This window comes from Colossoma macropomum, unplaced genomic scaffold (genome assembly GCF_904425465.1).
Source record: "Colossoma macropomum unplaced genomic scaffold, Colossoma_macropomum, whole genome shotgun sequence".
NCBI lineage: Eukaryota > Metazoa > Chordata > Actinopteri > Characiformes > Serrasalmidae > Colossoma > Colossoma macropomum.
Genome location: NW_023494807.1, coordinates 29,607,122 through 29,679,210, shown reverse-complemented (window position 1 = coordinate 29,679,210; position 72,089 = coordinate 29,607,122). Strand labels below are relative to the sequence as shown.

The following is a 72,089-nucleotide window of genomic DNA, read 5'->3' as shown; positions in this document are numbered from 1 at the left end:
TTGCATTAATGTGTATTTCTTTAACACAGTATTTTTGTTTTAATAGTAAAGAAATGCAAAGGAATAAGTATGTATCTACCATAAATCGTATTAATTTATATACAGTTCTTTAATAAAACACAGATAAAATTTATTTCATGGTATACCTTTACTATTAAAACTTGTACTTAAAGTCCCTGTCAGCATGGTTTTATTTAAATTTTTGTTTTAATAGTAAAGAAGTAAGCATGTATCTACCATTAAATGGTATCAATTTTCAAAGATTTCTTGAATGTAACACTGGTAAATGCTAATTTTGTTAGCATTAGAACAAAATTTCAACATTTGAAACCACGTTAACAGGGACTTTAAATACAAGTTTCTAACATAAAACACAAAAAAGTAGTTCCAGCAGCTCAGAGTAAAGCAGCCCCTGTTGTTCCTTAGCAACTGCAGCCAACACAGTTAGTAACCGTTGTAAATGTTATCTAAAATTATGACGTATGACGACCACAATAGTGGTGGTTGTTACTGCTGAACGATGCAGGTGTGGTGAAGATGACGTGTTGTTATCAGATACAGTAACGCAGGTACAGCACTTTTCAGCTGCAGCATAAATCACAGTTTATCTCGTCTCTGCAGCAGATTATACATCGGAAAACCACGCGTCCGGTCTCTGATCTGTCCTGCGGTACCTGAGGGATGTTGCGTAGCGCCCAGGCCAGCCGCAGCGAGACGTGCTGAGGGGTGAACACGACCAGGCTGGCGGCCAAAAAGCGCTTCTGACGGGTCAGGAAGTGCAGCATCTTCATCACTCCATGAACAGCCTGTCACACACAAACACAGCTCGTTTTTATCACTTATCAGCACCCGGGGTCACTCATACATCAAACCTACTCTCTCTATTTTTATCATTTTTCAACATATTGTGTCAACAACAGGCGAGCTTTACACTGTGTGAAAGTGTGATGATGAAGTGACCAACAGAACTGCTCCAAATTCGTTTGGATAAAATCTTATTAAACAAACTTCAGATTTTTTATCCTTCACAAGGTTTTTGTCCTACAGCAACGAAACACAAGCATCTATATGTAATGATAATAATGTCTGATACTTATTATATGAAGTCATATGCAAAAGTTTGGGCACCCCTGGTCAAATTACATTTTTGTTTATTTTGAATTTTTTTTTTTTTTTTAAAGTTAATACATCGTCCACAGAGAACACACTTCTGCATATGTTTAAGTACTGTTTATACGCTGAGTTTAACACAAAAAATCAACTTTTTCTGTGCAAAGGTCACGGCACATTTTCTATTATATACTTTATGTTTTAGTTTTTTCCTCTTGTTTAATGCCATATTTAAGTGTGCTCTCTGTAGATGATGTGATAACTTGTTTTCACAAGAAAATCAAGATAACATGCAATTGGATAATATACATATTTTTTTCAAATTTACTATATCATGTATGTTAAATAAATATGCAATAATAATAATAATAATAACACTAATAATATTCCACATATTCCATATGTGTCTGTCCGTCTGCCTGTCTGTCTGCCCTGCGATGGACTGGCAACCTGTATATGTATGTGTATCCTGCCCTCTGCCCAAATGACAGCTGGGATAGGCTTCAGCACCCCACCGCGACCCAGAAGGATAAGCGGTTCAGATGATGCGTGTGTGTGTGATATTCGATATGTATTACATATATGTATGTACTTGTATGTAGGAACCAAAAATTAATGGTTTTGGTCTTTCAGCTTTTAGAAAAAAATTAAGCATGAAACATGGATGTTTTATAAAAAGCACTTGGCGAAATCAGGAGTGTTTTGTTGCTCCTGTAGTTTAGCCCTGTTTTCCTCAGTCAGTAGAACTTCGGCTCTAATATATTAAAAACAACACACCCCTATCACTGCTACTATATGATAGACAGACCAGTTTCACAATGAAAGGTCTATTACTGGGTGATTTCTTGTCTTATGTAATTGTTTTTTTGCTTAGCAGAGTTCTGTAATAATCCAGACTGAGCTCTGCGACCCGCCAGATTACAGAACAAACTGAAGGCAGTGTTGCCAACAGAGTCAGTGCTGTTCACCTTCTGAGAGGAATTTCACCCTAAAACACTCCACCACCAGCCGCAGGCCTGAATTCCAGTCAGTTCAGATCAGTACTGGTCTTTATATTTAGAGGAAGTGGCTGTTGCAACAAAACTGTTATTTCCTTCAAGCAACTGCCAAGCAGTGAAAGCGGACAGACCGGTGTGATGAAGTGCTGTCAAATGAAACTGTGATAAAATGTTTTCATTGATTCCACCTATGAATTACTCAGAACCCATTCTGAATTATTCAGTATCTACTATGAATTATTCAGTATCTACTATGAATTATTCAGTATGAATTATTGAGTATCTACTATGAATTATGGAGTATCTACTAATTATTCAGTATGAATTATTGAGTATCTACTATGAATTATTGAGTATCTACTATGAATTATTCAGTATTTACTATGTATTCAGTATCTACTATGAATTATTCAGTATCTGCTATGAATTATTCAGTACCTACTATGAATTATTCAGTATGAATTATTGAGTATCTACTATGAATTATGGAGTATCTACTAATTATTCAGTATGAATTATTGAGTATCTACTATGAATTATTCAGTATCTACTATGAATTATTCAGTATTTACTATGTATTCAGTATCTACTATGAATTATTCAGTATCTGCTATGAATTATTTAGTATTTACTATTTATTCAGTATGAATTATTCAGCATCTACTATGAATTATTGAGTATCTACTATGAATTATTCAGTATGAATTATTGAGTATCTACTATGAATTATGGAGTATCCACTATGAATTATGGCGTATCTACTATGAATTATTCAGTATCTACTATGAATTATTCAGTATTTACTATGTATTCAGTATCTACTATGAATTATTTATCACAATATCACAATATGCTTTTCGGAACATATGGTGGATATCATCAGTACTTAAAAACACTTTAACTGCATGTTTGATAATAAAAGCATAATTAGTCCTGTTTAATTAGAATCAGTGCAGCTCAGTGTGTGAAATGATGCATAGTTTAAATAGTGTTTTTACATGTGCCATGTGATATCATGTATTATTACATACGTGATATGATGTGTTATATATATATTACTACGTGATATCACCTGCTATGTTATAATATGTGTTATTACATAATAAACATAATATGTGATATTATATAATAAACAGTCCTGCTTGAGTGAGTTTTCTGTTCTTTTTTCAAATTTGGGGATAACTGTGCACTACAGATGCAGCGGTGTTCCTTTTATTGTCATTAGAATGACTTTCTGGTACTAAAAGAAAAGTGTGCTCACCTTCATGGTGCAGGAACTGTTCCAGGATCTGACCATCTCAGCCGCCCTCAGGTCCTGCCAGCTGATGAAGTTATGAAACGTCTTTCCCGTGTGCCTGCAGACCACAACACAGACTCTCAGACCCAAAACTCACCCCCGCATTACAAACTCTGGGCCTAATCTAGATTTCTCAATGGCAAAAATGAATGGGATTTTTAAGAATGGCTGCTATTGCACCCGTTCTTCCTCTGAATGTCGCTGCATCCTCTGATTTACGAGCGAGTTACTGATATGAATATTGCTAAATGTGAGCCAACACTGCTACGCACTAAACTGACATCATAAGTACACAAAAATACCCAAAACAAAACCGCAAGTTTTGTCCAGTTTGGCAGTTTTTGCTTTACATTAAATGATGTATACAGTAATAATCAGTGTGAAGGAGCGTTAGCTTGCTATTAACACGGATGTAATTCACAGTCTGAGTTGTAAACAGAGTCACTGAGTGTGGTTTGGTGTGAAATGGTTGATTGTAGAGACTCAGATTTCTTTAGAAGAGCTATTCCTGTTAGTCCTTGTGGGAGTAAAAGGAACAGCTCTTACTGGTTTAGATCTTACCTCACTGACCGCTGTCAGTTTGTGATTGTAAATGGTGAATCATCTGTTCTTACAAAAGTACAGTATGGTGTTCCACAAGGCTCTGTTTTAGGACCTCTATTATTCACATTATATATGCTCTGCTAAAGCCTGAGTAGACTGATAAATCAATGTGATCAGTTATTAATCTCAGTGTAACTGATCTCTCCTAAGCCTGAGTAGACTGATAAATCAACGTGATCCTCTGATTTACGAGTGGGTTATTGATATGAATATTGCTAAATGTGAGCACTAAACTGACATCATAAGTCACGTAAGCAGACAAAAATACCCTAAACAAAACAGCAAGCTTTGTTCAGTGTGGCACTTTTGGCTTTAAATTAAATGATGTATACAGTAATAATCAGTGTGAAGGAGCGTTAGCTTGCTATTAACACGGATGTTCATATTTGGCGTCTTAAAAACATTCACATGTCTGTATTTAAAGAGGAGTTCCAAGGATTTTTCTGAGCTTGGGCATAATTCAGGGTCTGAGATGTAAACATTCAGTGTCATTCAGTGGATTTTGGTGTGAAATGGTTGATTGTAGAGACTCAGATTTCTTTACACTGAAATCTCTATTATCAGATTTCACTGACAAGAAGAGCTATTCCTGTTAGTCCTTGTGGGAGTAAAAGGAACAGCTCTTTACTGGTTTAGATCTTACCTCACTCATCTGTTCTTACAAAAGTAAAGTATGGTGTTCCACAAGGCTCTGTTTTAGGGCCTCTATTATTAACATTCTATATGCCACCACTGGGTATCATTATTGGTAAACATGGGATCAATTTCCACTGCTACGCCAATGACACACAGTTATATACAACAGCTAAACCAGATGATAAACTTCAACTTAACAAGATTGAGGACTGTATAAAAGACATAAAAGACTGAATGTCAAGTAACTTCCTCCTGCTTAACTCAGACAAAACAGGTTCTTCTTCTTGGCCCAATTGCTGCTAGAAACAAGCTTAGCTCCTAGAAAGAAGTTTCTCAGCTGCATCAGGTACATTTGTAAAAAAAAAAAAAAACCTTGGTGTCACGATTGATCCCGATCTGTCCTTCGATGCACATATAACCAATATTACTAGAATAGCTTTCCTGCATCTCCGGATGCAGAAAAGCTTGTTCATGCATTTATTACCTCAAGGCTGGACTACTGTAGTGCACTGCTGTCTGGATGTTCCAGCAAAAGTCTTAACGAGCTGCAGTTAGTCCAGCTAATTGTAATATTTTACACTAATGTTAAAACTACTCTCTGTTCATAATGCTCTATTGTTATTGTTTGCTATCTGGTGTTGACCAGAGAAGGATGGGTTCCCCTTTTGAGTCTTGGTTCCTCTCAAGGTTTCTTCCTCTTGCTCTTAGGGAGCTTTATTGCCACTGTCGCCACTGGCTTGGGCTTGGATTCTTCTGTAAAGCTGCTTTGCAACAATGTCCGTTGTAATAAACCTTGACTTCACTACAGAGGTGGTGATAGGAACCAGGGGTCGCCATGACTACAACACAAATATAGACATTTTATTTATTATCCAAAACCACCAGTGAACCGACATTCTTTATGAGCTTTATATGTAGTGTTATGATGGCAAAATAGTCCTAAATCTGAACAAAAATAACTTTTTTTTTTGGGACTATTTTGCCTTACAATGCCCCGCATGTACACTTCCACCATGAGGTATTTAAAATAAATGTATTTAAATATATTTTAAGCTGAAACTTACACAAATCTATTGTAAAACAGAGTCTCAGACATCAGGCAGTGAATTCATAACCATTTCACGTAATAAATTTCTGTGAGGGAGCTTTTAGAGGTGGACGTCTGGTTCCTATCACCACCACTGTGAACAGTTCTGATTCAGTAAGTTTCTCTAGAACGGAGCGTTTCACACCAAACCGCTCTGAACGACTCTGTTTGCATCTTAACCACTTAATTAAGCAGAAACTTTGAAAAATTAGTGGAATTCCCCTTTATATTCTGCAGCTATTACATTGCTCTGGCTGAGAGTTTCTGCTGTTTGATTTTAAAAAGTGTGAGGATTGAAGACTGACAGTTATATTAGTCAATATGAAAAATTATATATCTAATATAATATATAATATAATAAATAAGGATGGGCGTTATGGAAATAATGGTATATCACGATACTTAAAGGAACATGATACGCATCAGGACATCATGTAGCTAGTCATGTCACATTTGAAACTGGCATTAAAAACTATGAACTAGGAATAATTATATTTGCTTTTTAATGTAACATAATGTAATGTAGTTGGTCAGTGTTCTTTAAGCACTGACTGTACACAAGATATATTCAGAAACGCATACTGTGAATCACAATAACACAATTTGTGACAATAACGATAATGATATTGCTCATCTCTAATTATAAACATAAAAATTACATCATTAATGTTATATGACATTATTGACTATCGTTATTATTATTATAGTCATTTTTTTAACCCCTTGAAATCACTAAATTTCCATATCAGTCAGGCCCCATAGGCAAGGTATACAAAAACCGGTGGACTCCCCCTTCAATCTAGAATGGCTGAAAAATGTCAATGTGAGTCACAGCTAGTTTGGCCCTAACATACTAATAGAATCCCATAGAGGCGCTAGCAGAAATAAACATTATTGTAGAGGTGATTATGACCGCGTTTTGACATTTATGGTCCAAATTGAAGGCCTAGCTCTAATAGTCAGAGTTCACAACTGCAATTACATTTTGTGATAAAAAAATTGTTTATGTTGTGAATATTATTTGTAATTAATTGATTATTGAAAAGTGGTGTATTATCATTTATTTTGTGGCTGTTTTGTAACAGCAGCAATTCACATGAGTAACTTTACGCTGTGCTACAGTGATTTTACTCACATAGTAACAGTGGGAAAATCTCTGTAACTCACAGCCCCACAGTGCGCTACTACTTTAATTCACCTCATATGTGCTCTTACCTGTCCCAGGTGGTGAAAGTGGCTCTCTGAGTGGAGATCCCGAGAGCTTCCATCTGGCACATCTGTAAGCCTGAATCTAAAGGAACGAGAGAAAAAGACTTTCAGAGCACAAACAGAAAAAACACACAGTACTCAGAAAATCATCTGTGAAGCTGTTCATCTGGACTGTAAGAGTGCATTCTTTCAGAAAAAAAACATCAATATTAGAATAAACACAGTCTTGTGCAAAAGTTTGTGCACCCCAGGTCAAATTCGGTGTTGTTGTTAATTTTCTAAATAAATTCACACATCCTCTACAGAGAACACACTTCATGTTTTAATGCACAATTCATGTTTCTCTGCTGAATTTAACATTTTAGGAGAAAGAAATAAAAGATAAAAGGTGACGTGCAAAAGTTTTTTTTTTTTAATTTCTCCCCCCCAATAAGTTCAACTCAGCAAATAAATAGAAACTACGCACTCAAGCTAGTATCTGACCAGAGGTGCTCAAACTGTATACTGTACTTGTGTACAACTGGACAAAATATATTTATACAGTAAGGCTATGTTCACATTACAAGCCTCACTGCTTAAATATGATTTTCTCAGATCTCTTTCTCTGACACGATGGTTCACACTCGTTTAGGTAAGTGACTCAAATCTGTCATTAATGAGATGAACCGGCATCCTGAAATGACCCTCATGAGCTCATCCTACTCAGTAACATTCTGTGAATGAATCACGTGCATCGTCAGCACAAACTAACGAGCAGAACGAGCTTCGCTGAGAAGATAATTAACTCTGATCAGCTCTCAGCTTCATTATTAGAGCGAGACGAAGGAGAAAAAGGTGAGATGAGCTGCTTTTCCACCGTTTACAGGCTTTAACTTCTGTTCGGCGCTGCTGCCATGGTAACGCTGAATGATGGCGCACGAACAGTGGGAAAAAAGCACATGAATTCTGATCTGAGCATCACATTAAGGTTGCATGGCCACGAATAGGATACGTATCCGATCTAAGACCACATATGAAAGTGGGTCAGGTCAGATTTGAAAAGATCAGATTTGTGTCCACACAGCCCTGAAAACATCAGATCTGAGTCACATTAGGGCAAAAAAGCAGATTAGTGCCACTTCAGCCTGGTAGTAGCCTTTGTAGTGATTTTATATAGGTAAATGTGTTTGTTTAACCATTGCAAATCTCTGCTCTAGGAAGTCCAGCATTTACAGTTACCTTCCAATACCTGCTTTATCTAATCAATCCCTCATTAAATTATATTAGCTGACGGAATTGAACAAGTCCTTGCAACAGCCAGAGAGCAGCGGGAAGTCAGGAACCAAATCTGAGTTCTTGAAGCTGTATTATTGGTGTTTATGTTTACTTTTTTATTTATTCAGAGTTTAAAACTAGTTGATTTTCTTGCATAGCATGGAAGTTTTAGCACTTTGACACGACAGTGACGGTGACAGTTCCCTCTTGTGGGAAGAAACTTAAACATGGCATTTACCTGCAAATTTTAGTGCTCAATCACTGCTTATTACTGAGAAAAAAAACACAACTTCAACTGCGCCATAACTTTTGAACAGACCACATTTTATGTTTTATTTTTCTAATTCTACGTTAAATTCAGCAAACAAACAGTAACTGTGCACTAAAATGTGCAGAAGTGTGTCTCTGCAGAGGATATGCTAACATATTTACACTAAGAAAATCAATAAATGCATGGAATTTGGGCGCTCATACGTCTACATCCATTCACTTCCTGGCATACCAGTGTTGTATAAGTATACAAGTCTAATGTGAAGCTGCTGTGCCAGTAATGCAGGATGAACGTATACAGTATTCTAACCTTGTACAGCTCCTTTCACCACCGTAACAAATCCCTGCCACAGCTCCTCAGGATCCATCTCCACCCGGCCCGGCTCGGGGTACAGCAGGGACAGCTGGAACAGCGCACAAGTCACTCAAACAGCAATGAAAACATGTGTAAGATCAATAAAATAAAAACAAAAGTGTATACCTTCCCCATTAGGGCCTGACTGATCTGAAAATTCACTATAATAATAATGATAATCGATAATATCATATAATAATAATCATGGAATATTATATTCATAATTAGATAAGGGCAATATGGTTATATTTTAGCGTTATTGTGGCAAATTGTGTTATTGTGATACACAATATGCATTTCTGAATATACCTTGTATACAGTCAGTGCTTAAAGAACACTACAATTCAATTATTCCTAGCTCATAGTTTTTAATGCCAGTTTTAAATGTACATGACTAGCTACAAAATGTTCTGATACGTATCGCGTATCATGTTCCCTTAAGTATCGTGATATACTATTTTTCCCCATATCGCCCATCCTTATGTATTACTTACATATTTTTCATATTGACTGATATAACTGTCAGTCTTCAATCCTCACACTACTAAAACAGGAGAAACTCTCAGCCACAACAATGCAACAGCTGCAGAATTTGAAGGAGAATTCCACCCATTTTTTTAAATTTTCTGCATAATTAAGTGGTTAAAATGTAAACAGAGTCATGCAGAGTGGTTTGGTGTGAAACGCTCCGTTCTAGAGAAACTTACAGAGTCAGAACCGTTCACAGTGGTGGTGATAGGAACCAGACGTCCACCTCTAAAAGCCCCCTCACAGAAAGTTACTACATGAAATGGTTATGAATTCACTGCCTGATGTCTGAGACACTGTTTTATGATAGTTTTGAGAATATTTTGGTCCTAAAACATATATTTTTAAATCAATTCATGATGGAGGGGTACATGCAGTGCACTGTAGAGAGAACTAGTCTCCAGAAAAAAAAACTATTTTTACAGACTTGTCACTATTTTACCCTCTTTAACAACTCAGAAGACACGTGTAGGTTCACTGGTGGTTTCGGGTAGTACATGAAATGGCTGTGTTGTGCTGTAGACATAGTGACCCCTGGTTCCTATCACCACCACTGTAAAGAAATCTGAGTCTCTACAATCAACCGTTTCACACCAGACCACTCTGAATCACTCTGCTCACACCTCAGCCACTAAATTAGGCATAGTGAATCATTTCCTTTTGAAAAATGTTGAAAAGTTAGTGGAGTTCCCCTTTAGGTTCATTTTCTATTACTAAGGTCTGGTGAGAGTTTTAGGGGGGAAATTTGAGAGCTGTCACATGAAGCGTTTCCCCCAGGGTGATCAATGACGGATATTAATCTCACTCTCTATGCTCTGTGTTGTCAGTAATGGTGTAAGGTTACCTTTTTGGTGCAGGATCCTCTGATATTGGCTTTCTTATCATACACATGACACCTGATGGACGTTGTGCCCACATCCACTGAGAGCACGCAGCTCTCCCTCTTAGTGAAGCCGTTCCTCTGCGTCCCCATAGCGGCGAAAGGCGCTCTTTCTCAACACAAACTCCTCCAATCTGCAGTCATGACCGCTGGATAGCTGGCCAGGAAGCTAATCCGACTAAACAAGCCAGGTCTGATAAGCTCTGTGTGCCTATTTCGTATAAAACAAACAAAAAGGAAAGCAAGTCTGTCAGACCTCCGAGTCTCACTCGGCCTGTTTCTTTAAGGGCTTCGGCACGCGGGAGGCAGTGGCGAAGCCTGATTGGCTCTGGGCGGCGCGGATGAGTCCACTTCTTTCGAAAGCGGGGAACGTCGCGCCCACCTCGTCCACACTCCCTGAACAGAAACCGGAACCTTTCGGCTAAATTACCAGACATAAACAGTCACTGTCCGGCTTGTCGGCTATTAAAACACGGGCTCAGCACTGCGTATGTCACTTTTAACTTCATTCCGTCACTCACGCAAAAGTTAACGCCAGTCCTAACCGCGCCGGGTTTGACTTTTTCCTCAGTGAGATCAACAGTATTGATCCTCCCGTCGGCGACTCGCTATCGATCACTTTTCATAACTCATAACTACGAGAACTGTTATCTGACCTAACCTCACACACCCCTACGAAACGCAGAAGTTCGAAGTCCCACCCAGGGATGTGAATTGTACTCACGGCGACGTCAGACATCAGTCGATTAGTGGGCGTGGCCGCGCCTTAAAGCTACAGTGCACCGCTAAACCAGCATCCAAAACACAACATATGCTGGTATTTGCTGGTTACCAGCTATACTGGTTCTAGCAGGCCAGACAAAGCGATTGTTCTCAAAGTTGATATTTAATATTTGAAAGTTGCATTTTAAATTTGCCAGCTTATATTACAGTTACCATCTTAGCTAACTAATTAGCTCACTGAAGCTGGCCTGGCTGAATGCAGATGCATTCCTACTTAAAAGTCTGCTCCATCTTGTACTCAGCTTGACCTTTAGTGACCCCAGGACTCTAACCAGAGACTGGGCTGCAAATCACCAGTGGTGGACGAAGTACACAAACCATGTACTTGAGTTAAAGTAGAGATACCCAAGGTAAAATATTACTGCAGTAAAAGTAGAAGTTCCTCCCTTTAGACCTCCACTTGAGTAAAAGTACAAAAGTATCTGCCTTAAAATGGAATCGAAAGTGAAAGTACTAAAAGATTAATAATGACTCTAATGTCCTGTTATCATTTTTGTAACAAGACTCTGCTTCATTAACTCATTAACACTTAACTCCAGTGTCTCTCTTGGTAAACCAGCCTTTTAATAGAATGTCATTAATTAGTAACGCTGATGGTTATTAAAATTATCATAAGCAAACAGTTGAACACTGAAGGCAAACAGTTTCCATCAGGAAGAACTGAGTGGCTCTGAAATCACTTTTTACAAACAAGCAAAGTTTCAGTTTAAGATTTATTTGAACTTAGTTACAAGTTTAAGTTGAATAAAAACTTTAAACTCAGATTCACAAATGAGCTTCCTTTACTAAACTGCATCTGTAGGTCTCTGTTCATAAACATAAACTAGCCAAAACTAATTTACTATAAAATGAAAAGTGTTTGTATGAATTCAGAATAAAGACACGTCAGTCACAACTGCATATGTGTACATATTTCTATACTGTGGTCTATTTACACAAAGTTAGGTTAGTTCATCACTTATGTTGAATAGACTCTCCCAAAATTTTACGCTGCTGCACTGACGTTGAACTGTCTGCTTGCACTGGGTCGGTATGTCCAACAGGTCAAAACAAGATCAAAACAAAGTGTGTGGTGAGCCCTGACTGGTGTGCTGCTTCACTCTTCTTTAGTTTTTAAATGTTACATTTTTATACACACATAAGACAAAAGGAACGATGGATTTCACAAAATGTAGTGGAGTAAAAAGTGAGATATTTGACCTTGAAATGTAGTGAAGTGAAAGTAAAAAGTCGCCCAAAATGGAAAAACTTCAGTAAAGTACAGATACATGAAAAAAAACTACTTAAGTACAGCAACAAATTACATTTACTTAGTTACTGTCCACCACTGCAAATTACCCATAGTTTGAGTGCTTACATGCATTACATCTGTTGCATTTTATACAACAATATTTATCTGAATTGTCCCAGTCAAATAAATAATAAAAATCATCATCATTCTTGCCATCATCTAAGAATACTTATCATTTTTAAACCATTTTTAAAAGTGTCACTGGTGCATTTTATCTGCTCCAACTTCAACCCTAAATATAATGAAAATTTCTCCAAGTATCGTGATGCTCTCTTGGTTCCGTATCGCTCAGCCTTCACCCACAGTGAAAAGTTTCAGCTTCAGTTTGGAGGAACACAGGCTGAAAACCTTCAGATAAAGAATGATGAGCGAAGAGTGAAGACCACTGCTGGACGTTCTGTACTTGACAGTGTACATACCTTGAAACCTGCAGCCATCAGCTAAAGCCTGATAAGAAACGGCCACGTCATCTCTATTGGACATAATCTGCAGAGTTCAGCTCTAACGCCTGTTCAGCAGATCGGAGCAGTGAAGGTAGAGTTAAAACTGGGCTTTATTACAGGACAGATGTCCATAGCAGTGCACAGTTCAATCCAGTTAACCACATTAATGTACATCCGAAATTTTAAATCTATCAAAATATCACTTGGTTACATAGAACTGTGTAAAGACTTTTCAAAAAGGTTCTACACAGAACATATACAACACATTCCCCATAAATCTGAAGAACCATTTCACCATGCAAAGCATGCAAATCGTTCCTTCAGTGTCTTTATTAAAGAACCCTTGAAGAACCATCTTTGTAGAGTGTAGATGCTGGAACATTGCTGTGAGGATTTGATGGAGCATTAGTGAGGTCCGGTACTGGTGTTGGATGGTCAGTTCTGGATCACTCCAACTCATCCCAAAGGTATTGGATGGAGCTCCATCACTCCAGAGAACATGTTGTGAGCCAAACAGGAAATAATTAACAACAGTGGAAACGCATTCTATGGAGTAACAAATCAAACTACTCCATCTGTCAGTCTGATGGACGAGTCTGGGTTTGGCGGATGCCAGGAGAACGTTACCTGCCTGACTGCACTGTGCCAGCTGTAAAGTTTGGTGGAGGAGGGATGATGATATGGGGCTGTTTTTCAGGGGTTGGTCTAGAACCCTTAGTTCCAGTGAAGGGGAACCTTAATGCTTCAGCAGACCAAGACATTTTGGACAATTACATGCTTCCAACTTTGTGGAACAGTTTGGGGAAGAACCTTTTCTGTTCCAGCATGACTGAGTCCCAGTGCACAAAGCAGCTCCATAAAGGCCTGACTGGGTGAGTTTGGTGTGGAAGAGCTTGACTGGCCCTCACAGAGCCCTGACCTCAACCACGTCAGACACCTTTGGGATAACCTAGAACAGAGATTGTGAGCCAGGCCCTCTCGTCCAACATCAGTGTCTGACCTCACAAATGCTCTTCTGGATGAATGGGCAAAAATTCCCACAGACACTCTCCAACATCTTTTAGAAAGCTTCCCAGAAGAGTGGAAGCTGTTAGAGCTGCAAAGGGGGACCAACTCCATATTAATGCTTATGGATTTAGAAAGGGAGTCATAAAAGGTCCTGTAGGTGTCCCAATATGTTTGTCCATACAGTGTATATAGAATGAACATTGGGCCTCATTCACCACCCGCATATGTAGTTTTGACGAAGACTCTGACTCACCGATGTTCTCTTATGTGGGATTTGTTCTTAGGTAAGAACAGAGTCTACACACACTCAAGAGCACAAAGGTGAGAACAGTTCTGCGCTTTAAGAACACGTCATGAATCTGATGTAGACTTTTTCTTAGGCCCTTTCTCAAAAACACATTTAAGAACAAACTTAGGGAGATATTGGAGAATGAGGCACATTGTTATGCATGGAATGAACATATATGCCATATATGGAGTAAACTTTGAGATTATATATATATATATATATATATATATATATATATATATATATATATATATATATATATATATCAAAGTTTACTCCATATATGGCATATATGTTCATTCCATATATATGGAATTAATATATAAAATGAGAAGTGCCTTTTCTAAAACACACTCTGATATGAGGCTTTCACACGTCACGGTCACTGCTAGGCTGAGAGGGGCACCACCCAATTATATTCAGCCAAGAGCAGCTCTGTGGTCACAAAGTGTTGGGGTTGTTAACAGAAACTGAGCATCAACAAACACCAGGCGGAACTTAAACGGAGGGGTTTCTGATAAAGTGGCCAGTATGTACACACAGTAATCCCTTGCACAGAAGGACCTGAAGGTGGCTGATTAATGAGGTGTAGCCACAGATGAGTGAATCTTCATAACATTGAATGAATCACTTTCAATCCAGTTCACAGTTCAGTCCATATATATCAATCTTCATTCAGTCCTCCTCCTTCTTTCTAAACTCACTGTCCATTTTATCAGCTCCACTGACCATATAGTTTCACTCTGTAGTTCTGCAATTACAGACTGTAGTCCATCTGTTTCTCTGCATACTTTATCCTGTTCTTCAGTGGTCAGGACCCCCACAGAGCAGGTACTATTTGGGTGGTGGATCATTCTCAGCACTGCAGTAACACTGACGTGGTGGTGGCGTGTTAGTGTGTGTTGTGCTGGTCTGAGTGGATCAGACACAGCAGTGCTGCTGGAGTTTTTAAACACTGTGTCCACTCACTGTCCACTCTATTAGACACTCCTACCTTGTTGGTCCACCCTGTAGATGTAAAGTCAGAGACTGTAGCTCATCTGCTGCTGCACAGTTTGTGTTGGTCATCCTCTAGTCCCTCATCAGTGGTCACAGGACGCTGTTGGCTGGATATTTTTGGTTGGAGGACGATTCTCAGTCCAGCAGTGACTATCATTATCTAGAATATCATTATTATGACTTACATTTAAACAGGCTGTTTTTGTTCCTGTGCCTTTAGCACTGACATATGTAAATGAGCTTTGTTCTGACTGGTTGCCCTGCATTGTGCCTGATTCAAAAAGCAGTCTGGGCTGAAACACTCCTTATAACTTCACTGTGAATGCTGTAGGCTGAATAGGTGGATCTATGGAAGGAGTGAAGGGTATATTAGGAAACTTTAACAATGTTTACACCAATCTGTTTTATTGAAAAGTTCATTAAAAGTAAAAATAATGCCTTTCATATAAGAAATGTGTATCGTGATGTAATTTATCATGATAAGGATAACACTGCCATATCGTCCACCTCCTCTAAATAGCAGAAATCACAGTAATGCTGATAGGAAACAGGAGTTTGTAGCTGCGTTCCAAAGCCCAGGCTGCATTTCTCAGCTGCTATGTCATAGAAGCCTGTTCCAAAGTGGAGGACCCTTCGTATACAGCCTAGAAATGCAGCCTACGTTCAGAGTGTTTTTGAGGACGCATCAGGGGTATCCTTCCCAGCGTTCGGTTACCCACAGTTCTCTGCGCAAGAACGATGCAAAGGAAAAAAAACAGCACCAAGAAAATGTTGTTATATTATGTAAATATATCGTATTTAAGAATTACCACTCTTTATTGTCTTCCGAATTTCTCAAACGCTAGAGGGCGCTCCTGAGCCAGTCTAAAATGAATGGCAAAATCATAGTTTATAAATGATTCAACATTTTTAATATAAAATAGTATATTAATTTCCTGAACTCAGACCAGCATAAAACATTTTAACACCACTGTTATATTTTTAAGAGCTTTTAAACTCGAGCTATAGGAGTTTGAAACGGCATTCATGACGTCAGTGAGCGCAAACAGCCAATGAGCTGCTCCACTCGCCAACCAATCAGCACTCAGTAGCAGTAATGTTAGCGTCCTGCTGCCCTAAACCCTGTCGAAAAAAAGGAAACATACAGGTGAGTTTTCTTTGCTTTTTTTTTAGTGAAATCCATCCTTCTACTTTTAAAATTAAAGGAAAGTTCTGGGCGAGTGATTAGAAACTATTCTAACTTTTCGTTTTTAGCTGTTTAGCTCCAGGGCGCCCTCTGCTGTTTAGAGGTCATCGTTTTTGATATAACAGGGGAAACAGGAAGTGGCCAGGCTTCTCATAAACCGGCTCTGATGTCACCACGCAGCCTCGACAGGGCTGCTCTATTTGTGTGGCCAATAGGCTACTAAGGAGGAGTCTTTATAGGACAGTCCTACCACGGACCCGCACTACCTCGGCTTTGGAACGCAGTTTGTGTGTTTGCAGCAAAAAATAGAGGGAAAAAAAAAAATCCTTATCCAAAAAAACAAAAAAAACAAAATCTTTCTCTAGACTGTAAAAAAAACACAAGAGAGGCATAAGACATGATAACAAAAGTTTTATTAAATGTCTATTTACAGCACGTCCCGAACCGGGAGGCGCAGTTTTCATTTGTGAATTTTTTTGGTACTTTAAACGTCTTTAAATTAGCTACCGAGTTCATTTCAAAATAACACTGCACACAACTTTACTTCCAACATTAAAACGGACACTGGAGGACGCGTGGTGACAATTTAGCACAAAACAGAAGGGGACAGAAGCTTTACAGCAGAAAAGGGGCTGAAATTGTGAATCAGAATTTGAAAATCAATCCATTTTTAAAATGGCAGTACATAAAATCCATGGATTTAAATATGCAAAGTTCATTTTAAAAACTGAACTTAAGCTCTTCCACTGAAAGAATAAGTGAAAGGAGTTAAAGAAAAACTGCCTGACTGTGACTTTGACCCATGGACAAGATCCAAATGTCCTGTAGACGAACGCAGGCAGCGAATCAGCAACAGAAATGGAGCCTAAAAGCAGAACAGTGTTAAAACGAACTTAAACGTGAGCCCATTCAGACTCTCACAACTACGCTGTGCTACAGTGCCTTTGGGAAACTGAACTCAGACTGAGGAAACCTGTTAGACCAGTCTGTCTCGGGGTTTATCTAGGTTAAAGGACCACTTCAGTATTTTTCAACATTATCTCTATTTGCTGTGTCTTTAGCGCACTGTTGATCACCATGGAGAATATTTTTGATCTGTTGTTCTGAACTTAGAATAGAGCAGAAAACTTTTCGACTCAAACGGCGCTTACAATAGAAGTCCATGGGCAGACGCTGAAGCAGGTGCTGAAAACTGATACTTTAACTGCCCTGTGGCTTCTATTATAAGCAAGTCTTGAAATTAATATATGGTAATGTAACCATACACTAAAGATGCATCCTGATAGACATCAGGTGGAAAAATACTGGAATATTCCTTTAATCCCAGGCTATAGTTTCAGTACAAAAACAGAAGTCACCAGTCAATATGTGGGAAATGGGGCTTTTGTACATGTTTACTAACATAATAAACTAATTTCTTGAATCAGGTGTGAGTACCGTGCCGGAACGTAACACTACTCTATGCGCAATAATAATAATTATAATTCAAAATAAACTGGAGTATCAAATATCTGTGTGTCAAATTATGTAGATACATGTTTTTCACTGTTTAGTTACAAAAAATTAGTATTAACGATGAAATGTTTAAAAAGCCAGCACTGTAAAATAAGCGGTGATTTGAATAAAAGTGCTTTTTGGTACTGGACGAAACTAAACGCTCCCGAAGCGAATGTAAAATCATCCGACGTGATCATTTTCTGTGCCGAAAATAAAGAAATTAAGCTTAAAAGACTTGAATTGCTTCACCACTGGACTCCAGCCAACCAAAAAGCTAAACAGCCTTTATACAATCTGTCTTACAACCATGATGGAAACACAGAATTCTGTGTTTCTCTTTCTCTATCTTTTTTTGTGTTTTAAAGAGTTTAAGTTTGTTTTTTCACCCAAATTTGAATTACGATCATATCTAAAAAAGGAAAATATCAATAATAAAACATCAGATAGACGTATAAAGAGACAGACGGCGCTGTAAAGGGTCTCAGTCCGTCACTTTGGCCGCCTCGAAGTTGACGGCAAGTTTTCTCTGTTTGCGCTTGGAGGCGGAGCCCGGCGTGTGGGGGGCGGGGTTTTGTCGGGGCGTTTTCGGGGTGGTGGGTGTGGGCTTATCTGCAGAATCCTGGGTGCTGGTGGGCGGGGGGCTTTTGGGGGCGGTCTGGGGGACTGCTGAGGCTGAATAGGATGTTTCGTTGCCTTGGGAACGGGTGGCGTTCGCGCACTCCTGCTTTACTTCCTGGTTCTTTCGGACCGAAATTCGCTTCTTAGTCACCTGGAGGAAGGAAAGCAGGAACGTAAACAAAACTGTAATGAATTATACAGTAAACTGAGATTACAATACCAAGCATACAGTGCTGAAAAAAACTGCTAAAAACTGTTCGTCTGGACTTGACTGTGATTTTGCCAGTGAAACCGTAAATAACATTAGAACAAATAAAGACAACTGGAAAAGGCAACACTTTGTTTTTAGTAAAGTTATGAACATTAGATGGAAGCAAACATTCTCCAATTGTTCAATTCAATCACCTGATTTAATTTAATGAAGGATTGATTGCTGGATGTTGATTGTAAACACCCACATTCCTTGATAAAAGGGCAGGAAATGAATAAAGTAACTCACACACACAACAATCACAATTCCAATGTTTTTTTTTAACAAATAAATGCTCAGTTTAGAAGAGTTAATGTTTTATAAGAGTTTATATTTTTGTTTATATTCTTTGGTATTTGATTGTTAATTCTCTTCTTGTTACTCTTTTCTTGAGTGCCTTGCTCTCCCTTTGCTGTTGTAACACTGAATTTCCCTGTTGTGGGACTAATAAAGGATTATTTATCTTTCACTGTCTCTCTCACTGTCTCTGTCTCTATCTCTCTCTCTCTGTGTCTCTCTCCCTCACTGTCTCTCTCTCACTGTCTCTGTCTCTCTCTCTCACTGTCTCTTTCTCTGTCTCTCTCACTGTCTGTCTATCTCTATCTCTCTCTCTCTCTCACTGTCTCTGTCTCTATCTCTCTCTCTCACTGTCTCTCTCTCTCTATCTCTGTCTCTCTCTCTCTCATTCTCTCTGTCTCTATCTCTCTCTCTCTCTCTCTCTCTATCTCTCTCTCTCTCTCTGTCTCTATCTCTCTCACAGTCTCTGTCTCTATCTCTCTCACAGTCTCTATCTCTATCTCTCACTGTCTCTCTCTCTATCTCTCTCTCACTGTCTGTCTCTCTCTCTCTCTCTCACTGTCTCTCTCTCTCTCTCTCTCTCACTGTCTCTCTCTCTCTCTCTCTCTCTCTCTCACTGCCCAGATAAACAACTTTACACACTATTTTCTGCATGCAGTATACAGTGTACAGTACCCAGTACTGGATGCATTGAGAGAGCAACGTTTAAAGCGATAGTCTGGTTAAAAAAACTAATTTAAACTACCCCCCCAACTTTACAGTACTAGAGTATAAGTGGTTTCTGATACTGTATGATTCACGGTTATCTATGGACTGAAGTAAGCTAGCATAGCTAAAGGTGAGCTCCAAATGTAGCCATTCGCACATCCAGGTTGCCTCTGATTAATGTTTATAACTTGCGCTTTATTCAAACTGCACTTTACCTTTAATAAGCTCATTTTAATAACACTTCAGCCCTTTGTCTTTAATTTCTTGATATTTTGTACTTTGTACTTTATCTTAACTTCTATCTTGTGTGTTTTATTTATTTAAGCTATTTTTAGCACTATTTTTATTGTTTGTCTTATTTTAAGCACTTTTTTCTTTATTTTTGCTTTTATTTTGCCGTGCAACCTCACCCTCACGACCTGACCCCACTGATGCTGCTGCTGCATAAACTAATCAAATTAATCATTTGCTCCACCTGTTTTTGTACTATAATACTTTATACTAACAATGTTTTACTATCCGGTGTCGACCAGAGAAGGATGGGTTCCTCTGAAGGTTTGTTCCTGTTTCTCTTACGGAATTTTTCCTTGCCACTGTCGCCACTGGCGACGCTCATGGGGGCTTGGACCCGGATTTCTTTCTGTAATGCTGATTGCTTTGTAAAGCTGCTTTGTGACAACACCTGTTGTAAAAAGCACTACATAAATAAACTTTGCTTGCTTGCTTGCTTATTTATTTGAAGTACACTGAACTGCCTTTATGTATGAAACGCACTACATAAATAAACCTGCCTTTCCTCATTTGTCCTTTACTCGTAGCTCCAATGCTAAGGAGGCAAATTTCACCAAACATGTCTTAGCTGATCGAGTGAAGACTGGATACAGTTTACCAAACTATCGCTTTAGTACAGCAGGATAATAAATAAAACAATTACTCTCGCACTAGAACCCGAGTTAGAGACGTCATTAGCTTGTTTTAGGTGACATAAAACCTTAAAAACACAAACTGATTATGTAATATAATGTAATCTAATGTAATGCAGATATCTGGCTTTGATCTGTCGGTGTAATTAAAGCTCTTGCCTGTAGGGGGATGAACTGGTTGTGCGAGCCGATGGGGGCGGTGGGCGGGGGGGCTCGTGCTCCAGGGAACGTTCCTCCATAGAAAGGCTGCGCCGCCTGCGGGGCGAGCTGCATACCCCAGGGCAGAGGACCATAGCCTTGAGGGGGCATCAAAAGACCACCTGGAGAAAATACGTACCAATGTGAGAAACAGGAGGTCATCGAGACAAAACACCACACGATACGGCCTCCAAATACTGGGGAAAATATGCTTCTGAAAAGTTCAAAGCAGCTAAGCAGATCTTCACAAGCGTGTAGACGTGCTGGCGCAGGTGTTCATAGAAATTAGGAAACTGTCATGTGAGTTAAGTTCTTGTCAGTACATACAGAGTCAGAACTTCACTGTGTTTTGGAATATGATTCTGTAGTTTTCACAGAACTGTTTATCCTAAAAACAAAAATAAAATAAAAACTCCCCTCACCGCTTGCATCATAGAGCTAAAAACTAAAAGTGAAACTAAAAAACGAAAAGCTCAAATTAAAATGTAAAACTTTAAAAAAAAAGTCAAATAATAAAAAATAATAAGTAAAAATAAAATATATATATATATATGTACCATGACATTACCATAACCATATACCATAACATTTGCAAATGCTTTTTTCCCCCAAATATGTAAAATTCAGCAAATAAATAGAATAAAAAGTAAAGTTACCACGTACTCGGAGAGACAACACAAAATATAATTTTAACAGTTTTTTAAAAATAATAATAAAAAAGATTTTTTTTTAATAAAATAAACTATATATTGCAAATGCTTCTTCCCCTAATATTTTAAATTCAGCAAATAAACATCAAAAATTGTGTATTAAATGTACACAAGTGTGTCACTGTAGAAGACAACTTATTTAGAAAATCAACACGGACCAGGGCGCACAAACCTTTACATACAACTATAATGACCCAGCTTCATAAAAAGTAGGTGAGCAAAAAAACATAAAAAACAAAAAAAAAAAACACTGATTAAAATCAGGAGTTCACTCAAACAGCTCTTTAACACTCACCTCCAGGCTGCGCGAACATGGAGGGATGAGGAGCCATCGGCCTCATGGGCTGCATTCCAGAGAAGAGCGCAGGAGGAAGAGGGAAAGAGCCCACAGACGTCTGGCGAAGAGCAGAGGAGCCAAAGAGCACATCAGTAAATAATATATACTACAGAAAATGTGATGCACTCGACTTTAAATCTGCACACATTAACTGTTATGTACACTGCATACTCAGTACAGCTCTACTTAAAGGGGAACTTCACCTAGTTTTCAAAATTCGAACATATGGTTAAGATGTAAACAGGGTAATTCAGAGTGGTTTGGTGTGAGATATATGTCCATTTTATGACTTATTACATTTTGTTCATTAGCAGTATAAATCTGGTGAAATGATTTTACCACAACTCGATTAAATTATTTTGTTATGTTAAAAAAATATTTTTTTTTTTAAATACATTGAAAACACTAATATGCCTAGAAGATCCATTTTTTCAAAGCAGTAGTTTAACTGAGATTAGAGATCACTTAACCTATTTAGGCTTGCAGTTAGCAGCATGCTAATTGGTGGAGTATAAGCTTCTATTACTTGCTAGCTACATTAGCCTCATAGCTCTTTTTGCCAAACTATCACTTTAAAATCTGACCTCTTACTACATTATGTGAGCATACTTCATTGAATATTACTACAGAGTGATTCAAAAAGATTAATCTGATTTCAAAGTATTTTTACAACCTTGAGGCGCCTAGGAACCAATCACGATCCAACTGAAAGAGGGGGTCATAGAGTTTGTGACTGTCAGTGGAAGATGGCTCCCCTCAGTCTGAGAGGAGATGAGACCCCTGAGCAGAAAGCGTTCTGCATTCTCAATCCAGTATGGGATGAATCTGACTATGGCGTTGATGTTGTCCATACAGCTGGAGGAGGTTCATACTGAGCACTTGTACAATTACATAATAAACTGTTCTGTAATGATTTACAAGTCAAATAAATCATTTTGAAATCAGATGAATCTTTTTGAATCACCCTGTATAATCAATTCTACTCATCACTTGACAGATTCTAACACTGATGCAGTGGAACTGACGCATTTTTAAACCACCAGTGCTTATTATTATTTTTGTCTTTTTGTAGGCAGAACTTAACAGAACCCTTGTATCTGAAATGTACTTGGCTAATATTTCTGTTTCCAATAATTTGGACACCTTCAGAAATATCCACACGGACACATTCACATGATATTACAGCTGATATCATAAATATCCCTGGCTGAGCGTCAGGAACGTCTTCCGTGTAAAGCAGAGCGGATAGTTTTTTCCTACTGACTCATACAGCATGTATAACCTCTGAGAGCAGAGAGGGAGAGTTACCAGGCGCTGAAGGGCAAAGAGCGCCGCTTTCTCTTTGGCTTCACATTCAGACTGGCACTGAGGGCCGTGCACAAGGAGGCCATTGGACAGCTTCACCTGACACACCATCAGACCCTGCAGCACAAAGAGAAGGTCAAACTTTAAAGCAATACTTCATTAAGTACACTGCTGTCCATTTTATCAACTCCACTGACCATATAGGTGCACTCTGTAGTTCTACAGTTACAGACTGTAGTCCATCTGTTTCTCTGCATACTTTGTTACCCTGTTCTTCAGTGGTCAGGACCCCCACAGGACCCCCACAGGATCCCCACAGGACCCCCACAGAGCAGGTATTATTCAGGTGATGGTTCTCATTGTCAGCACTGCAGTGTCACTGACGTGGTGGTGGTGTGATAGTGTGTGTTGTGCTAATACGAGTGGATCAGACACAGCAGTGCTGCTGGAGTTTTTAAACACTGTGTCCACTCACTGTCCACTCTATTAGACACTCCTACCTTTTCAGTCCACCTTGTAGATGTAAAGTCAGAGACGATAGCTCATCTGCTGCTGCACAGTTTGTGTTGGTCATCCTCTAGTCCTTCATCAGTGGTCACAGGACGCTGCCCACAGGACGGGGTTGACTGGATATTTTTGGTTCCCAGTCCAGCAGTGACACTGAGGTGTTTTAAAAACTCCAGCAGCACTGCTGTGTCTGATCCACTCAGACCAGCACAACACACACTAACACACCACCACCACGTCAGTGTTACTGCAGTGCTGAGAATGATCCACCACACAAATAGTACCTGCTCTGTGGGGGTCTATGGGGGTCCTGACCACTGAAGAACAGGGTAACAAAGTACGCAGACAAACAGATGGACTACAGTCTGTAACTGTGGAACTACAGAGTGAAATCATATGGTCAGTGGAGCTGATAAAATGGACAGTGAGTGTAGAAACGAGGTGGTTTTACTATTATGGCCAATCAGTGTGTATATATTTACAGATTTCCTATCGTGCAGCCCACATATCTGAAAACAGTGGTGTCCACACTGAAGCCTCAATTTAGTCCATGTTTACAGATCACAGTGAGTCATACAGTGTCAGAAACCACATAATCAAGTCTATTAGAGACACTGAACACCAACACACAGTTTGAGGTGACAGTTTGAGGTAACCATTACTTGTTAGGTATTAGCTTCGTAGCTCCAGTGCTAAAACTAAAGAAACAAACATCAGATATCAAACATGTCTCGACTGATTGACTACATTTGGGGTACATTTGAGGTGAAACTGGATTAAATCTGATTTTTTGCAAATCTATCACTTTAGATTTCAACATCAGTGAGTGAATAGGAGGCTTTGTAATGCAGAACATTTAGCAGGAAAATCAGAGCTGGTGTGCGGGACAGCGGTCTCTATTGTTTTAGGTTTTTTTTGGAACATTAATAAAGCTTTGGACAGATTCATGGAATTTGAGATGTTATGAACAGAGCGTGCTGACCTGTCTGTTGCGCAGGAAGGTGAACTCTGGAGGACCCATGTTTAGCCCTGCGCAGACTCGACCCAGGTCAGCGGCCATGCTGGGCAGCAGTGGTGGCTGTGCTGCGAGTGGGGGGCCGGGGGCTTCGCCCTGGGGGGTGTTCATCCTTGCGGCTGTGGTAGAAAAACAATACACACTACATGCACAAAAGTTCTCAAACTGGGGGGCTGCAGGAGGGGGCTAAAAATCTCAGAAATTTAGTTATTTTACATTCGGTACTTTTTAGAAATAGTAAATGTTATTAAACCTTAACAGAACAGCAGCATGGCTCCTTTACGTGCAGGTCAAAGGAGGCGGGAGCAAAGGAGGAGAGAGCAAAGGAAGAGAGAAGGGCAGAGGAAAGGAGGCAGGAGCGAAGGAGGGGAAGCAAAGCAAATGAGGGGAGCCAAAGTAGTGGAGGGCAAGGAGGGGGAGAGCAAAGGAGCAAAAGGGTTGGGGGGGCAAGGGAGTGAGATCAAAGGGGAGGAGAGCAAAGGAAGGGGGAGTACAGTAGGTGGAGCAGGAAAGGGGCCAAAATTGAGGAGAGCAAAAGGGGGAAGCAAAGGGAAGGAGAGCAAAGGAGGACAGAGTAAAGGAGGGAGGAGTAAAGGAGGAGGGAATAAAGTAGGGGGATCAAAGGGGAGGAGTGCAAAGGATGAGGAAACAAAGGAAGGGGAGAAAAGGGAAAAACAGCAAGGGGGGGGAGTAAAGGAGGAGGAAACAAAGGAGGGGAAGCAAAGGGAAGGACAGCAAAGGGGAGAAGAGCAAAGGAGGGGGGTAAAGGACAAGGAAACAAAAGAGAGAGGAGTAAAGGAGGAAAAAATAAAGGTGGAGGAGCAAAGGGGAGGACAGCAAAGGAGGCAGGAATAAAGGAGGGTGACTCAAAGGAGAGGAGGTCAAAGGAGGGGATGGAGGGAGCAAAGGTGTGGAGGGTCAAAGGGGAGGAGAACAAAGGAGGTGGCGAGATGTGGCTCAGGTGGATAGTAGTAAATATTTGAAACATTAGTTTTTAATGAAGGTAAAAACACCAGCGGAGTCGTTCAGCTGCAGTTCACACAATTATTACATTATTACAGTCACAATTATGACACAATAACAAGAACAAGAATCAAGAACAAATTTAACTTCGCTGGACTACAAACGAGTCTGTATAACGGTAGACATGTGACCGAGTACACACAGCTAGGATGCCATGTTTAGATTCCTAATTTGTTAGTTTGACGGCTTTAATAATTCCATTTGATTAACAAAAAGACAATTAAAAATTGTTAACTGCAATAATAATGACAATTACTGGTCAGCTAAATTGTCGCTCAGCATTTTAAATAGATAGATAGAACTTTACTGATCCCGAAGGGAAACTGCAGTGATACAGTAGCAAAACATGTATTTGCACATAAACGTACATGACGCTGTTGTCAGAACAAAACCTTGTATCACCAAAATGGTAACTTTACAGGAGAAGGAAAAAACATACTTTACTTTTAATGTAAGTCAATGGAACCAGACTTTTTTCCAAGTCATTTTGGGTCGTTTGTTTTGGTCCATTCATCATGAAATTTACACACAATGTAAAGAGCAACAGACCTTTTTAAAAGTATGTCATAAACTGAAAAACAACAAAAATGGAGATACAAGGTTTTTATGATATATTAGTTTATGTGCAATTATATGTCTTGTCCTTATTATGTTAAATTAAAGCTTAACCACAGAAAGCCATAGTAGATGACAACCAGGGTTCGCTTGAAAGCAGAGCGAGGCCTGAGATTTTTGGTGGACCACCATTCAGTTGTTTGGTGAGGACCTGAGTCCAGGTGAAGTGTTCACACCTGTCAAAACAAACTGAGCTAAATAAAAAGGTTGATTAGTCCACACCAAACAAGGCAGGTGTGACACTCTGAGTGTGTTCCCATGACTGCACAATACGAATGATTGTGAAGCACATTAGTATGACTTTTCCATACCCAGTTTTTTAGAGGATCGTCTCCTACCCTGCTGCTGGACGCCGGGGTAGCTGGAATTCTGGGCTGTGTTGAGAGGGGCGGAGTCAAGGGCGGGGCCAGCAGTTCCTGAACCGTCAATCTTCAGCATCTCCTTCAGCATCAGAGTTCCCCTCTGCTCAGAATAACACAAACAGGAAACAGAAAACACCAAAAATCACCATTAAACAAGGACATGACTTACAGATGGCTGTGGCATCACTAGGTAACGAATGCTTAAACAGCTGATTCACTCAGGAGCTCCTTCATTTCTTTAACTGTACAAACAAAGTGTTTTTACATGCGCTTAATAATCCGATCATAATCAGATTCCCATATATATATAAAAATAAATGTGCGTAACCTAAGCTTCTCTGTTTTTGTTCTCATAGCCGGGTCGGCCATGTGTGCACGTTAGCCCAACACTGTGAAAACATCGCTCCTCCCCACGTTTTGTTTTGCCCACCCCAAACAGTGACCGCCCACACAGCATTGTAAGTGCACCTTTTAAGGTGGAATGGGAAAATTCGAACAAGAATCTGACTTCAGCTTCATTTACAGTTAAAAGGCATGAAAAGGGATGAGGAGGTCGCTCCTGCTGGACATGTGGGTAACATTAACTTATTTTTGCTGTTTCACGGAATCAACAGGTCAGTACTGTTTTGTCCCATTTGCAAATGTTTGTGACAGCAGCTGGTCAGCTTCATAGCAGTAACTGTAGCGACAGCTTGCTAACCCATAACCCAGCTAACATTAGTTACAGTACTTGTTGTGTTATTGTTCACTCTAATGTTATATCATGGTATTTCTCTGTACGACGTTGTGAAGAGTTTGTGGCCACAAAGATCTAAAAAAGCGTTGTTCAACTCAGCAATGCACGTCCATTAATTTGGGGAATGGAGCTTCTGAAGGAGCACTGAAGGGAGGGGAGTATTTGTTTTGCTGTTGAGTTCAAATATCAACAAACGTTCTCCAGAATCGTATAGTGAGCCCTTTAAGTGCATGTAAATAAACTCAGTGATGGTTGAGAAAAGCGAGTGAGAACACTGTGCTGACCTGTGCAAAGGACTGAGGAGAAAGCGGCTCTCCTGTCTGCTCTCTGGGCTCCTTCTGGGCAGGTTCTGGTTCCTTAGAGATCTTCAGACTCGCTATCAGCTCCTCAAACTCCGAACTGACCTGAAAGGAGGACATTCAGAGACAATTTCACATTCATGAGTTTCACTGTTGTGTCTAGTTCAGAACAGGACCGTTACAATTACTCAAACTTAATTTTTAAAAATTCTTAAATAAAAAAATTCTTTTCTTGATATACGGACAGTACATTTGTGCATTTATCACCACAGTGTTTTTTCCCCAGTAAAATACTTAGGAATCTCCGGAAGGCTCTGCAAGGTTTATTATTGTTTATTGTCGATTAATAATCAGTAGGTTTCAACTGTAGCTACGCATATAAACAACAGCGACCGCCCTAAACGTTTATGAAAAGCAGGCAGTGTTTCTGAAGTGTGTAAAATATAAGATGGTAATAGCGTCAGGATCATAACTGATACATGAAAAGACTTCAGATGAAAATAATTTGTCTATATTTGCATTACTGTCCCAGCTCAGACAGAAATACCTGGTTTGAAGGCTTTTGTGGCAAAACAGCGTTTAGATCTTCACTCCTCTTCAGAAGTCTAATGTTGCCAACCGGACCCTGAAAAAACAACACTGCTTTATTATTTCAGAGCATATTTAATACCTAAAGAAAAAAATATACCCAAAAAATAACAATGTAAACTAAAAATAAGAGTTTGCACCAACCATCTTTTATCTTTCTCCATAACAATATGATTATTGTGTACTATGACCTGCTGAGTTGACCTCAAATATTACATGAATCTGTTATAGTTATGCATTAGTGTTATTATATTGCCTTCTGCACTGCAAGTATTTGGCCTGAAGTCTTTACTCTGTATGTGTTCAGGTAAATATGTAAAAATATGTACGGTGTGTGTGACTGTGTGTCTATTCGATATATGAATGATTTCCTGCTACTGTATCACCTAAATTTCCCCTCATCCATCCATCCATCCATCAATCCCATGGGTCGATCTGTATTAATTTATTTTAGAGATGGGACCGATCCGATTCTATAACGGTATCGGGTCCGATATTGACGTCATTCACTCGTCGGATACTGGACGGACAGGCCCAATTCCAGTCCGCAGTTTGTGCAGGACCATGAACATGCCGTAAGGTAACTTAGCGTAACATGAGACACGTTCGATCCAGATTCCCTTCCACAGCTTACCACGAACACGCGACAACTTCAGTCTGTAACTGAGTGAGCGAATAACATTAGCTCTCGGTTTGACTAACACACTGTTTGTTTGGAGATATTTTAGTCTGGAAACGCCGAAAAGCAGGACAGCTACTTGTAAAGTGTGTAAAGTCAGCATGCCGAGAGGTGGAAGTACGGCTGTGTCGTACAGTAAAACCAAGTTAATCACCTGCAGAGGTTTCACCTGAAAGCATACCAGGAGTTCACGCTAACAGACAGGAAGACAACTCTCACTAATGCCCTCCAGAAGCGCAATAAACTTCCAGCACACAATCCAAAGGCTGAAGGGATCACAGAGAAGTTGCTGAACTATATTATACTCGATGACCAACCGCTACCTGTAGTGGAAATTGTCAGTTGGAGCTCTTAGAGCCCAGGAGTCATCTCCCATCCAGATAGCACATTTCAGAGATTCAGAGACGGCTCTATCCGAGTGCCATCACAGCAGCGCGGTTAGCTTCACAACTGATATCTGGACCTCAGATGTGAGTCCAGTGTCTCTCATAAGTCTCACTGGGCGAACTTGGAAACATATGCACTACAGAGTGCAGAGCGTCAGGTAAAAAAGTGCAGAGGGTCACACATCAGCAGTTCAGCAGAAGCCTCCATTACAGACGTGCTTAGTGATCGGGAGATTAAACATCTTAAACTCAACTTTTAAACACAATACCAACAACAACAATGATAATATTAAGTAAAAAGAGCTATTGTATCAGAATCGGTATCAGTATCGGCAGCTGTGTATTGGAAACGGATCAGAACTGAAAAAAATGTGGATCGGCTCATCGCTAATTTATTTTTCATATTATTATAAAAAGGATCTCTACACAGGAACTACAGACCCATATAGCTAATAGGCAACACCAAAAACTACCAAACTATGGCAGGAACAAAATTAGCTTATAGGTTTCTGAACAGCAAGTCAGGTTAATGGAGAAAGGAACCTCAGAAAGGAGCCTCACCACAAAAAAAGTCTTCTGTTTTCAGCCCAGAGGCACTGTCAACATTTCTGATATCTGAACATTTTTGAGCAAAAAACGGCCAAATTCAAAAAGACAAACATTATGTTAGCATTTACATCTCAAATAATGGCACACCTGAGTAGCCTAATGTCTCCCTAAAGCAACAATACACAGTGTGTGTTAAGGTCTAACGTAAATACTTGACCAAAACGTGAAAATATTACATAAAATTAGCTCAGGGTTTAAAAGTTAAGACTCCAGTGCTGTGTGAGAGAACTGACCGGCAAAATACCTGTTTTCTATTATATACTGATATTATATACTAAAGCCCATTGGAGAATCAATAATATGACAGTTTAAGCCTGACTTGCTTTACTTTTGTTGGATTACATGAAGACCTTGATTCATGAGATATGAGAGCTCATTTGCATCTTGCAGCCTTCTGCGACTTTCAGTATTGTGAAGGTCAATTGTGATAATGATTAATAACATACTCATGATGCACTGTGTAGCCCTAGCGCGGTGTAGAGAGATGTCAGAGGGCAGTACATATCAGGCTGTAGTAATAAGCTGTGTAATAAACGCTGGGTTGAGTGGTGATGTGTGTAACGTACAGGTTTGCTGTCTGGGTTTTGGCTCTGCTGCTGGCCTTCATTCTGCTTCTGCTGTCCAGCTGAGCCTTTAGCCTGTTACAAAAAAAACACAAAGATTAGACGAGAATAAGATTCAACCATTAGGAGCCTCTGGTGATAAACACATGCTCTGATTTTACAGGAATAAATTCTGATTCATTCAAAACTTTGAATCCATGATGATGAATTTGAAGGTATTGTCACATGTACAGTCTTTCTGTACATTCATCCTTTACATTTTTGCTGTCGTCACTCGCCACTGTCAAAAAAAAAAAAAAAAAGTATCCCCATTTTTGTTGATTTTTAGTTTTCTGCATCGTTTGAACAGGGTGGCTGTCCTTGGTATCGTCTGTAAATTTCATGATGAATGGACCGATAGAAACGCTCCAAAATTACTTGAAGTAAAATATCTTTACACTGAAATTAAAGAATGTTTTTGCTCTCTCCTGTGAAGTTACTTTACTTTATTTTGGAGATACTTGTTTTTTTTTTTTTGGACAGCGACCTTTACAGGAGAGGGCAAAAACATTCTTTAATTTTATTGTATGTCAATGGAACCATGGAATATATATATACACACACATACATATACACATATACATAAATCCATCCATCCATCCATCATCTAAATCGCTTATCCTTCTGGGTCGCAGTGGGGTGCTGGAGCCTATCCCAGTTGTCATTGGGCGGAAGGCAGGATACACCCTGGACGGGTCTATATATATATATATATATACACACACACACACACGTACATATATGTACATACACACATACATACATATATATATATATATATATATATATATATATATATATATATATATATATATATATATATATATATATATATATATATACACACACACAAACACACACTTATATATAACTTAAAATAAATAAATTGCTTGATCCCCTGAGCCGACAGTATGTGACTGAAGTACCCTTGAGCGAGGCACCTAACCCCCAGATGTTTCCGGGCGCCGTGGATAGGGCTACCCACCACTCCGGGCAAGTGTGCTATCTGCCCTCTAGTTTGTGTGTGTTCACTAGTGTATATGCAGTGTTTCAAAGTACAGATGGATTAAATGCGGAGGTGAAATTTCCCATTGTGGGACGAATAAATTATATATAAAAATCTGTAATTCAGCATTTAAGCAGAAATGTAATGTAGGCTTCCAGATAATTCGGGTGTGGAGAGGAGGAACATGCATAGTTACTTACGTGGTTCTGCCAGTGAGCTGGTGGTTTCTGAGGGAGCCCTGAACTCTGCAGAGACTGCCAGACATTACTGAAATCCTCCTCCTTACCAGAGCCCTGAAAACACACAGCATTACCTCACACTCACATTTACAACGTACAGTAACCTGCAGCTCTGGGATCACTGCTCAGTTTATCAGTAATTTTCAACAACAGCCATGAAATCAACAGGTAGAGTTCATCCACTTTCTCATGTATGGTGTAATGTTTAGCTGTTGTGCAGATTTTCACAGATGAAAAAAGCCAACGTGATTTTTAATGCGCTGAAACTTTCGCCCGGACGCTAAAACTCCATCCTGACTCACAGAAGCTGCATGATCTGCTTCAGCTAGACGCTCGGTGCGTTAAAACGAGCTAACAAACCACAGGAGCAACCATCAAGTCTGACGTTGAAAGATGCTGTTAGTGTTTGTTTTTAAGCCTATAAAACTCTGACTCTGTGTGGAAAGCTTTGTCACCCCCCTCTGGCATAAATGAAAACTGTCCAAAGATATGCTGAATTTATTCCTGTAAAATACTTGTAATTTAAATATTAAAAATGTATCAATCACTTTGCAAAGTGCTTACTGTCCTCATCCTGTGTATTTGTATATTCAGTATACAACACGTATTTTTTTAATTTCTTATTACAATTATTAGTTTATTTTGTTATGTACTTTATGTCACGCTTTTCTCGTTGTACTGAGTTTATCTTTGTGGCACTTTTTACCTACATGAATAAATTAAAAATAAAATATTATAAATAAAATCTATTAGTATGATAATTTTACACATTGTAAGGAGCAGCTGCTGTATATCAAAAGCTAAAAAGTGAAGATACGTGTTTTTGTTTTTAACATCTGCATATTCAATATACATATTTAATATACATAGTTATTTGTATATTAAATATACAAACGTTCTTATATTCAACAGCCAGTTATTAATGAATAATGTGGTTAACTCTCTGCTGTGCGTTACCTTGTGTGTGTGTTTCTGGTTGAGGGCTTTATAAGGAGAGTTTCTGTTTCCCTGAGTGTCGGACGCCCTGAGAGCCAAACTTTGCCGGCCGTTCTGCTGTTTAACAAACACACAAATACCTGAAATAGCAGCAACTTATTTTGTACACACACACACACACACACACACACACACACTCGGGTCAATAGTATATACACACTGCAGTACTGAAACAGGGTGATCAATAAATGGTAATAAAAGAAATGAAACTCAAGAAACTGCTGTTTCATCGATGAGTGAAACCAGTGAGAGCTCCCGCTTCTGGATGTTTGCAGACATAATCAATCAACTTCCTATAGCAGTGGTGTAAAACTCATTTTACGTAACATCCGGTGTTCAGTTTGCTGGTCCAAACTCAGTTCAGTTCTAACTCCTCGTATGCATATAAGCATTGGGGTTAGTGGGAGAATCGCTTGTGTTACCTGTGCAGGTATGAACGGTGAACGGGGAGAGTGATTTAGGCCCTCCAGCTGGTTCCTGTGGGTGCGCTGAGTGGAGGTGGGTTGGGGTTTGACGATGGCAGTGAGTTTGTGGGAGCTCTGCTCCTGACGGCTTCCGTGACTCAGGTTTATTAAGGCACACGGGGGCAGCCTGTAGCCCCGCCCTGGAGAGCACCTACACACACACACACACACACACACACATTCAATATGCTTATTGCTCATTTAATATGCTTATTGCTCATTTAATATGCTTATTGGTCATACAATATGCTTTGCAAATACGAAAATACAAAGTTAAAAAAAAACAGAAATTAAAAACATGAATAAAATAACAGAAGAAATTATACATTAAATTAGAAATCAAATAACAAATTAAGTTAGGACAGTAATAAAGCGATAGCTAATTTAAAAAACATCACATTTACCCCTCTCGTCCCAAATGCGGTCAGCTAAGACCCGTTTGGTGTCTGAAGCTTCTTTTATAAAGCTATATGGCTAATGTAGCTAACAAGTCATGGAAGCTTATGCACACCAATTAGCATAGTGCTAACTGCATGACTAGATCATCACACTTGTCTCAAACCGTGTGTTGTTCAGTATCTCTGATGGTCTTCATCATGTGGTTTCTGACACTGTGTGACTCACTGTTATCTATCAACATGGACAGAATGACTGTTTTAAGGCATGTAAAGTACTTTTGCCCATGTTTACAGATAACAGTAGGTATACAGTGTTCTCTGGTTTGGAGCAAAGTGGAACATTATACAAATTCAATATTACTTTATGCTATGGGTCCTTAACCTTTTCAGAGCGCGACCCCCTCCGTCTCCTCCCCCGGCCCTCGCGCGCCCCCCCACACACACCAGCATTCACATTACAGAAATTAAAGAAGAATAATCAAATAGTAAATATAGTCACTTAAAGGGATGAATGGACCTGCGTTCCTTAGCAGGCACTTCAAGACAAACTACAAATCCTTAGCCCTGTGCTTCAAGTTTAGCACTCAGTCAGTCTTGTAGTTCAATCAGTTCCCCTGCTCAGTGACGAGCTCAGCCAATATAAATTCATAATTCATGTAAAGCCGCAGTCACAGACTGCTGCACTGCTGATTTCTTTACAGGTGTGGAGCAAAAGTCAGGCGAGTACGAGCAGTCCAGATCTGAGGTGGTTTTGGAGGGAATGTATGGTTCAGCAAATGGTTAACTAGTTTGTTTTAGCAGCTGTGAGTGATAAGTGACAATATACAGACTGAATTTCACTGTTCAGTATTTTTCAAACAGAAGACCCCACAGCTCACCCTCTTGTTTTCTAACGGTTAACAGTTAGGCTCAGGCTCAGGTGTTATTTTTTCTCTGAGGTCCATGTACAATATGTGTGGTTTTATGTACCAAAACAGTCATAAATAATTTTTCCCAGACCACATTGTCAGTTTAGCACCTGGACTCTGTGAAATACGGAGCAATGCTGTTGCAATACGTGCAGAATGTGGTTTGGCATCGTCTTGCCGGAATAAACAAGGCCTTCCCTGAAAAAGACGTTGTCTGGATGGCAGCATTAGTGCCATGTATATATCATTCAACATTAATGGTGCCTTCACAGATGTGCACGTCACCTATGTCATGTGCACTAATGCCCCCCTAGACCATCATGAATACTGGCTTTTGAACTGTGCACTGATAACAAGCTGAGTGGTCTTTAGCCCGGAGGACACAGTGTCCATGATTTCCAAAAAGAATTTCAAATGTTGATTTGTCGGACCACTTCCCCTCTTCCCCACTTCCCCTCAGTCCATTTTAAATGAGCTCAGGCCCAGAGAAGGTGGCAGCATTTCTGGATCCTGTTTATATTTGATTTCTTCTTTGCATTTAGGGTTTTAACTTGCATTTGTGGATGCAGTGATGAACTGTTTTCACAGACAGTGGTTTTCAGAAGTGTTTCTGAGCCTATGCAGTGATTTCCTCTACAGAATCACGTCTGTTTTTAATGCAGTGCTGCCTGAGGGCCCAAAGATCACGGCCAGCAAATACTGGTTTTTAGCCTTGTCCTTTGCATATAGAGGTTTCTCCAGATTCTCTAAATCTTTTAAATGTTATTATGTATCATAGATGATGAAAAGCAAAAGTTCTTTGCCATTTTACGTTGAGAAATGTTATTCTTAAATTGTTGCACTATTTGATTGTGCAGTCTTTCACAGAGTGGTGAACCCTCCTCATCTTTACTTCTGAAAGACTCTCTGAGATGTGTTTTGAAAGATTTTATACCCAATCATGAATCATGTTACTGACCTATTGCCAAAAATGAAGATACAAAAAGTGAAATATATATAAATAGTTCTGGCTGGTCAGAGTCCAGATTTAAACCCTATAGAGAATATTTGGTCTCATATTAAAAACAAACTAGCTGGTCTGTGTTTTTCAGCTGTGTGAAGCCATCAGTGCTGAGTGGATCAATACTGGCTCTTCTTTCTGTAATTATTAAGGATTAATACATATAAAATCTCCTCATACTGCCACTCATACGACCCCCCTGGAACCACATCATGACCCCCGAGGTTAAGAACCCCTGCCTCTGCTGTGTGCTCTGTATATGCTGTACCTGAGAGTGAGTCCTCCTGCAAACTCCTCATCAAACAGAACTTCATATAGCACTTCTGCATCTCGCTCAGCTGAGAACACAAACAATATCAGACAATATTAGTGTCAGAGGTATAACGAGGTACAGCAGCATTAACTGAACTGCCACTTTCAGATTACTAAACAAGAGGCTGAATTTGGCCACACAGCAGGTAAAATTGGCCCAAATCTGATTTTCTCACCAAATCCGATTTTTTTGTTTGGTTGTTCACATTATCTGTTAAATGTGATCTGTATGCGACATCAGTCTGAACAGATCAGCTCCTAAACCGACCCACATGTGTAAAAGGACAGAGCTTCACGGCTCATCCAGAGGTAAACAATCACGACTGCCAACGAACGCCAGTCGATCAGCTTCATCTTCACCAGCATTACAGGAGCCATCATGAAGCTTCACTGACTGACAGCTGGGCTCATCACCCAGAATGTGTTCCAGCTCCCATTATGTGCCCAGTATGAACTCTAATGCATTTGATGACATCACATCCACACCTCTGCTGGCTTTGAAGGGCCTGAAGTAAAAAAACAAACCTTGTGAAAAGACTGCCATGTTTATGAGTGTGTCGTACCTCCTTTGATGCCGATTATCGTCCCTCTGAGGCCGAGTGGAACAGAGAAACTCTCTCTGACGTTGACGACTCGGTCAAACAGGTGATACTCAGCGTCCGGGTCAGGAACGACACCGTGCTGTTGCTCCAACGGCTACAAGCACACAAAGATATAAACATGCAATGATCTCAATATCAGTCACACACTGTAAAGGACAAACAAAGAGGGCACAATTTAATCCATAACAGCTCCGAGACACGTTAAACAACGGATTAGGCTCTGAAATCTGATCAAATCGATCTAAGCTGTTAATGAATATACAGAAGTGTGACCAACTGAATTCTACATAAATGCTATGTTAATAAAAAAGTACTAAAATATTCATGCAATTATGTGACTGCTGTTTTGATACGTAATCACAGCCTACTGTCACAATAATAATAATAATAATAATAATAATAAATGTTTCTTTCATTTTCTCTTTTATTTACACTGTTTTACTGCTTTATTTAAACATACTGTGGCACACTTTAAGCTGCATTTTCATGTATGAAAGATGTTCTACAATTATAAATGAAGTATTTTAACATTACAATTTGTAGGTGTCGTGTCCAACAGCACTGCTTATAAAGTACTGCTTTGTTTTATTGTCCAATGGTCATTTTATTACTTAGACATTCCTCAGTAACATGCTTACCCTGAACAGCAGATGAGGCTTCACGGTGACTCTGACTTTCTTGCTGCTCTTCTTTGCCTGTTAATCAGAGGGTGAACATAGATTTAGATTAGAACCGGAATTAGAATTAGAACATAACGTTACTGTCCCACCAAAGCAGGAGAACATGCTTAATAATTTTTAAAATAATATATAAAATACAGACTGGTGTGTTTTAAGGGCCCATTTTCTGAATTTTTCCTGTGTTATTTTTTTCTCTGGGGTCCATGTACAATACGTGTGGTTTTATGTGCCAAAAACAGTCATAAATAATTTTTCCCAGTCCGCTTTCAGGTCAGTTTAGCACCCAGACTCTTTTAATAATGAGCAATGCTGTTGTGATACATGCAGAATGTGGTTTGACATTGTCTTGCTGAAATAAACAAGGCCTTCCCTGAAAAAGACGTTGTCTGGATGGCAGCATATGTTGCCAAAACATGTATATATCATTCAGCATTAATGGTGCCTTCACAGATGTGCCAGTGCCATGTGCACTAATGCACCCCTAGACCATCATGAATACTGGCTTTTGAACTGTGCACTGATAACAAGCTGAGTGGTCTTTAGCCCGGAGGACACAGTGTCCATGATTTCCAAACAGAATTTCAAATTTTGATTCGTTGGACCACAGGACACTTTTCCACGTCCCCTCAGTCCATTTTAAAGGAGCTTGGGCCCAGAGAAGGTGGCAGCATTTCTGGATCCTGTTTATATGTGGTTTCTTCCTTGCGTTTTAGGGTTTTAACCTGCATTTGTGGATGCAGTGATGAACTGTGTTCACAGACAGTGGTTTTCGGAAGTGTTTCTGAGCCCATGCAGTGATTTCTACTACAGAATCATGTCTGTTTTTAATGCAGTGCTGCCTGAGGGCCCAAAGATCACGGCCAGCAAATACTGTTTTTTGGCCTTGTCCCTTACGTACAGAGATTTCTCCAGATTCTCTGAATCGTTTAATGTTATTATTATTATGTACCGTAGATGATGAAAAGCAAAAGTTCTTTGCTATTTACATTGAGAAATGTTATTCTTGAGATGCTTTTTTATACCCAATCATGTTATTGACCTGTCACCAATCAACCACAAGGTGTTTTTTCAAGCATTACACAACTTTACTAGCCTTTTGTTGCCCCCGTCCCAACTGTTTTGGAACGTGTTGCTGGCATCAAGTTCAAAATAGGCATTTATTTTTCAAAAAACAAAATTTCCCACTTTCATCATTTGATATGTTGTCTTTGTACTGTTTTCAATTAAATATAGGGTTTAAATGATTTGCATATCATTGTATTTTGTTTTTATCTGCATTTTGCACAGCATCCCAACTTTTTTGGAAATGGGGTTGTATTTTGTGTAATATTTCGCTTGTCTGTAGTTCAACAACGAGACGTTTGGCATCCATGGCTCCCAAAAAAGTCAGCATCTGGTTTACTGCACCGCTGTGGTCGACGGTCGGGAAAATTTAATTCTTGCCGAAATGCTCCGCTCATGTCAAAGTTTATTTATATAGCGCTTTTTACAACAGGTGTTGTCGCAAAGCAGCTTTACAGAAAAATCTGGGTCCAAGCCCCCATGAGTGTCGCCAATGGCGACAGTGGCAAGAAAAACTCCCTAAGAGTAAGAGGAAGAAACCTTGAGAGGAACCAAGACTCAAAAAGGGAACCCATCCTCCTCTGGACACAGCATAAGACTGATATATGTAAATGAGCTCCATTCTGATTGGCAGATCCCTTCAAAAATAAAAGGAGATGAACGTTTGGTTTAGCACCATTTGGGCCCTTTAAACACTGCTGAGTAAGCGAGTTAGAATCCTCACCTTGCATTTCTCCAGCTCTTCCTCGATCTTCTCCACAATGCCTGCATCCAGGATCTGCAGGTCACATGACGCTCTGGAGGAGGAGCTGACGGGATGAGTTTTCAGCCAGGCCTGAATCTCCTGAACCTTCTCCGCTCTGAGAGAGAAAACATTACACTTATCAGATCTTTTGTCTTGACACAGTGCGCTCTGCTATATTATCACAGTAGAATAAATACATTGACACTTAAAGGGACAGTTCACCGAAAAACCTAATAACCCATTTTTTCCACTACACTTTAAAGGGCCCATGTCCTACAGTTTGCTTGCATTTTATATTTCCCCACTTCCCACTTACACATTTATGTGGATTTTATGTGCCAAAAATAGCCAATTCATTTTTACATGACCATTTTCTCTCTCTTTTTTAAACACTGGGGGGGAAAGCTAAATTTGTGGAGAGTGATGCAAGAGTGAGGTACCCGTTCTCATCCTCTCCAGGCCAGATATCATCCTCGTAGAAGACGTCATCATGGCTGTTTCTGGACACGAAGTCAAACACCTCAGAAAATCTCTCCAGATACTCAGCCAGCAGCTCCTCCACAGCGGCCGAGTACAGCCACTCCTTCTCCGTTCGCTTGGTGTAGCCGGGAACCTCCTCGTTCTTCTTGTTGAACTTCAGATTCAGACCCACGTTTGCCCTCTGCTCTCCATGAGGACTGCAGAGGAACAAAGAGGAACGGAGAACGAGTTAGAACATTTGAACCAGGGGTGTCAAACTCAACCAGTAAAAGGGCCATATTAAAAAACCTCAACAAATCCGTGGGCCAGAGGAAAAAAATGTTTTTATTTCATTTTTAATTAATGTTGTGCTGTAACCCGAACTGACCAGTTTATGCAAAATTTTAAAAAACCTCAGCAGTAAAATACAGACACTTGTATTAGACCTTGAAATATTACATGAATACTTGAAATATTCAAAATTTAAGTGCCCCAGGAGCTCAGTCTTTTAAACCTACCTGTTTGCTTGAGCCAGACACTTGGCATCCTTTCCTTTGCTGCAAGTTCATTAAGACTGACTTTAGGTTTTTATGTTGGTTGAACAGCAGCTGAAATGCATTTTGGTAATATGGCTGATGTGGAATTGTGTAGAACTGTCCCACAGATTGTTGTTGGGAAAGGAGAGTCGGAGCACATTACGTTGCAGTGCATGCTGGGGACTGTAGTGCATCTCACTGTGAAACGGGCTAATATTAATAGAGAATTAAATTACTTGCGGACCGGATAAAATTGTGTGGTGGGCCTGATTTGGCCCACCTTGTGTTTGACACATGGGATCTATGCAGTCTGACCAAAGTACCCTCAAGAGACGCAGTTCATTTCCATTCTAATGATGATGAATGTAAAATGATCTGTATAAAACCTACAATTCAGGTTTGAAAAAGAATGAGCAGAGTAATAGTAGTAATAATAACAGTAATACTACTACTACTACTACTACTAATAATAATAATGGCTGCACAATAAATATCATTTATCATTATTGTGATATGAGTTTTCATGAGTTTTCGGACTGGCGAGAATGCAGAAGTCTAGAAGCCCAACAAGAGCTCCCTGCACTGAGGTAAAACTGTGCTCTCCCACGCAGAGAACGAGTGACTTAACCACTCAGCTTAACAGCCAATTACAACACTCAAAGCTCAAAAACTACTCTGAACTACAAGCCTGTAAAAATTCTTAAAACATGATGACCGTTCACTCTGAGGGTGTAAAATCATCATCATCATAAGAAGCTTTTAAAGAAATTAAATATAAACACATACTTTAATTGAAAATAAAAACACATTTATCTGTGTTTGTAGCCTCACTGTAAACCTGAACAGAAAAAGCTGTTCAGTAAATCCTGACTGTTTTTAGATTAAAGCTCATGAAACTCACTCATGCGCCGCTGGCTAAAATTCTCCACAAGGGGGCGCCATCAGCAGTCAGCATGTGTGACATGGTTCAGCCTTACAGCGCAAAAAAATGTGCTTACATTTCAGATGCAAGCTGCTATGAGTGCTTATTTTTATGTTGTACAATAGTAAATTATGCTTTTGTAATTTTTTCTGTTTGCTTAAGGAAAAGTTTTACTGATTAACAATAATAACAATTACTATTATGACTATCATTATTATTATTATCGTTACAACAACAACATATCACCTTTCTAATTTCCAAGGTCACTTTACAGAAGCAACAGATACAATAACATGTTATGACCACCACATCACAGTCCCACAGCAAAAGATCTTAAACAAAACAGAACCAGAAAAAGCAGCACTAACTTTTTCTTGGAGCCTCTGCCAATGAAAATGCTGCCAGAGAACCTGGAGACCAGGTAGCTGGTGATGCCGAGGCGGGAGGCGAGGACGTATCCGGGGCTGTACTTCACGGAGTATTTCTGAAGGGTTTCAAAAAACAAAGTAAATATTACGTATTATGAAGAAAATATACTGTTATTGCTCACTCATTCATTCATTTTATTCACTGCTGCCTCTGTATTTTCTACAGTTACTGGAGTTTCCTTTTATGCTTTAAGCTGGGAGGTTAAATGATTTGGTGCTTATGAAGAAAATAAATCTGTAATGGTTTCCTCTGCTCTGTTTTTCTGTCAGAGTATGGGCAAAACAATCTCAACCATTACACATTAACAAAACAGCTGCCCTCATTTGCAATATATGAATGAATAACAATACACTGATCAGGCATAACATTATGACCACCTCCTTGTTTCTACGCTCATTGTCCATTTTATCAGCTCCACTTACTATATAGGTGCACTTTGTAGTTCTACAGTTCCAGACTGTAGTCCATCTGTTTCTCTGCATACTTTGTTAGCCCCCTTTTACCCTGTTCTTCAGTGGTCAGGACCCCCATGGACCCTCACATCGCAGATACTATTTGGGTGGTGGATCATTCTCAGCACTGCAGTAACACTGATGTGGTGGTGGTGTGTTAGTGTGTGTTGTGCTGGTACGAGTGGATCAGACACAGCAGTGCTGCTGGAGATTTTAAACAGCTCAGTGTCGCTGCTGGACTGAGAATAGTCCACCAACCAAAAATATCCAGCCAGCAGCGTCCTGTGGGCTGCGTCCTGTGACCACTGATGAAGGACTAGAGGATGACCAACACAAACTATGCAGCAGCAGATGAGCTATCGTCTCTGACTTTACATCTACAAGGTGGACTGACAAGGTAGGAGTGTCTAATAGAGTGGACAGTGAGTGGACACAGTGTTTAAAAACTCACAACGAGCGTAGAAACAAGGAGGGTCATAATGTTATGCCTGGTCGGTGTAAATAAACACATAAGTATTTCATATAGAGGTAGGACTCACATGCTGGTTCTGAATTAAGGCATCGAGTTGAGGTTCACACGGCATGGTGAAGACCACCCGGACTCGTCCCTCGTTGATGACATCACTGGAATCTTGCACCTAAAGGGAGGGAAAAAAAAAAAAAAAGTACATCAACAATTTGCTAAGGTTACTGCAGCCATTGCATAAAGAGGAATACCACCCAATTTTCTAATTTTCAGCATGATAAAATGGTTAAAATGTAAACAAAGTCATTCAGAGTGGTTTGGTGTGAAACGCTCCCTGCTATACTTTTAAAAAAGAAAACGGTTCTACAAAGAGCCATAAACACTCAAAGAACCCTTTGCATGATTAAAGTGTTCTTTGCATCATGCAAGTGTTCTTCAGATTGATGAAGAATGTGCTGTAGAGGGTTCTATATAGAATCTTTTTGAAAATGGTTATATATAGCACCCAAAAGGGTTGTTACGGTGTCAAGCTTGGAATAGAAAAACGCTTTTGGGTTCTATATAGAACCGTCTATGGCACATTCATGCACATTCTCCATCAATCCGAAGAATCCTTTAATCATGCAAAGGGTTCTTTGAGTGTTCATGGCTCTATATAGAACCATTTTCTTTATTAAAGAACCCTTGAAGCACCATCTTTTTTAAGAGTGTAGAAAAACTTACTGAGTCAGAACTGTTCACAGTGGTGGTGATAGGAACCAGACGTCCACCTCTAAAAGCTCCCTCACAGAAAGTTGCTACATGAAATGGTTATGAATTCACTGCCTGATGACTGAGACCTTATTTATGACAGTTTTGAGAAGATTTTGGCCTTAAAATCCATTTATGGTGGAGGGATACATAATACGCAGGGTGTTTCCACTATTTTCCATCATCAACATTCCATATAAACTCAGAAGACTCGTGTAGGTTCACTGGTGGTTTTGAATAGTAAATAAAATGTCTATATCTGTGTTGTAGTCATGGCGACCCCTGGTTCCTATCACCACCACTGTAAAGAAATCTGAACCATTTCACACCAAACCACTCTGAATGACTTGGTAAAAGCCTCTTCAGCAGCACTCACCTCTCCCATGGCTCCGTAATATGGGTTCCCCACCATAAACACAGTAGATGCCACAGGAAACAGCTCCTCTAGGGTTTTGAAACGAGCCAGAGAGGAGTCGAAGGCCTTGATGTCCTGAAGGAAAGAAAAAACAGCACAATCACTCACAGAATGACCAACAGCAGAGCAGCATTAACAGGAAAACTAACCGCACTGAAACCCATGCTCTGTATTGCTCATTTGCATAAAGGTTTTATAAAGGGTTTAAATGGAAAATTAGCTCATTAATGGCTATTAATTGCATCTTAAACACCTTAGCAATAATTAATAAGCAGTCAAAACACATAAAAAGCATGAGCTGCTCTATCAAATGAACATGAACATACATTGAAGCTGAACGGTTTAATGCCGGTTAAAAAACGGTTTAACATATGGATGATGACTCACTACTTCTTAAGCAGCGGGTTACTGTTGCCCTTTTTTATGTGTACTACCTGCTTATTGACTAGTTATAAGGTGTTTATTACAGTCACAAATATCTTAATATAATATAGAATAAATATACACTTGTGTACAGAAATTTTAAACATTTGGTGGCACTGCCCTTTAAGGTAAGCTTACCTTCACAATGGTTTGGTATGGGAACGGCAGAACCTGTTTGGCCCACTGCTTCTCCAGAAGGACACTGCCATTCTGACTGATCGTATACTTCCTGCCGGTCAGCTGCTGAGTGTACAGCAGGATGTCCGTCTCGTTGATTACGACACCTTTACGCTTATTGTGGCTGCACAAAAAAGTGAGGATCAGCGGTCAGAGTGTAGGTCACACACCGTGCCAAAGGTGAAAACTACAAGTCTAATAATGGCAACATAAAAACGTCAATTAGCAGGGATGAATCTGGGCGAGTTTAATTATTTAATACCCAGAAACCTTAACTTAGGTGATTAGACAGTGATGGTAAATACAGTCTTAGGCCCAATCCTATTGCACCCCTCGCCCCCACCACGTAGCCCTAATCCCTCTGTTTTGCGTTTTTACGTCTAGGGGTAGGGTGTCCCGATTCTTGTTGCGATAGAGGGGTGGGGCGAAGTGTTGGGGCTACATGGCCCTCCAAACAGAGGTTTTTCAGAGACTCCAAGCAGAGTGTTATGAGGAAAGAAGAAAAACCGGCAAGATGGTTAAACAAGAGACCAAAGAAACATTAATTAATTAATAATAATAATAATAAGAAGAAGAAGAAGAAGAAGAAGAAGAAAAAGAAGAAGAAGAACAACAACAACAACGTATCTTATCTATAGTGCCTTTCTAAAATCAAGTTTAATTCAAATTCACAACACCAAAAGGTATTACAATGAAACATCAAAGACTAAACAAATGACAAGTGATCCAAGGGCCTTAATTGACTCAAATGAGTCAAGAGACAAGAGTGACTCAAGTCAGTCTAATGACTCAAGTGACATGTGACACAAATGAGATCACTGACTCCAGTACCTCCAATAAGCAAAATGACTTGAGTGAGTCAAATGATTTAAGAGAGTCAAATGACTCAAGAGAGACATGTGAATCAAGTGACACAAATGAATCAAGTGAAACAATTAAATCAAGGGTTCTTGATTCTTGTTCAGACAGAGGGGTAGGGCGAAGTGTCCAAACGGAGGTTTTACAGAGACTCCAAACAGAGAGTTATGAGGAAAAAAAAGAAAAATCGGTAAGATGGAGAACAAGAGACCAAAGAAACCCCCAAATGTGAGAATTTTCTCTGTTAAGAAATTACGATAATCACTGTATTATCTAAGTTTAATGCTGTTTCAGTGTATTATGGTCCTTTTCTTCATAACAAGCATAGTAGTGCTAATGTCTCGGTAGCTAGTTAGCTAAATTTCCCGCTCCACCTTAAATAGTCCAGCAGTTCTGATGCCTGAAGCGCCAGAATGTAACTGCTGCTCCATTTAAGGTGGAACGGAAAAAATTTAACAAGAAGCTGGTCAATATCTGATTTCAGCTTCATATCACTGAAGAATTAGGGGTGGGCGATAATAAATAATTGCCCCCCTCTTTGAAGTCATATGATGCCCTAAATGTAACTAAAGCCCAGCAGTGAGGAGCTGAACTTTACCCTCCTCTGCTGTCACTGCAGACTGGCAGGGTTGCCTACAGAGCAGCGCTAGTAGCTGTTAATGAAGTAATGCTCTTTTTATTTAAGGGTCCCATTTGAGAGGGAAGATTTCACTACACTACAGCTTGTAACTCAGTTCCAAGGGGCAACACTCGAAAACAAGGGGTAGGGGTAAAAATAAGAAATGACTGGGCCTTACTGTTCAGTAATAAAGATAACAGTGGTGTTCGTGATTAGATGGTGATGGTTAATACAGTCTTACTATTCTGTGAGGCCCTGCACCTCCTTCACCCAATCCTTCTGCTCTTTATCACTCAAATACTGCACTTTAACAGGAGGAGGAGTGCTGTCCACATACAGCTTCTGCACACCAGGCGGCTCCTCTAGGAAAAATCTGAGAGTGAGAGAGGGGGATGGGAATAGAGAGAGAGAGAGAGAGAGAGAGAGAGAGAGAGAGGATTGCGTTCATATACACTTTTAAAATTTTCTTTATTAGTCTTTAATATTCCCAAATTTAGTAAATTAAGCTTTGACAGTGTCATCTACCTTATCTACATTAATCAACTTGGAATCAAGGCAACAGAAACAGAGAGAGAGAGAAAGAAAAAGAGAGAGAGAGAGAGAGAGAGAAAGGAGCAAAACAGGAAAAAAGAGAGAGAGGGGAGAGGTAGTTGAGAGAAAGAAACAAAGGATAGGAAAAGAGAAAAATAAAGACAAGAAAGAGAAAGAAGCAGAAAAGCATAGCAGAAAAGACAGAGAGAGAGAGAAAGAGGAAGAACAGAGAGAGGACAGAAGAGAGCATGAGAGAGAGGATGTAAGAGACAAAGAGACAGAGAGAGAGAAAAGAGAGACAACGACAGAGAGAAATAGAGAGAGAGAGAAATGGAGAGAGAGAGAGGATGTGAGAGAGATAGAAAGAGACAGAGAGGAACAGAGAGAGAGAGAGAGAGAGAGAGCGCGCGAGAAAGAGAGGGAGAGAGAGAGACAGAGAGAGAGAGAGAAATAGAGAGAGAAATAGAGAGAGAGAGAAAAATAGAGAGGATGTGAAAGAGAGGATGAGAGAGAGAGAGAGAGAGAGAGAAAGAAAGACAAAGGGAGAGAGAGAGAGAGAAAAAGAGAGGGAGAGGGAGAGTGTAAGAGAGAGAGAGAGAGAGAAAAAGAGGGAGACAGAGGGAGACAGAGAGAGAGAGAGAGAGAGAGAGAGAGAGAGCGAGAAAGAGAGGGAGAGAGAGAGACAGAGAGAGAGAGAAAAATAGAGAGGATGTGAAAGAGAGGATGTGAAAGAGAGGATGAGAGAGAGATAAAGAGATGAGAGAGAGAGAGAGAGAGAGAAAGAAAGACAAAGGGAGAGAGAGAGAGAGAGAAAAAGAGAGGGAGAGGGAGAGTGTAAGAGAGAGAGAGAGAGAGAAAAAGAGAGGGAGAGAGGGAGAGAGAGAGAAAAAGAGAGGGAGAGAGGGAGAGAGAGAGAGAGAGAGAGAGAGAGAGAGAGAGAGAGAGAGAGAGAGAGAGAGGTGTTAATGAAGGTTATTTTCATTAATATCTTACTTTGTCTCTCCATCAGAAACAGCCACCACTCGCGCCTCCACCAGATGAGGCCAGCTCACAAACACAGATTTCCCCAAAACCAGCGCCGCTACGTCCTCCACCATCTGCACAGAGGAACCAACCCAGCCTGCGTTACTGGATCAACACTTCATAATTTACAGCCACACATACACAGACACTTCTGGACTGTTCATTATTCGTGCTTTAAAAACAAGCACTGTGCATATTATGTGTCCAGGTCAGGAGTCACAACCCAAATGTTAAGAAGAGCCATTTTGTCCTTCCAACAAAAATCGAACCACTTTGAGAGCCACAAAATTTGATGTCCATTTTCCATTGTGACTGTAAATACGTCTCAGTATGTGCTAAAGTACAGACTAAAAACGTAAATATAAATGAACACACAGACTTACTCTGCTCTGCTTTAAGCTTTTGCTCAGCTATAGCAGCTTTTCTCGCATCTCCAGCAGGAAACCTCCGCAAAAAGTACAACAGTTTCTTGTAAAACGTCTCTCAATGATTGACTTTTTACGAGGCTGAAGTCGCTTCTCATTCGCCAGCTTCTTGTTTGAATTTTCCCGTTCCACCTTAAATGGTGCCTGAGGCGCTAGAATGTAACTGCTGCACAATTTAAGGTGGAACGGGAAAATTCAAACAAGAAGCTGGCGAATGAGAAACTGACTTTTTAGTGTTTGTCAGTTTCTCATTGCAGATTAAACGTATCAGGAAACCAGCTGGAGTGATTATAAACGCAAATAAGTCCATTCATCTCCAAATGATCAACATTCCTCTTAAATCTCTCTCTTTGCCTTCTCGTTAGCTACTAGCTAGGTGAGATTGTTGTCTGTGTTGCTGTGGTGACCAGCAGTCTGCGCTGATCTTCAGGGTTAAAGGGTGAATTAGCAGTTCTACATTAACTCCAGAGTTTAAGACCATTTATTGTTAAACTGTGTTGAACGATCAGCAGAGCTTTATTTTACTGTAAAGGAGGATTATTTTATTTTTACCTACAAATCTGATTCTGCTGTGGAGCCACAACAGGGCAGAAAAAGAGCCGCATGGAGCCGACCCCTGCTCTATGGCTTTAAAGGGCTGATATTCCACTTTTTGTCACTGGTATTGTTTTTTTTTCTTTTGCTACTATTCCTTTAGGGCCGATATATGTAAATGAGCTCTGTTCAGATTGGCTGTCCTGTACTGTGTCTTGTTCAAAAACAACATGGAACAAACTGTATGGGCCCTTTAAGTGAAATCTATGATATGGACCCTTTAACTGTTGCTGCGTTTGGATGAAGCAATGGAGCTCACCGGCACCCCCTGCTGGCAGGGTAAAATCTCCAGCATCGTGTTCTCTCCTCGGCTGCTCTGTTGGAACACCATCACGCCGTTCTTCTTCTTATAGAACTGAGAGAGAGAATGAGATAATCTCAGTTAATCTCATAATAATCCTGTTTAATCTGGTGATAATCTGAGTCAATCTGATGAGGCTTACTTTATGGCGGATGTGCTGCAGCGTGGGAAAGCCACAGAAATACAGTGAGCTGCGGTCAACCTTGCGGCTGACATAGTCCAGAGAAACCCGCCAGGCGTCCATAGGAATGGGGGTCACCCTAAAAAAATGCCATTACATATCAGCTTCTCTCTGAATATCACTGGACTGTTCCTTTAGATTTCTTTATGTCGTGTATATTTATGACAGAAAAATCTAAAAATTCATATACACTCTCCTTTTTTAACAATATAAGTGAAAAGTTATTTTAAAGCTGCAAATGAAAACTGCGTACTTGGTGTGGCAGTGCACGATGTTGGGGAAGACGTCAGGCAGTGGTGAGCTGTAGGGATAATCCAGCTGTTTATCGTAGCAGTACAGTGAACACTCTGTGTGTCTGTTTCTGCTTTTCTCTGATTTACTCAAAAGATCTGTGCATGGCTCCATGGCTGCCAGCAGCCGTTTCTGAAACACACATATCACAAGCATAATAATAATAATAATAATAATAATAATAATAATAATGACAACAATGTATCTCTATTTCTAAAATCAAGTTTAATTCAAATTCACAACACCAAAGGTATTACAATGAAACATCAAAGACAAATGACAAGTGATCCAAGGGCCTCAATTGACTCAAATGAGTCAAGGGGCAAGAGTGACTCAAGTCAGTCTAATGACTCAAGTGACAAGTGACACAAATGAGATCATTGACTCCAGCGCCTCCAATAAGCAAAATGACTTAAGTGACTTCAGTGAGTCAAATGATTCACGTGACACAAATGAGAAAACAGACTCCAGCACCTCCAATGAGTAAAATGACTTAAGTGACTTGAGTGAGTCAAATGATGTAAGAGAGTCAAATGACTCAAGAGAGACATGTGAATCAAGAGAGATAGGCAAATCAAGTGACACAAGTGAATCAAGTGAAACAATTAAATCAAGTGACACAGGTGAGTCAAATGATTCAGTCAAATGATTCAAGTCAGTGACTTGAGTGACAACCCCAGAGACGAAGTGGAGGATATAGCAGATACTGTGAATACATGATGGTCTGAACTATATAAATAACAAATAAACAAAAGCAAAATCTGCACCTCGTCGATGAAGGGGATGAGCACCACCGCCTCCCACTCCTGCTGCTTCCCATTCAGGTCCGTTTTGAAGTCCAGCGGATAGTACTCGATGATGGAGGAACTCTGGGACGTCATCAGATGCTGAAACAGAAATAACACATTCAGAGGGACTATCTGCATGTATAATTTACTGAGAATGTAACAAGACAAATAAAGCCTGTAACAGGAACACTATTACATGATGCGCAGACGGCTGAGAAATTAAAGGAAAAACCCCAAAAACAAGTCAAGAACCATTACGAGTGCAGGAGCTGCACAGACAGGTGATTCAATTGAGAAATTAACATCCCGCCAGCTCTGTGGCAGGTATAAAAACACTGAGCAGGTCCAGAATAGCTCGGTTTTGGATCAAGATGATAACGATCTAAGTACCTTTGAAAGTATGTTCACTATTGAGCTTCACTCACATCCACGTGCATGTGATGCTCGTGCACTAGTGCGATATGTAAGAGCAGCTGTTCCTCAGGTGACTGAGGATCATCGGTAGGCAATAAAGCAAAAATACGACAATCGTAATACTTCACAATACACAATATGTCGCAATATTTACTTTTTCCTGACATCAGAAACATTGGAACAGGCAAAAAAGTGTCAGTAGTGCCACATTTATGTACACAAGTACAAAAAATATATATATTTAAGTGACATGTCTAAACTAAAAACTGACTTACTCACTATGGCATTCTCCCGATTGTGTTATTCTGTTCCCACTTTTATACTGTATATTTATATATTCTGTTTTTAGTTCATTGTTGTACTGATCTGGTCACTGTGTTTTCCACAAGTGAGAGAGCGCATGTGCAATGTTAGACTGAGACTAAGCACAGGGAATAATGGTGGACCCCTACGGAAAAGGGGTCCGGAGGCTCCTTCAATCTGTCATCTGTCTGTATTTGTGTGAGTTACCTGGTAACACTTGGGGAGCAGGTCTTTGCTGGCTGCGGGCAGGACGCCGAGGAGCTGCTCAAACGGCATGAAGGGCTTCCCTAGGTCAAAGGTCAACTTCAACCCAGCAACGTTTCTCACGTCCGACAGGAAGGGGGCGTAGTGGTATGGGTAATACCTAACACACACACACAGTTCACAGTTATAGCGGTGTTTTATTGTGTAAACTGCACTGCTATACTGTATTCAGTTTTCATATGATATTCAAATTTAGTGTCTGTAAACTTTCAGCAGGCCTGCATGATAAATTTCCATCTTTATTGCAATATGAGTTTCTGTGATAAACACATCGTTAAGTCTAGACTATCCAGAACTGCTAGTCTATATAAAAATGCTTACATAATAATGATTATTTTCACTCCCAGTCTTGTGTTTTAAATGTAAAGGTGTAAAATGTGTAAATCCGTAATGGGCACCGTCACAACAAACCTGCATTACCATAAGGTGATTTTTAAGCTTGTTTACATATGTATACACACACACACACACACACACACACACACACACACACACACACCTTTTATCCCCATTTAATTCTCTAAATAAACAACAGAAAATTTTTGAATCGTGAAAATTTTAAAACACAGAAAAGTGCCAATTTAAATGAAAAGGAAATATTGACTGTTCTGCACTATTTCTATCTCACTACTCAGACTGAAGCAGGTGTGCGGAGCTGTTGAGTAGAGGTGCGGGAAAAAAATCGATTCTTAGATGCATCGTGATGCGGACGTGAACGATTGTGAATCGATTCACAAATGTAAAAAATCGATTTTTTAAATATTTAATTTATAACGTAATGTTGGCGGAATGCAAAAGACAGAACTTGGAAGTGGGTAAGTGCAGCGCCCGGACAGTCTGTGGCAGCACATAACAAAAACACACATGGATGAGCGAGAAATCCGACCGGCTCCCTCTGCATTAAAGCCAGGTTAGGTCAGGAGTCACAGCCCAAATGTTAACATTTTGTCCTTTCAACAAAAATCAAACCACCTTGGGAGCCGCAACATTTCATGTCCAGTATGTCTCAGTGTGTGTTAATGTCCTAGTATAGACTAAACAATATAAACGAAAACGCAGACTTACTTCGCTCTGCTTTAAGATTTAGCTACAGCCGCTTTTCTTCCACCTCCGCCAGAAGACGTTTCCTCAGAAGTAGATCAGTTAAACATCTCTCAGCGTTCGACTGTTTTACGAGGCTGAAGTCGCTTCTTATTCTCCAGCTTCTTGTTCAAATTTACCTGTTCCACCTTAAATTCTAACTGGGGCGCCGAATGTAAATGCGGTGGAACGGGAGAATTCGAAAGAGAAGCGACTTCAGCTTCGCCACTTTTTACTGTGTGACAGTCTCTCGTTGCAGATTTAATGTATCAGGAAACCAACTGCGCTGCTTATAAATGTGAATAACACATTGCTGCTGTGTGACCTGCAGTCTGCACACCGGTTCTCAGTCGTTGTGAAACAGGGCTTTCGCGCTATGTTGCACACGATGAGACACAGATGAGTAGCAGCAGCTTCTTGTGCTCCAAACAATGGATCTGATCTGCTGATCAGACACTTTTACACAAGCATGTGGAGCTCAGGCAGCTCGAGTGCTCACACACATGCATGTTTTCCATCACATGCACGCATACAGATATACACAGATCAGTCATAACATTAAAATCACCTCCTTGTTTCTACACTCACTGTCCATTTTATCAGCTCCACTGACCATATAGGGGCACTTTGTAGTTCTACAGTTACAGACTGTAGTCCATCTGTTTCTCTGCATACTAACTGACCCTTCTAGTTGTTTCTAGGTGGTTGCTGTAGTATTGCACTTTGTTGCTACAAGATTCCAGGTGGTTGCTAAGTTGTTGCTAGGCAGTTGCTATTATTCCAGGTGGTTGCTAAGTTGTTGCTAGGTGGTTGCTATAGCATTGCATGTGGTTGCTATAAGATTTCAGGTGGTTGCTAAGTTGTTGCTAGGCATTTGCTATGGCATTGCATGTATTTGCTATAAGATTCCAAGTGGTTGCTAAATTGTTGCTAGGTGGTTGCTATGGCATTGCATGTGGTTGCTGTAAGATTCCAGGTGGTTGCTAAGTTGTTGCTAGGTGGTCACTCTAGAATTGCACATGGTTGCTATAATATTGCTGGTGGTTGCTAAGTTGCTGGTAGGCGTTTGCTATAGTATTGCAGGTGGTTGCTAAGTTGCTGCTAGGCGTTTGCTATAGTATTGCAGGTGGTTGCAATAATATTCCAGGTGGTTGCTAAGTTGCTGCTAGGCGTTTGCTATAGTATTGCAGGTGGTTATAATAATATTCCAGGTGGTTGCTAAGTTTCTGCTAGGCGTTTGCTATAGTTTTGCATGTGGTTGCTATAATATTCCAGGTGGTTGCCAAGTTGTTGCTAGGCGTTTGCTATGGCATTGCAGGTGGTTGCTATAGTATCTTAGGTGCACCTTCTATAATATCTTCCATTTTCTTCTTATGTAAGAAGAAAATGGAAAATGGAAGAATTATATAGAAGTGTTGACCAACACTGTTATATGACCAGGTATCACTGCTACATTTGAGCAAATGTTGAAAACTGGGAAATACCAAATTCCCTGCTTGTAGATTGAACTCAACCAGTCAATAAAATCACCTTCACATGTGGGAAACTTTGTATTCTAAATGGCACACATTACGAGGCATAATGCAACTTGCTTGCGGTAAATGATAAACCTGGCAGTGAATGTGAATAAAATATACCTGATGTGTTTCTATGTGAGTTACGTACTTTTAATACTGTGAAGGAAAAGCACTTTCAGTACATTTTCTCCTGACCTTCTCGAATTCTTTTTCTGTGGCGGTCTGTCTTTCAACATGCAACCGAACTTATAACCTTCCGATGACCACCTGAAATGTAGCATAACTCTCTATTCATCTGAAAACGCAGATAAATATGCACAGCTTTCTTACCAGCTCCATGACTGGACTCCATGGTAGTAGTAATGGAGGATCCACTGAATACCTTCCACATAGCAGCGAGCCTGGCTGGCCAAAAACTCACTGAAGAACAAACATACAGAAAAATCTTCAATACTATTTCCCATGTAAGTAAAATTATCTAGTGGATACATCAAATATTTCCCATTTTGGGCTGGTTGCGCACTGATTATAAGATTATCTAGCTCATTTCTAGACATTATTTACTTGTTTTAGGTCATTTTATCAAGAAAAATTCTCTCACTATACCGGCAGATAATTTTGCTGGTTTCAGGCACATTTCTTAAGACAAGCAAAATGATCTACCAATATAGTGAGACAGTTTTATTTAATAAAATTTCAGATGACAGTGTGTCACAGTTTCTCTAAGTTTCTGGACTAATCTGTGCTGCAACATTTTAAAAAGGTCAGTCACTCACTCCGAGACGACCTCCACACCCATCTTGGTCATGTAGTACGTCCTCTTATACTGTCGGAACTCCGCTTCGAACATGTCCTCGTCCTCTCCGTCCTCCTCGGCTGCTTCAGCTGCTTTGATGGAAAAGAGCAAGAAAAGAGTAAAACATCTGAACGTCTCAAAGTCTAACACAGACTAAACTGACAACACAGCTGTGACTGCATTGGCAACTCCTAGTCTTTACACCAAACCTTCCAATGGTGTTCCTCTTTATTTATGCTCTCTACTACACTGAAAGGACCTCATGCTTCTCTGCTTTCTCTTTCTGTCAGGTTTACGTACAGAGTCTCTGTAGTGCTACCTCGTGAGGCTGGGTAATATGATAATATTCATCCCTATCGTGATCGATTACTTCACAGCATGTCATAATATGCTGCTCCAAGCATATTGTGGATATTGTCAGTATATAAAAATACACTGATATCATGCATGTTTGATTACACAGAGAGCAGAATTAATTGATTTTTAGTGCAGCACAGTGTGTGAAATGTTGAACACAAATCACTGGATTTATAGTTTGACTACTGTGTTTAAAACATGGGACTGTTTTGGTTGTTCCAACTTATCAGATGTCATAAGAAATACATGCTGCATCAATTCATGAGAGACACCTTAAGTAGTCTGTTTCCTTTATTGTACTCCACAGATTTAAAGCTCTGATCTAACCTTAAGACATTCTGATTCACACATAATGATAATAATAATAATAATAATAATAATAAATAGCATGTTGAATCCTTCACAGCTCAACTGAGAAAAGCTACCTGAAGTGATGAACAGGAGTTACTTAAGCAGTAGAACACGAGAGGGAGTGTGTTATCGCAAAATAACATCTCGGCTGTGATTTGGTCTCTGTAGATCATCACAGCCGTGATGTTATTGGCGATAACACACTCCTCGAGTGTTCTATTGCTTTTATACAACAGTTTAATAAATAAAGTAATAAATTAATAAACTGGGCCGTGAACGCGGCGTTTAATATGCTTTAATGTTCGCAGTTCCTTCAAAAAATTATAGTTCCTTAACAAGCAGCTTGTTGCTACGTCAGAGTAACGAGCTCCGCCCACTCGCTGCACAGCCGGCAGTTCGTTCTCCAGCTCCTTACACTAAATTCCCAAACTGTCATCACCACTGAGCAGCTTTTTAGTCGGCAGCTGTTACCATTCGCCAAACGTGTAGTCTGATCTTCAGAGTCTGACCAAATCGGACAGACCCATAAAACTGATGCAATATCAGGTTTAGCTATGTTTGGTCAGTTTTTGCCAGATCAGTATTAATGTTGTTTTGTTCCAGCCCATTTAGTTTGGCGAATGGTGTTGGGTTCATTTCTGGCTGATTCCAGGTTGTTTAGCTGTTCTTCTGTCTCAGCTGCCGACTGAAAAGCTCCTCAGTGGTGATGACAGTTTGGGAATTTAGTGTAGTCTCGTCTTCAGAGTCTGACCAAATCGACTGTCGGTCAAATGTGATCTTAAAAGTGTCCATTTTATGTTTGTGGCAAAGTAAGAAGTAAAAACGTTCAAATGGCTTGAGCGCCTCCTACAGCTGTCAAAGTCGTTGCTTAGCGGAGTGATACAGTGTTTGTAAAAAAGCCGTGATGTTATGGCGAAATATCAGCACAGTTAGAACACTTCTCAACCAATCAGCTTGCGTGGCCGGAGCCAACGGTCATAACTGCGTGTACCTCTGCCTGAAGCACAGCGAGAGTCTTTGCCTCCATCCAGAGCAGCCAGACAGAGAGAATCTTCAAACGACTGAGAACAAAACAGACAAGTTTAATTCAACACTACAAAAAACATTACAGTCCAAAGCACAGCAGTCCTTTAAAATTGGAAATTACATTAATAGTATATTAATAGTTTTCCTTACTCCTAACATAGTCGATCAGCCAAGCCATGTTTTGTGTCTGAAGTTTGTTTCTTTACACATTAAACACACTAGTTCAGTTTTTACACTGGAGCTATGAGGCTAACGTAGCTAACAAGTAATGGAAGCTTATCAATCAACCTTTATTTAACCTCGGAGAACATTGAGGGTGACCCTCATTTACGATGTTGCCGAGTTGATACAGTAAAAAGGGACCGTGAGTATGAGAACATGTCAAATAATAAAAGTAAATTTAATAAAAATTGACTTAAATCAGGTAAGTATAAAAAATGAAACATTAATAATAAAAATACATAAAAATACAGTAGAAAATATAAAACAATAATTAAAACGTAGCTAAAATGTAAAAGTTAACAAAATCAAATCAAAAGGAGAATAAGATCAAAAAGTAAGCTAAAAATTAATTAAAATGACTAAAATAACAATATAATAATCATAATAATAATAATAATAATAAAAAATAAACAATCAAATAAATAATAAAATAAGAATAAAAAAGACAATAATAGTAAAAAAATCAGGTAAAACAGTCTCAGGCAGTGTGGAGATGGTCAGAGAGTAAGAGTTTAAAATGACTGGGTGACCCAGCGAGCTAAGCTGTAGTGGTTCCTGTAGTGAGGGTCCGGTTCACTGGTGCTGTAACTAAAGGCAGATTTTCCCAGTTCAGTAAAAACTCTCAGTACCTGGCATGCAATCCAACCACTGGAGCGAGTCTGATAATTACCATTATTTACAGACATCGTTGAAGTAATATATTCTGGCATTTGGCCAGAGAGAGTTTTATAAATGAATAAACCAGTGTGTTTCCTGCTGAGCTGCTAGTGAGGGCCAACCAACTTTTTCGTCCAGTCTGCAGGATGAGTGTTGTAAGGGTCTCCAGTAATGAACCTCCGAGTGATAGACCAGTCCAGTCCAGTGGTTTGAGGGAACTGACAGATGCATTTTACATCACCGTAGTCCACGACTGACAGTAAGGTTGCCTCAACTTACGTATTTAAATGCAGAGTTGTTAAGTAACCTAGACTTTATGTGGTTTCTGATAAAAGTACGGACAGAATTCAGGCTTCAGGGTGGCTGCTACTGTTTTCAGCTACGCGCTGTACACCGTCTGAGAATCTCTAATTAGCTCAGGCTGCTGAACCTCACTGAGCAGGAAGTTGTTTTGCTCACCTTGCTCTTCCTGCCGTTCTTGCTCACGGCCTCCTCCGCTGCCAGGCCGGCTGCTTCGTTCAGATATTTATTGCCCACTTTACTCTCGAACCACTTCAGATCCACAAACACCTCGCTGAAGTGCTCCCGATCAAACTGGAGAACAGAGAACACAACAGAAGACCTTTATTAACAGTGACCGGCATTAAAATGTGCAGAAAAGTGTCTCAGTAGAGGATGCAGAACTTACAAAATCAACAACACGGAATTTGACCTCACAGTGTGAGCTTTGAGTTAAAAAAAAAAAGGTAACGATGCTAAAAATAAAGGCTATACATAAAAATCAAGAAACACATATACATATATATATATATATATATATATATATATATATATATATATATATATATATTCTACTACAATTACTATAACAAATTATTATTATTATTGAGTGTATGTGTACGCACTCACTGTTTTATGGAAGTTGTGAGGGGGTTAATCTAAAACGTATATGATGTAATGCTTATGATAGTTTTGAGAAGGTTTTGGCCTTAAACTCCCTTTATGGTGGAAGTATACATAATATGCAGGGTGTTATGAGGCAAAATAGTCCCCAAAGAAAACTCATTATTTCAGATTTTCCACTATGTTCCCATCATCAACATTCCATATAAACTCAGAAGACTCGTGTAGGTTCACTGGTGGTTTTGAATAGCAAATAAAATATATATTTGTGTTGTAGTCATGGCGACCCCTGGTTCCTATCACCACCACTGTAAAGACATCTGAACCATTTCACACCAAACCACTCTGAATGACTCTGTTTACATCTCAACCACTGAGTTCTGCAGATGTTATAAAAAAACTGGCAGAATTCCCTTTTAACGCTGCTTGCTTTTGTAAACTGATCAATAAGCACTATAATATCACCTCAGACAGCTTCTCCAGATACTTCTCGAAGCGAGCCAGGTTAAGATTGCCGTTTTCATTCAAGTATCCTAATAAAGCCACACAGAAAGGGAATGAAAGTTAACACAGATACAAAATAAACATATCATATAAAACGCTTTTGTATTTTTCTCACCCCCCAGAGTGGGCAGGACGCTGATGTAGGTGCGGTAGAGCAGCGGCAGGGCGTCGTGGTTGATGTGCAGGTGGGGGAGGTGGGGGATGAAGTCGTTTCCCACCAAAAAGCCCATCAAGATCCAGTCGTCTATGATCCGCTCAAGGTCGTACTCAAACGAGATCTTATCCTGTGAGAGAGAGAGAGAGAGAGAGAGAGAGAGAGAGAGAGAGAGAGAGAGAGAGAGGTCAGAGCAGAGAGAGACTTTATTAGATGCTTGCAACTGTTGCGACTGAGCTTCAAGTGAATTGCAGGGCGCTTTACATTATGCAAATCCATGCAATTTAGTTTCATGTAGGTTTCAAGCAGCTAAAGTTGCATGAATGTTTCACTGTGTAAAGCCAGCTTTAGGTCCTATGCAAATGTGACATCATAACCATGAACACAATCACAGCGAATTCAACATGGCTTAGTTTTAATACACTGTGATGAGGCTCATCAGATAATTAGCAAGGCCTTCATGAGGTGAACTCAGGGTTAGAAGAGGGTAGATCTATGTCCCAGTATGAAACCCCTGGACACTGTATTGAAGGTTTTATAACTTTTACAATGTTTGCATAATACATTAAACTCTTATTTAAAACAGGAACAATTTGCTTTTCTGCATCATGGCCCCTTTAATATTAAAGACCCCATATCATGGAAAACTGAGATTCCCTCACTTTTATGAAACAAAAAGTTTGATGAAGTATGTAAACATTATGTAATTAAGCAATAGAACCCGAGAGGGAGTGTGTTATTGCAAAATAACATCACAGCTGTGATTTGGTCGCCATAGATCATCACAGCCGTGATGTTATTGGCGATAACACACTCTTCGAGTGTTCTATTGCTTTTATACAACAGTTAAATAAATACAGTAATAAATTAATAAACTGGGTCGTGAACGCGGCGTTTAATATGCTTTAATGTTCGCAGTTCCTTCACCAAATTATAGTTCCTTAACAAGCAGCTTGTTGCTACGTCAGAGTAACGAGCTCCGCCCACTTACTGCACAGCCGGCAGTTTATTCTCCAGCTCCTCACACTAAACTCCCAAACTGTCATCACCACTGAACCCAACACCATTCGCCAAACGTGCAGTTTCATCTTCAGAGTCTGACCAAATCGGACTGAGCCGTAAAATTGCCGCATATTTTAGGTTTAGCTCAGTTATGCTGCTCAGTGGTGATGACAGTTTGGGAATTTAGTGTCGTCTCATCTTCAGAGTCTGACCAAATCGGCTGTCGGTCAAATATGATCTTAAAAGTGTCCATTTTCTGTTTGTGGCAAAGTAAGAAGTAAAAACGTTCAAAGGGCTTGAGCGTCTCCTACAGCTGTCTAAGTCGTTGCTTAGCAACAGCATCTTAGAGGAGCGATACAGTGTTTGTGAAAAAAAACGTGATGTTATGGCGAAATAACAGCACAGTTAGAACGCTGCTCAACCAATCAGCTTGCGTGGCCGGAACTGACTGTTGTATAACATTTCAAAACGTACCGTTCACTCCCCAACGCATAGAGTCCATATATACGGAACTAAGTTGCCACAACAGCCCATTCTGGATCCTTTGTATTTGTGATGTCCACCGATTCAGCCCACAGCAGCTTAGCTCTATTCACTCACATTAAAATTATAAGGAGTGTTTCTACATGGACTTCTTTTTGAATGAGGCACAGCCAATCAGACTAGAGCTCATTTACATAACAGTCTTAAAGGCACAGCAACAAAAACAGCATGTTTAATTCCCAGGGATAAAGAGAGGTTGGAAAATGGCCATGTAAAAATGAACTATGGCTCTTTTTAGTATATAAACCTACACAAACGTTATCAGTGGACCTCAAGGGAAAAAATAATACAAGAAAATGTAGGGTATGGGCCCTTTAAATGTAATCTAAGGTTCTAGAAGTTGGCCACTCATCACCATCTAATTTCTACACTAACCGTCCTGAAATGTATGTATACTTGCGTCATTTAACTGTTTTCCAGTTGACGGTTTATAAGTCTTTTAATTTTAGATGTAACCTGTTTTAATCAGCAGTTTACTAAATGAATCCCTGATCTAAAAGCTCCTCACCCTCAGAGCCGAGAACTCGTAGTCGATGTACTCCCTCATGAGGGAGAGATGGAGCAGGTGGAAGGTCGTCTCCTCTGGAGCTGTTATTCTGCAGGAAGAAAAGATTAATTCACCTTAGAGTTGTATACAGCTGTGCACAGCTGGCCAAATTACAAACTTAACCGCTTTCTGAAGTGAAAAGAAGTAAACAACCTCTTTGTTGTAGCTATCTATTAAAAAATCCACAGTTACTTTATATATGTGATGAACAAACAGTACAAGAAAAGAAAACAGTAACTGTGGCACATGCAAAACAGTCTTTGGCCCAATCCCATTTCACCCCTCGCCCCTACCGCTTAGCCCTACCTCTCCATTTTGCGTATTCACGTCTAGGGGTAGGGTGTCCCGATTCTTGTTGAGATAGAGGGGTAGGGTGAAGTGTTAGGGCTACAGGACCCTCCAAACGGAGGTTTTTCAGAGACTCCAAACAGAGAGTTATGAGAAAAAAATAAAAAAAATGGCAAGATGGCTGAACAAGAGCCCAAGAAACAGAGAATTCTTGAGAATTTTCTCTGTTAAAAAATACGATAACCACTGTATTATCTTAGTTTAATGTCGTTTCAGTGTATTATGGTCCTTTTCTTCATAACAAGCACAAAAATTGCTAATAGTATGCTAATGTCTCGGTAGCTAGTCAAGTCAAGTCAAGTCAAATTTATTTATATAGCGTCTTTTACAACAGATGTTGTCACAAAGCAGCTTTACAAAGAATCCGGGTCCACGCCCCCAGTGAGTAAGCCTTGGCGACAGTGGCAAGGAAAAACTCCCTCAAAAGGAGGAAGAAACCTTGAGAGGAACCAGACTCAAAAGGGGAACCCATCCTCCTCTGGTCGACACCGGATAAGAGGACAGACACAAAACAGTATAATTTAGCTAGTCAGCTAAATTTCCCGTTCCACCTTAAATAGTGCAGCAGTTACATTCTGGCACCTCAGGCTTCAGAACTGCTGCACCATTTAAGGTGGAACGGGAAAATTCAAACAAGAAGCTGGAGAATCTGACTTCAACTTCATATCACTGAAGAATTAGGGGTGGGTGATAATAAAAAATTGCCCCCCTCTTTGAAGGCATATGATGCCCTAAACGTAACTAAAGCCCAGCAGTGAGGAGCTGAACTTTACCCTCCTCTGCTGTCACTGCAGACTGGCAGGGTCGCCTACAGAGCAGCGCTGGTAGCTGTTAATGAAGTGATGCTCTTTATTTGAGGGTCCCATTTCAGAGGGAAGATTTCAGCCACTACCCTGTAACTCAGTTCAAGGGGCAACAATTGAAAACAAGGGGTAGGGGTAAAAATAAATGGGATTGGGCCTTTCAATTGCAAAGCCTCAGAACCTAATTAACTCATCAGACCATAATTAACTTGTCAGGACTGGACAGGCTGGTCAAGAATTATCTTTGCACAGTATATTCGTTTGCACCAGTATCACATACCGTACATACGTCCATGCCTGTTAGAATTGGTCAATTACAGATGCACTCAGACTGTAGTCTACATTCATATACTGTATATTGTCTTCATTTTTATATACATTTTTCCTAATCTTCTCCAACTTTGTGTTCTTTTTTACTCTCTACTTATTATTAATATAGTGTCCGTATAGTTACTTGTAGTGTGGGAGGTGTTTACATGTACATAAAGCGATCATAATCAGATTTGTGTAGTTATCTGATTAGTCATATAAACAGCACACTGATTTCTTAGATCAGGTTAAGGTCTAGGAATCTGATAAAAAGGCTGGATATGAGCTCAGTAATGGGTTTTTTCAGTGCATGTAAACCCTCTTTCATTTCTCCTGCGCAAGACGCAACAAATCACTTTTGGAGCGATGCTGAAACTGACTACGTGTTTGTCAAAACGAAGGATTTAAATATTCATCATCGTCTAGGTGACGTAGGTTCATATTTTCAGCTAAAGTGAGTCGATGTTTATAAAAAATAATAATAAAAAAGCCGCTCATGATGTATGATTTCCCCATTATCTGATGGCCCAAAAGCATGAAAACACACTGAACCAGTTACTGAAACAACCTGATTTTCTGCAGTTATCAGATTATTAAGTGTTAACACACTTACTGTGCAGTGTAACTGTCTGATTCTCTGTGCATATTACAAACTTTTGAATCTTGAATTAGGAATTATCAGACGATGATGACGACATTTCCAGAGGACAATAAATTCTCTGACTCTTCAAACCTGCTAACTCTCAACAACCATGAGCTCCTGAGCTCTGGCTGAGGATCAGAAGAGGATGAAGTTAACTAAAGCCTACAAAGCAGGAAAAGACTATAAAAAGATTTCCAGCTCTCAATTTCCACTGTCAGAAATGTCATTAAGAAGTGGCAGTTAAGGTGGAACTCTGAAACTCAAGGCCTGGAAGGCCAAGAAGACTCTCAGACAGAACTGCTCTTATGCTAATCTGAAAGGCAAAGTAAAAATCCTCATATGAGAGCAGAGGAGCTGGAGGAAGGTTTAGCTCTCAGGAGTGGTGGTGCAACATCCTACTGCAGCGCTGCTCACACAAACATGATCTGCATGGAAGAGTCATCAGAAGGAAACCTTACCTGAGACCTCACCACAAAAGTCAACGTGTGAAGTACGTAAGACATCTAGATAAGCCAGAGACATTTTGGAAACATTCACAAATCACACAAACACCAAAGGCATTTGTGGAGAAAAAATGAAATGTGGAGGTTGTGTTTACTTCTTTTCACTTCAAAATCAACAAAATATGTAATTTGGCTGTGTCGCTGCTGTCAGAACAAAACCTTGTATCTCCATTTTTGCCATTTTCCAGTTTTTAATATAATCTAAAAATGCCTGTTGCCCTTTACATTGTGTGTAAATTTCACGATGAATGGACTGTTCCTTCTCCTAGATAGGAGGTTTCATTCCAACAGCAGCGATACATATATAGTCCATTCATCATGACATTTACATACAATATGAAGGGTAACAGGTTTTTTTTTTTTTCCAAATTATGTCAAAAACTGAAAAATGTCAAAAATGGAGATTATATATATATATATATATATATATATATATATATATATATATATATATATATATATATATATATATACACATATATATATAGTGGTCAGCCTCATATACTTCTTTATTTCATTATACTTACCCAGAGTGAAGAAGTAAAAACATAAATAATCACACACAGACACATACTCTCCTCTGTGACAAATACAAACCTCTTCTGAGACTTTTTCCCCCCGAAGCGTACCTCTTCTCGGAGAAGAGAGAAGTGAGGCTCATGGCTGGTAAGACCAAGCATGATCTAGAGAGAGAGAGAGACAGAGAGAGACAGAGAGAGAAAGAGAGAGAGGAGGAGAGAGAGAGAGAAAGAGTAAGAAATAAAGAGTAAGAAAATTCTAAAGCAGAGCTACACAGATATGAGACTTTGAGCTGTCCAGGGTAAAAGTGTATGCAGAGTTTTAGGCTACAGTTGTGAGTAAGGATATCCACTCTGATGTTAAGTCCATACTTGAGTGAAAGTTACAGAGAACAAACTTAAATATGACACTTGTTTTGAATATTGTAGTGCACAATTACTATTTATTTAATGTAACATATGGGAAAAAATAAAACATAAAATATAAAATGTGCCATAAATGTATATTTTATTTTTTTCTCTGCATGTTAAATCCAGCAAATAAACAGCAACTGTGCATTAATATGTGCAAAAGTGTGTTCTCTGTAGAGCATGTGTTAACTTAAACTTGGAAAATTTCCAGGGAGACCCACATCACATATCACTGCTGTTGGAACAAAACCTTGTATTTCCAAAATGAGAACCTTACAGGAGAAGGAAAAAACCTACTTGACTTTGAATGTAAGTCAATGGAACCAGATGTTTTTCCAAGTCATTTTGGGCCGTTTCTTTTGGTCAATGTAAAGAACAAGGCACTTTCAAATTATGATCAAAATTCCAAAACCTGCTTCACGTTTCTCAATCATCTGTGCAGGACTTCTAGCTCTCCCCAATGAAACCAATGAGAAGTTCTGCTGTGATGTAAATGTACATATTACACACACACAAACACTTTCACACAGACAGATACACACCAGGTCAGCGTCCAGGCCGTACAGGCAGTGTCGTGTGTTGGGGTCGTGGCCTGGTCTGGCGATTTCTGAGCGAATAAACTCCATTATCTTATGCTCTCCTTCTCCAGGAGTCTGCAGGATAAAACTGGATTAATTATGAGTCTCTCTCACACACATAAGTCCAACATTCAGTTCCACCACCCTCACCTCATGACCGGATAAATACACCCGGACCCCCTGCCACATCCGGTCTGTGGAGAGCTTATTGTGCACAAAATATTTCAGCTGCTCATGCAGCCTGGCCATGAACTCCGTTCCTGCAGAGAAACAAACATAAAGATATGATTTTTTTACTTTGCTTCTTAATCTGAACAGTTCATTGTACGTAGATATAGAATCTGTGATCACTGAGTCATTCTGCTACAGTTAAATAAACTTCCCTGCCTTCATATTGGAAACTCTCCCAAGTGGAGCTTTAATCAGGCCAGAAATATTAGCCTAAACCCAAAAATAGCCTTTCCATGTTTATTTTGAGTCCAAACCTGATTTTGATGGAAGTACAAGGTAGGTGTTTCTAACAAAGTGGCCAGCGAGTGGAAATACAAGATAGGTGTTTCTAATAAAGTGGCCAGTGAGTGGAAGCACAAGGTAGGTGTTTCTAACAAAGTGGCCAGAGAGTGGAAATACAAGGTAGGTGTTTCTAATAAAGTGGCCAGTGAGTGGAAATACAAGGTAGGTGTTTCTAATAAAGCGGCCAGTGAGTGGAAATACAACGCCAGTGTTTCTAATAAAGTGGCCAGTTGGTAGAAGCACAAGGTAGGTGTTTCTAATAAAAGTGGACTTCCAAGTTCCAAGACATTTTGAGGCAATGCTGTTGGTCTAATCATCATGGTCGTCATGAACTTTTAACTAAAGGTGGAGAGCAGCTGGTATTTCAAATTAAGTAAAAAAAAAATAAATTTACTACATTATTAATGTCAGTCACCTCATATAGCATGAGCTAAAGAAGACTGTCATTAATTATGAAAATGGAGTACCTGTAATTAATGCTATGACACCAGGCTTCAACTGATATAGCTCCATACAAACCCGGAGTGATGCAGTTAGAGTCGAATCTGGCCTCTGTGGGTAAAACTTCGCCCTTCTCCAAAGCTTTCTTTATTTTGTCCTCTGCTTCTTTCGCAGACCTAAACACACACAAGAAGAAACAGAACATTGTGTATTAACACACAAGCACAGACGACATTACACTCAGGATTAAAGAGGAGGAAAGAGGGCAGGCACGACAATGAAAAAAGTAAACAGATAAAGTAATGCTGTCTGTGTAACCTTAAAGCTACACTATGTAAGTTTTGGGGATTTGGAGACCTCTCTGGTGCAAATGTGTAATTGCAAGTACACACACATGCAGAAGTATATTTTGGCTACGTTCACATTACCAGGTTGAAGTGGCTCAAATCAGTTTTTTTTGCCCTAATGTGACACAAATCTGGTCTTTTCAAATCAGACCTGAGCCACTTTCATATGTGGTCCTAGATCGGATACGTAACTAATTTGTGGCCATGCAACCTTAACTGTGATGCTGCATGATGCAGATAGAAATTCCTGTGCTTTTTTCCACTGCACGTGTCGCCATTCAGCGTTACCATGGCAGCAGCACTGAACAGAAGTTAGAGCCTGTAAACGGTGGAAAAGCAGCACCTCACCTTTTTCTCCTTCGTCTCGCTCTAATAATGAAGCTGAGAGCTGATCAGAGTTAATTATCTTCTCAGCGAAGCTCGTTCTGCTCGTTAGTTTGTGCTGATGATGCACGTGATTCATTCACGTGACGTTACTGAGTAGGATGAGGTCATGAGGGTCATTTCAGGACGCCGGTTCGTCACATTAATGACAGATTTGAATCACTTACCTAAACGAGTGTCAGAGAGATCGGATTTGAGCAAAAAATTGGATCTGAACAATGAGGCTTGTAATGTGAACGTAGCCTAATACTATCAGTTTAATCTTATAGCTACACCATGTAAGTTTTGGGGATCTGAAGACCTCTCTGGTGCAAATGTGTAAGTGCAGGCACATGCATGTGCGGAAGAACATTTTGTAATGTGTGTTGTGCTTCAGACCCCTTCCCTGAGCGGAGGAATCTAACAATTAAAAAATATTCAAAGACACCTCAAAATTTGTTAAAATTTGGTAATGTTTCGGTAGTGTTATGATTGTTTTGGAGGCGACAAAATGGAATTCAATTATTTAATCTAATATAATACGCATAATTAAGGTCTAGGATCACTCACAGCAAAAGGATTTTAGTCTGAAGCCCAAGACCAGTTAAAAGTCCCAAATGTGATTTTAGTTCGGTTGAATGATGCTTATAATTCTCAAATTGTGGAGAAGTTTGAGAATCCATGACTCGCTGAATCTCAAATCGCAATCAAACTAAGTCACTGTGAGGTGAAGATTTACACCTCCACCTCTCCTTCAGCTTCATCAAAGCAGCTTTCAAAGCAGTGAAAGTCGTACCTGAATCTTCTGCCGCGCTGCTGGTTCATTTTGGCTCTGGGAGCGACTCCGTCCACCGCCATGAAGAAGACCTTCCTGGGCTTGATGATGCGGAACAGCACCTCTAGATAGTGGAAGATGTCGGCGAAGATCTTCTCCTCCGTGATGCGGAAGTGTACGTCCTCGTCGTTGGGGTGCGAGCACTGGTGGATGATGCCGTTCATGTCTAGGTAAAGATTGTCAAACTCTGGAATCTGAGACAAAAGAGATATAAGAGTATTAAAAATGTGCTAGAACCTCTCATTTTCTCTCGTAATGGAAGCAGTTAGTTCCTTCTAGCATAGGCTGAATTATTACTACTGATGACATAGTCATGTGCAAAAGTTTGGGCGCCCTGGTGAAATGACATTTTGTTGATTTTCTAAGTGAAAATAAGTGAAAACATCCTTTACAGAGAACACACTTCTGCACATTTAAATTCACAATGTTTAGTATTACTAGTAAAAATAATACTGGAAAAAAAATAAAGCATAAAACGTGACCTGTGCAAACATTGTGTTAACTTATTTTCACTTAGAAAATTAAGAAAACATGTAGTTTGATGGAGGGTGTCTACATCTGACAATCCGGTAATCACACAACGTGTGTGTGTGTGTGTGAATTTATATATATATATATATATATATATATACACAGTTTACCACTTTCCTTTTCCTAACTTCGTGAGGTTCTCCTAAAACCTAATACTGAATAAAACATCTTAAAATACTTTCTAGTGTCTATCTTATTTTGTTATAATAAAATGACAAACAATTAACCTCTTCAGCTCCTTGAGACCACCGGTGGTTCCAAAACACACTGTCATATTCTTCATAACTTTCATATTTCATAAGCTACATTCAAAAGGTGGGGGTCGTATGAGGCTGTAACTGTCTTCTTTCCAGTCAAATAGATGGGTTATGTAATTTAAAACCACAGTTTTTTTTGTCTACTGAAAGTCGACCCATTTTTCCACAAATCTGGGCTATAAACTATAAACAGATGGCATCTCTTCAGTGATCTGCTCTGTAAAAATTCATTTTTATAAAATAATACAAAGAGCATCTAAGATTTTTAGCTTTCAGCAGTAAACTGTAAGCATATAGCAATATGTGTATGATCATAAAACACATGATCTGTTCATCTGAGGGGAGCTTTTAAAAATAAATACATAAAAATTTACATTTATTTCATGCAGTTACTGGATAATTTGCCTTACGATTCAGATGGACAAACCAAAGTATGCCCTGGAGAACAAATGATTACACAAGTTTGAACCTCTTTTTCACTTGCAATTTTCCTCCATACTCTGAATTAATATATTTAAGCAGAAAAACTATTATTGTTGCCTCTCATAGACAAGACTGAGTATCTGAAAGGCAATCTCGTCATAAAATACTTCAATTTAAAAAGTATCCTTTCTCATGCACAAAGCCAATTATAATGGCACACCTTATACCCAAATGATATGGAAATAGTTAATCTTGTTACAGCTAAATTTAGTGCTTCACTCTCCACTCCACACCCATTGTGTTTGGCTCATCTGCTGACCTCACCCATTCTTTAAACTTAAAGAGCTGAGTGAGGGGAAACACTGACCCATTCAGTGCTTTAAGAGAATCATTTAAGTGTCCTAGTGCATCAGTGTGAGTGTAAACTTGGATATTACCAAAATAACAAGCCTAAAACTAAGACTAAGCAATGAGCACTGATAAAATAACACATCTGGCATTCAGGTCAGCAACTACGTTAGGTTAGATAATACAGCTGGGTCTTTGGATCTACTGAATTAGACCACAAATTTAGCAGGCCAGGACGCCAAAGAGGGTCTATATGTCGGTCAGGAGAGTTTTGATGGGAGGAGAAAAGCTGAAGGGAGCAAAATGAGACACTTCAATGACACGATGAGGTGAAACTATTTATAAAAGTCCTTCTATATTTAAACTCTCAGCTGAAAGAAGCGACCTGATCTTCAAACCAAGACACACAGACACCGCACACTAAGGCGTGCAGTGTATTGACTGTTCTGGGTCGAAACGCAGTCAGCTGCCAGTTTTAAACAAGTGAAAAGCGATATTTTTGACTTTTAAACGTGTAAAACATGTAGGTTTGACCCCTTTTTGGCGATTTCTAACCCAAAACAAAGATTCTGACCTGCTGCTCCTTCACCACTTCACTCAGACACGGATAGCGCTCTGAAATCCAGCGGTAAAACTTAGGCACCCCCATCCTGTCCGAGAGGAGGCTCTACACTTTTTAAAAAAGAGAATTAATTCACAAAAACGCGTTCAGAGGTAGGAAAAAAACAGCAAAAACTTTGCTAAAGTTGCTATTGCTATATGGGGGAACACCGTAGCTGTGACTGTGCAGCGGAAGTAAAATGTCCGGGCGGAATCTCTGACGCGGCGACTTGTGTTTACATTCAAACACTACGAGAGAGACTCGATTGTATAGTATAAAACGAGGATTAACAGATATTCTGGACGAGTTTGAATGTTTTATTATACAAAGTGAAAACCTATCTCACAAAATGACGCATTGTGAGTATTTATTTTGTGCGTTTTTGGGATTTAGGTGCGGTGCGTCGATTCATTCCTTCCGGGCTGCACGGTAGGAACTAATGTGTCGTTTCATAGAGAGGAGTTTAAAATTTTTTCTGTTTTTACTTTATTATACACACGCAAACTGCTCGGGAAATGAAATAGTTCTCTGAAACGTGGTCTCTCTGTATTTTTCCTAAACATATTTTCATTAAAAAATGTGTGTTTTGTATCAGCACATTAGAACCATTAGGATTAAAACATGATGGTTTTGCTTTCTAATGGGAATTGGCTTAATGGTTGCCATTAGAAACGATTCGTTTCTTATAGGACATCTTTAGATCCCTTTAGGAAACCATCAAACACATCTGGAATTAGTCCAACAAAAACCTTTAATGGTGTATATATTTCTTTTCAGCAGGGACTTTATTTAGCCTAAAAAAAATGAGATGTTTTACTGACATAGCGTAAGCGTGAATAAATAAAAATTAAAATCTGTTTTTTTCTGTGACCTTTAGGGAACACAAAACCACACAAAGGTAAAACAGCAGGAATTCAGATGACATGACCATTTTCCAGCCCCTCTTTATCCTTTGTAATGAAACAGGCTGTTTTTGTTACTGTGCCTTTAAGGTCAGTGTGAGTGAGAATCATGTGCATGGTGATGTAATCATATGTCAATATCAGAAGACGATTTAGAGGTGGGTCAAAAGTCGCTACAATTTAATGGGAAAACAACAATTTCGTCTTTTAAATTACTTGACCTGATGAATTCAGCTTAATATGATCAGGAACGTCACAGAGTAGAACTGAATTCAAGACTGATATTTGAATGAGTTCTGTTCTGATTGGCTGCCACATATTGTGCCTCATTCAAAAAGTAGTCTAGATCAAAACACTGCTTATAACCAGTGTGAATGGGTGGGGCTAAACCGCTGTAATATGTAAAAATGTGTTGGTTCTTTCCCCGGCTGGGTCACCAGGGTTCTTTCTGTGTGGAGTTTCCATGTCCTCCCTGTGTCTGTGTGGGTTTCCTCCCACAGTCCAAAGACATGCAGTCAGGCCAACTGGATAAGCTAAACTGCCCCTAGGTTTGAGTATCTGTGTCTGTCTGTCTGCCCTGTGATTGACTGGCGGTCTATCCAGGGTGTTTCCTGCCTTCTGCCCAATGACCGCTGGGATAGGCTCCAGCTCCCCCCACGACCCAGAAGGATAAGTCGCTTAGGCTACGTTTACATTACCAGGCTGATGTGGCACAAATCAGATTTTTTGCCCTAATGTGACTCAGATCTGATGTTTTCAGAGCTGTGTGGACACACAAATCTGATCTTTTCAAATCCGACATGAGCCACTTTCATATGTGGACCTAGATCGGATATGTATCTGATTCTTAGCCATGCGACCTTAATGAGTTCTGTTCATTAGTTTGTGCTGATGATCCACATGATTCATTCACGTGACGTTACTGAGTAGGATGAGCTCATGAGGGTCATTTCAGGACGCCAGTTCGTCACATTAATGACAGATTTGAGTCACTTACATAAACGAGTGTGAACCATCCTGTCAGAGAGATCGGATCTGAGCAATGAGGCTTGTAATGTGAACGTAGCTTTAGATAATATGTGTGTGTATGTGTTTTTGTGACATCACAAAAAACAGTAAAACCAAAATGGGCTGTTTTTAGTTTTGCTTCCGTAAATGTTTCAAAAAAGTGGAAAACTTGTTTTTTCCTCAAAGAGGCCTTTTAAGTATGATACATCTCATACACATACGACATAAAAATAGTATAAATAGTTTTGAATTCATTTCCGTTTTATTTTTATACACCTATATACAACCTTTTATACAACCTGTGTTTACAGTGTTTTTGTAGTGAATAATTAGACATTGTATAATAGTTTTTTGTAACATATGAGAAAGAATGGCTATATACAGTTTACCTATGTGCGGGTATTTGCTCTAATTGCTTGCTGTTTTTTATTACGCAAGCATGAAACATGTTAAAACCACCAGCAGGCGTCTGAAGCACCAGAGATAAAACAGTTCAGGTGATAAAGCTTCGATCCAGCCGTGATGAGGCCTGAGATGACATCCGGATACAGCAGGACATCACAGTGAAGCAGTGGCTGATTGGATCCATGCAGCAAGTGAAAAGAACGATGGCAGGAACATTTGTTTTCCCAAAGAAAAATGAAAAATGATCCCAATGTGATGGTCCAACCACAAAACAACACTCAGTAATCTCATCTGGAAACTGTGTCTGTGGATAAGAAGGAGAACCACGCAGTCAAATAAAAGAGCTCACTTTTATTGGCTCATATCAATATAAATGTATTCCTATTTAAAATCCACAAATGTATGTTTGGTGTATGAAGTTCTTAGTTTTGCACTGGAGCTGCAAAGGCTAATGTGGCTAACTGAAGCTTATCATATACGTCTAACATTAGCCTTGTAGCTCCTGTGCTAAAATGAAGAAGCAGACTTCACACTGTAAGGTTGATGTTTTTGGTGAAAAACTCCATTAAGCTTTAAAAAAAGTTATTTAAGTGAAGCCACAGCACTAAATATGAAGAGCTAAATGTACCACGGAGCTCAAACTGCTCAAACACCGTACAAACAACATGACTTATACAACACTGCTCAGCTTTTTAAAAAGATTTTTAAAAGAAAGAAAACCTGAAATTTTACTTACAGTGCAAATGTGTGCGAAACTATAAGATAAAATCAAGGAATTGTAGCTCTTGTTGTTCTTATGCTAACGTTAGGCTACATTAGC

The 72,089-nt window shown here is 39.6% G+C and overlaps 3 protein-coding genes across 5 annotated transcripts in view; all 3 read right to left on the bottom strand.

The window, feature by feature from the left end:
• The window catches only part of gk5 (glycerol kinase 5), a 23,944-nt gene extending 13,029 nt beyond the window's left edge, over positions 1-10,915 (bottom strand). The window contains exons 1-5 of the mRNA XM_036555819.1: positions 10,192-10,915; positions 8,775-8,868; positions 6,947-7,022; positions 3,370-3,463; positions 675-806 (exon numbers count right to left, since the gene is read on the bottom strand). Coding sequence (XP_036411712.1) covers positions 675-806; positions 3,370-3,463; positions 6,947-7,022; positions 8,775-8,868; positions 10,192-10,320 — 525 coding nt within the window. The 5' untranslated portion in view covers positions 10,321-10,915. The remainder of the gene's footprint in view (positions 1-674; positions 807-3,369; positions 3,464-6,946; positions 7,023-8,774; positions 8,869-10,191) is intronic.
• A 5,703-nt stretch (positions 10,916-16,618) lies between these two features.
• Positions 16,619-69,154, bottom strand: xrn1 (5'-3' exoribonuclease 1). 3 transcript variants are annotated; one of them, XM_036556228.1, is made up of 41 exons: positions 68,928-69,154; positions 66,756-66,988; positions 65,328-65,425; positions 64,446-64,555; positions 64,260-64,370; positions 63,386-63,471; positions 60,144-60,231; positions 58,052-58,220; positions 57,898-57,965; positions 56,989-57,123; positions 55,616-55,685; positions 53,897-54,008; positions 53,451-53,540; positions 50,467-50,623; positions 49,522-49,641; positions 48,717-48,886; positions 48,425-48,542; positions 48,241-48,336; positions 46,933-47,036; positions 45,650-45,781; positions 43,893-44,055; positions 43,293-43,406; positions 42,240-42,338; positions 41,188-41,303; positions 39,343-39,579; positions 38,882-39,017; positions 37,054-37,110; positions 36,377-36,509; positions 35,770-35,839; positions 33,154-33,346; positions 32,693-32,788; positions 31,697-31,789; positions 30,455-30,526; positions 28,174-28,251; positions 27,612-27,731; positions 26,541-26,691; positions 24,559-24,710; positions 23,073-23,186; positions 21,723-21,822; positions 20,679-20,839; positions 16,619-18,492 (listed from the first exon to the last, which is right to left on the bottom strand). In XM_036556228.1, the coding sequence occupies exons 1-41, from the start codon at positions 69,000-69,002 to the stop codon at positions 18,205-18,207; spliced, it is 5,085 nt and encodes a 1,694-aa protein (XP_036412121.1). In that variant the 5' UTR covers positions 69,003-69,154; the 3' UTR covers positions 16,619-18,204. The 3 variants fall into 3 exon arrangements, with proteins under 3 accessions (XP_036412121.1, XP_036412123.1, XP_036412122.1); XM_036556230.1 differs by having other exon boundaries at positions 18,205-18,492; positions 32,693-32,785; XM_036556229.1 differs by having other exon boundaries at positions 18,205-18,492; positions 53,897-54,005.
• Positions 69,155-71,104: 1,950 nt separating this feature from the next.
• Positions 71,105-72,089, bottom strand: part of LOC118797359 — a 19,277-nt gene continuing 18,292 nt past the window's right edge. Inside the window, exon 6 of the mRNA XM_036556690.1 lies at positions 71,105-71,573. Within this exon, the coding sequence (XP_036412583.1) occupies positions 71,557-71,573 (17 nt within the window). The 3' untranslated portion in view covers positions 71,105-71,556. The remainder of the gene's footprint in view (positions 71,574-72,089) is intronic.

Excerpts from the sequence above, each read along its gene's own strand:
- xrn1 (XM_036556228.1), bottom strand. The coding sequence starts at position 69,002 with ATGGGGGTGCCTAAGTTTTACCGCTGGATTTCAGAGCGCTATCCGTGT. Across the intron at positions 53,541-53,896 it reads GGTGTGGAGGTCGTCTCGGA|TGAGTTTTTGGCCAGCCAGG; the intron begins GTGAGTGACTGA and ends TTTGTTCTTCAG. Across the intron at positions 28,252-30,454 it reads AAAACCCAGACAGCAAACCT|GGTCCGGTTGGCAACATTAG; the intron begins GTACGTTACACA and ends TTGTTTTTTCAG.